The sequence below is a fragment of the Chaetodon auriga genome, chromosome 6 (assembly GCF_051107435.1).
Source record: "Chaetodon auriga isolate fChaAug3 chromosome 6, fChaAug3.hap1, whole genome shotgun sequence".
Lineage (NCBI taxonomy): Eukaryota > Metazoa > Chordata > Actinopteri > Chaetodontiformes > Chaetodontidae > Chaetodon > Chaetodon auriga.
The window spans coordinates 1,027,412-1,094,718 of NC_135079.1; the positions used below are offsets into that span (position 1 = coordinate 1,027,412).

Genomic DNA, 67,307 nt, shown 5'->3' on the forward strand with positions numbered 1-67,307 from the left:
CTCTGCTGGGCTTTGGTGCTTTAGGCAGCAGTTACGCTACGCTAGCATAACGCCAACTCGACGTTACTTTTAGAGGTTTCACAGGTTTTCATTATTTAGCGCTGACCCACAACACTCAAAAATATTACAATGGAAAGCAACTTGAGTACTTTTCTAAATTTCTCGAGTGCTGCCCTGCTAACATCCACACGGTGTTTTTATTTGCTGAAAGACGTATTAGAGTTTCATACGTCACCTCAGGAACCAATCAGTCAACTTGTGGGCGGGGCTATGGTGAAACCAGGGTATCAGAGGTGAAGCTGAGTTTCACTGTTTTCAGGTTCGGTGTTCAGCTGTGAGAGCAGAAAAGTTGAGCTTCATGAATGATTCTGACAGAAGACGTCACCTGATGTGATGAATCTGCGTCGTGTTCAAACACGTTTGGCTGAATTAACTTGTGTGAGCAGGGGTTTGTGTGTTTGACGAGCAGGTGCGCTCGAGCTGCAGGTGAGCGGCGGAGGGCGGGTGGAGACAGAATACATGAAGGCAAAGACGTAGAGTTACACAGTATCTGAGCCATTTTAAGGTATTTTTACTGGGAAAAACTTCTAAATATATATGTAATACTGTTACTGTTTTTTTTTGTTTTGTTTTGTTTTTTTTGAGGCTGTGCAACAAAAGGAAGCAAAACCAAATTGTGGACTTTAACAAAATAAGAAGGTATCAGAGGACTTACAGGAGGGAGAGGCAGGTGAGGTCAAAGCCAAAGAAAAATAAAATCCATAGAGTTCAAAAATGCCCAGAACAAGAAGGCAGCTCCATCGAACAAACAGGGAAACCAGGAACCGGACCAGGACAGAGGGGGAGGAGGCCTAATCACACTCAGGTGGACACAATCAAACAATCACAAGGGCGGAAGACACAGGAAGTAAAGCACACGCCGACACACGAGGGACAGCTACAAAATAAAACAGGAAAAAATAAAATGAAACAGTCCAGTCCTGACAAATACTCAATGATTAACATCTGAAGGTACATGTACGGCCCACGAGCCGCAGCTTGGACACCACTAATGTGCACCAACAGACTGAGTGATTTCCTCTCTTTAAATAAAGTGTTTCTCATTTACTTCAGTCGAGCTGCTTAGAGAGAGAGCAGCAGGTCTTTATCAGCAGTCATCACATGAACCGAACTACGTGTTTATCACACACACACACACACACACACACACACACACACACACACACGCTGGAGGCGAGTAGGTAGCATTAATCTGCCTATTGAGCTGCTGCTCTGACAAACAGGAGGGAAACGCTGGAAGATGTTCAATTTGAGCCCCGACACAGAGAATGTGAACAGCTAAGAGGCTTAAAGAGCTGTCTGCGCTGTCTCGGGGCGTCTCTGAGGAGCCAATCGTGTACGTTTCAGATGGAGATGCTTCTCTTTTGAAGCGGGCGGATTTGATGCTGATCCTCCAGCATAAAACACACAGGAAGTGTGTGTCAGGGTGAGCTGAGCAGAGTCCATGTTTCATGTTCAGCAGAGAGGAGGAGGAGGAGGAGGAGGAGAGGAGGAGAGGAGGAGGAGGAGGAGGAGGATGCTGTGAGGCCGCTCACCGCCGGGCACAAAGTTTTTTATTCTGAGGCGTCTTCATGTTCATCTGCTGCCTGTACATTTACTGCACTGTAGTACTGAAGTACAGTTACACGAGCGTACTGAGACCACGTCTGTCTCCTAAATCTCAGCAGGACGTCTGAAAAAAGAACTGCATCTGATAACTCCAACATTTTCCTCTTTCTCAAAATTTAGAGTTTTCGTTTCATCTCAAATGTCCAGTTCAGCAGCCTGAGAGGAGCCGTTTCATTTATTTTATTTACGCGTTTACAGCCACATCCTGTCTGCTTTTACTTGGGTTTGCAGTACTTTTATATGCAGTGTAGTATTTTCCACTGTTAAACTAATTTCACTCAATCACTCATTGATGCTAAATTACAAGCTTTTCTTCAGATGTTTTATTTTTTCAGGCTAAAATAAATCAGTTTCAGTCACTTCTTCATCAGCTGTCAATGAGGAACAGTCCAGCACATTAATGACACGTTTGAACAGATTTCTCTAATCAGCTCTTATTAAATCAAACATGGAAATCAAAAGATTAAATGCAAAATCAGCTTTTAAAAGAGGAAATTCTGCACTTTTTATGAGAATTTAATTTAGTGAGATTGTCCCCATTGAACACAATGAATCTAAATATGAAATATTTCAGGTTGAATTCTGAACATTAGTGTTGATGGTGAACAGTTGGACTAATAATAATATTAATAATGATGATAAATGAACAGTGATGATCCTGTTGTGTCACCACATGAGACTCGCTGCCGTGTCTTCGTATGACTGTGGGGACGACATGAGACGTTTCAGTCACGTTTGTCTCTCAGATAAAAGGCGTTCGCGTTATTTATTTTGGTTGTTCTGTGTCACTGCAGCACGTCTGTCCATCATCTTCATCACGTGCAAACCTTTGATTTAACTTTTGTTTTTAAGGCTTTTGAGCTGAAACCTAATTTCTCAGAACAGAAACCTGGAAAATAAAATAAAATCTGTTTCTTCAGATTAGAAACAGGAAGCTGTGTTGAACCGCTGGTTGATTCCCCTCAAAATGCAAAATGAAGGTTTTAAAAACGATTCAAACTGAATGAAACTGTGCAGTTACAGATGATGAGGAGGCGTCGTGTTAACGTGAACTGACCTCTTCAAACTTCCGGAGCTTCGTACACAAACAGCTGAGAGTTTAACTGCAGGCGCAAACTTTCCGCTAAAGTCGACGTTCTTTCTCCAGAAGCTACCAGACGAAACACGACATGTCACATTTCACCTCCGGCCTGCTCAGACGCTCTCCAGCTCCCCCTGAGCGGCTCCACCTGGCCTCCCCCTCACGTACAGGCTGCTTCCCGTAAGCCTCTCGCTTCCAGCTGCGTGTTAACACCGAGCTAAATGCTATCAGACAACACGGAGCATGTCGGCGAGCCAGCGAGAGGCCCAGCCGTGGGCCGCCGAGCCCCCAGGACTGGCAGATGTCGCGTTGCGATGCCACTCAACCCTCCTGCCACGCTGCTCCTCTGCCCTCTCCGCCTGCTCCGCCCTCCGCCGGCTACAACAGCTGGGCCAGCAGACAGCTCCCCGCAGCTCCTCGTGATGTGCCGTCCCTCAAAATACACCAGCGTCCCCAGTGAATCCACACTGCAGCCACTGGGACGAAACCAGTCTGCTGTGTTTGAGCATCCACACTGTTTGACCCTCTGTTCAGCAGGAGAAGCTGCAGTTTGTGTCGCTTCCTGCTGTTCACGAGGTTTTTACACAACGTCTGCACCAACGTCTCTGTTTTCAGAGTTCGATCTTCACCGAGTCGACCTCTTCATCAGCTCCACACTCAGACTGCAGCAGGACGTGAGCTGTAACCGTGCCATAAATATACAGTTCAACGACAATAAAATAAAGGAGAAATTTAAGAGAAAATTGTGATTATTTTTATTTTTAATTATAATTATTCTGCATTGTTGTTGTTCTGTCTGTATTGTAATCAAACTTATTATTACTCTTGTTATTATTATTAGTTGTGTGTTGATTTCTAAAAAAAATGCAATGGGAGAAATAACTGAACGAGGGCTAAACCTTTAAATTTAAATTATTCATTTTTCTGATGTGAAGCTTTATCATGTGAATGAGGTCCGCAGACACAATAAGGCCTCGTGTTTTATTCAGAGTGGGTTCACCTCAGTTTGTTTTGCTTGGAGCGCCCCCTACTGCCACATAACAGTCATCAAACATCATAAATATGAATTATATCAATTCACAAATCACATAGTATGATATTTTTTATGTATTGTACTGCAGTTACACTGTACAAAGTGATGACATCAGGTTAGTGTGTCATTATCTGCTCGTCACAACATGTAATAAATGTCAGTTTACTATGAATTCAGTCGTAATAAAATGTAATAAAATGAAAATGTATCTTCTGCAAAACAGCAACACATGAAAATCAGAGCTGCAGCAAACAGTCGCTTTCATCATCAGTTCATTTGCTGATTGTTTTCTTTGTTAATAGTTTCTTCTATAAAATGAGAAACAGAAAAAATGTCTTCAGTCCAAAACTCCAAATATTCCCTTGACTGTAATATAATATAATATTATATATATATATATATACACACATACACTTTCATAATCTGGAACATTCAAATATTTGGTGTTTCTTGTACTTATAGCAGCTCTAAATCCGGAGCGTCTCATCCAGATGACACAGGCTGCGAATGTGCAGTGAATGTATGTAAATGGAGGTGCAGCGCGTCGGGGTGGAGGTGTAAATAAAGGCGGTGCTGCGTCTCCTCCTGCAGGCCGCTGGAGGTTTGGCTGAAGCTGCGTGACAGATGGTGCCATTTGCTCGCAGTCATTCCTCCAGTGACCCTTACTGTTGAATATCACACCGCAGGAAGCTGCTCCATGTGTTCCAGGTGGCATCCTGTTAGCCTAGCCACCGCTAACCCACTGTAATTCGAAGTAAACATGAATCCACATGAATCCCTGACAGCCAAAACCACCAGGAGACTGCATGAAGAGCGAATGGATGCGCGGCTTTCTGTCACGTTTGACATCATTTGTTGAGTTTTATTTTAAGGCTCTTTAAATTGTTCTTGCAGCCTGTTTGTCTGACGTGCTGCTGATGTTTGATCCAGACTCTCTGAGTCGTTCACACTCGATGTTTCCAGGAGCACAAAAACATTTGAGACTGAATTCAACAAGCTGTTCGAGCTGATCTGAGAGCAGCTCAAAGTGTTGATATCTTTAAAATCGTGTAGTTTTTTACTCCATCGTGACAAAACATTTTCATAAAGTCAGCAAAACAAACAAACCTCCATTATACAACGAGTTAGCTAGCATTAGCCACAGCTAGCGGTCATACCAGACCAAGAGAGGCTTTAAAGGTCCAGTGTGGATTTATGAGGATCTGTGGGCAGAAGTGAATTTATAATACTATGAAATTAATGGTAGTTATGTTTCCATTAGTGTATTATGGTTTTATTGGTTTTATTATGATTCTGGACTGGTACAGATGTTTTTCTGCATTCTGTCTGAAGGGAGAAACAAATGAAACATCACAAACATCTTTTTACTTTAAATCGGTTCATATTCTGTTTTCTTCAGATAACGTCTTCCTACCACAAAGTGGTTTTGTTTTCTGACTGTAAGAACATTTAAAGCTGTTTAAATGACACTTTGTGAAGCAGTTAGTCCACCAGACTCTCAGGTGGCACACACCTGACACTGACCTCAGCAGGTAAACTCCTGTGGTGAGTAAATAAAGGCAGGTCTGGCACAGCTTCCTGTGTATAAGAGCTGCAGATGAACAGGCGTTTACGGGGTTTCACCGTGTCGAGCCAAGATGACGGGAAACAAATCAAACGCATCATTTCAGGTGAACAGTCGTGATCTCAGTGCTCAGTGCTGCCCTCTGCAGGAAGAACAGCTTCACCAGGTGTGACACTCCTCTGCAGACTTCACTCTCTCCTCTCAGTTTGTCCGTTCATCTCACATCCAGAAGGCACCGAGACACACTCTGAGGACCAGGACAGCTCTCACAGGCCTGCTGTCCTCAGATCACAGCTCTGTCCTCAGATCACAGCTCTGTCCTCACATCACAGCTCTGTCCTCACACCACAGCTCTGTCCTCACACCACAGCTCTGTCCTCAGATCACAGCTCTGTCCTCACATCACAGCTCTGTCCTCACATCACAGCTTCTGTCCTCACCTGGAAGGAACCTGATGCCCGAGTCATCCTGACCAGCTTCTGCAGATCCACTGGTCCCAAACCTTCACCTGCTGGTGCACAACAGGTCCTCTGTGGATGGAGGTGAAGGTGGAGGAGAACCATCATCCTGGTTCACATTGTTTTTATTATTATGAAGAGAAGAAGACTGAAGACAGCGCAGGTTTCCATCAGTGTGAGAGTTTAAACTGTGAAACAAAGCATGCTGGGAAGTCTGTTAACATGCTGCAGGTCTTCAGACACGTGACTGGATGAGTTCAGTGTCTTTATAAACTTCATATTTTAACGTAAATGAATGATGAAGGTGAGTTGACTCCCTTCATCCTCCTCTTTGTTTTGTTTGCGGACAGCATTTGTTTGGAGTCTCGGGGGTCTGAGCTGCAGCAGCCTGGAGGAAGAGGGCCCCCTGCAGGCCGAGCCTCCCCACAGCAGCTGGCCCGGCCTCACGCTCCACCTGAGTCAGGCAGAGGCATGCTGGGAGCTCCAGCGGCTCTGAGGCAGACTTCAGAGCGGTTCAGGAGCTGGATCCCAGACCGCATCATTCCTCTGAAGCTTCAGCTGTCGTCTCTGCTGGGAGCGACGCCCCCTGCTGGCCGGCAGGTCAGCGCGGATCAGCACTGTCAGCACCTCCGTTTGCTGTCAAGGAGCCGGATCCTTAAACCCGGACCCTGCTGCCAGGACTCTGAGCCAAGTGGAGCTCTCAAGAGTCCAAGGAACCAGGAGAGGACCTGGACCTGAATTCTGTCATTTTCCACTGAAGCATCACTGAACCAAACAGCTAAAGAACACACTGAGAGAGGCTTGAAGTCACTGAAGATTACTCTGAAAAAAACCTTAAAACTGATCAATGATTATCTGTCTACTATCTATCTATTACCAAAAGTCATTCATTGGTTGTTTAGTCTGAAATATTTAATATTAATATTTTCAGATTTCTTCATTATGTCTGACCAAAAGTCCAAAACCCAAAGAGACTCAGTTTAATGTCATAGAAGACACAAGTTCTCAGCAGGAACCAGAGAATTTGGGTCATTTTTGGATACAAATTCGTAAATATTTAATTTCAGTTTTTATTACTGTGGACTTCATGTTTGTCGTGAAGTCTGACAACGAGAGAAATTCATTTAGTAGCTTTCCTGAGTTTTCAATCACATCAAATGATCTTCATCAGCAGTTTGTCATCGATTCTCCCATCGTGGACACTCTGAGGATTCGACTCATCTGTAACTGCATTTTCATCTTCAGGCTGACAGGAAACGAGGGGGTGATGGATGGATGATGAATGGATGGATGATGGATGGAAGGATGATGAATGGATGATGGATGGATGGATGATGAAAGGATGGATGATGGATGGATGATGGATGGATGGATGGATGATGAAAGGATGGATGATGGATGGATGATGAATAGATGATGGAAGGATGGATGGATGGATGATGAAAGGATGGATGATGGATGGATGATGAATGGATGATGGAAGGATGGATGATGGATGGATGATGAAAGGATGGATGACGGACGGATGGATGGATGGATGATGAAAGGATGGATGATGGATGGATGATGAATGGATGATGGAAGGATGGATGGATGGATGATGAAAGGATGGATGATGGATGGATGGATGATGAAAGGATGGATGACGGATGGATGGATGGATGATGGATGGATGATGGATGGATGATGAATGGATGATGGAAGGATTTAATCACACAGAAGAATCAAAAACAGATTCTTTCTGTCCATCATCATCTTCATCATCATTTAGAAATCTTTGGGAAAAAAAACAAAAAAACAAAAAACACTCGTCACGTGGTCGTCTAGCCTTACGTCATAACTATGCGCCGTTTAGTTCGTTTACCGCCGGTTCAAAATGGAGGCGAACACGGAGAACAGCTCCTCACTGACGGCAGCATTACTTTCCTCCGTCTTAAGCCTGAACGTCGCTCCGGTGTTCGGGGACCAGATGTTCGAGCTGTACCGGCTCCAGACGGCGCTGCTGACGCGGAGGAGGGTGCGGGAGATGATGGAGCGGGACCGGCGGCGGCGGCTGTACCTGCGGCGGAGGAGGGCGTTCCTGCTGTCCTCCATCGCCGCTATTCTGAGTGTCATCACATCCACTAACAGACCCATCTGGGTCCGGAACCGCAGCCCGGGTCAGAACTTCTGGTCTTTGGCGGAGTCGTTCGACGACGAGGAGTGGAAAGCGCAGTTTCGCGTGTCGCGAGCGACGTTCGACTACCTGGTCGAACAGATCGGACCGGCCATCAAACGCCGCAGGACGAACTACCGCGTCCCCATCGAGCCGCGCCGCAGACTGGCCATCACCCTGTGGTGGTTCGCCAGGTCCGGAGAGTACCGGTCCATCGCCAGCATGTTCGGCGTGGGGATCGCCACCGTGTGCATGATCGTGCGACAGGTCACTTCCGCCATAGTGGACCGGCTGTACGGCCGCTTCGTGTCGCTCCCGAGCGGACAGCGGCTGGACGACACCATGAGAGCCTTCAAGGACCGCTGCTACCCGCAGTGTGCGGGGGCCATCGGCGGGACTCACATCCCCATCGCTCCTCCCAGAGACAACCCGGAGCACTACCTGAACAGGAGAGGCTGGCACTCCGTCATCCTGCAGGCTGTGGTCGACCACAACGTCTGGTGAGCCGGACTGTCTCTGGTCTCTGATCCAGCTCCAGTGATCCGCCGCAGCCTAACTTCTGCTTTGTTCAGCAGCTTCACTGACGTGTACGCCGGCTGGCCCGGAAGCACCAGCAGCGCCTCCGTGCTCTCCAGCTCAGACCTGTACCTGAAAGCGGAGGACCGGCCGGACGGGTACCTGTTTCCCAGAGAGGTGAGTGGACTCGGCCTTTAAGGTCCCCCTGCTGGGGCTCCAGGACCCGGACTGAGCCGCGTCCGTGGTAAGAAGTCAGATTGTGGTTTGAACTGTGCAGAAACACTGAAGACACCTGAAGTCTGTGATCCACGTGAGCAGCCTGCACGTGTCTCCCTGCTGTTTCATCCCAGAGTGAAGAAGATAACAGATTATCTCCAGTGTTTTATATTTGTGTCCTGATTGACCATCACATCACAAATCTGAACAACATAAAGTCCAGAAACAACCTCCTCCATCGATCAGATTTCTCTTCTCTGATCGGTTTCTTCATCGTTAACTTTCCTTCTGGATGCAGTCAGAGAGCAGGAGACGCTTCTCACCTCATTCATCATCCTTTCACTCAGTCACTTCAGGTTCCCTCAAACGTTTAGTCTGATAAATGTTTTCCAGAGTTCAAAAGATAATTAAATGATGATTCCACATTCAGAATATCAACCAACACAGATTGAAATGATGAAGAACTGTCTGACACACTGAAGCTGAGGCCTCTCTTTCAGAGGTCGGTGGTGTATGAAGGAGTGGAGGTGCCCGTCCATCTCATCGGTGACGCATCGTTCCCTCTGAAGCCGTGGCTGATGAAAGGATACAGCCAGGAGCACCTGCTCTCTCCCGAGCATCGCCGCTTCACCTACACCCTGACCTCCGCCCGGGCGGTGGTCGACGCTGCTTTCACGCGGCTCAAAGGACGCTGGAGGTGCCTGCTGAAGAAGAGCGACATCGACACCTCCATGATGCCCCGAGTCGTGGCCGCCTGCTGCGTTTTACACAACATCTGTGAAAACCGGGGAGACGGTTTCCTTCCTGAGTGGAACGTTGAGATGGTTCCCTCTGCGGGTTACCTGAGGCAGCCGGAGACAGAGCCGTACGAAGGAGACACGTACTGCGCCGCCGAGGTCATCAGAGACACCATCACCTACAACCTGCTGACGATACTGCAGCACTGAGCCAGAGGACGGACGCAGAGGGGAGACGGCACGAACCGGGACAAAGACCGGACCGCCGGGAACCAACACTGGTCTCTGACCTGGAGGGTGTTCAGTAACAGACAGGCGGTGATGAAGAGGAGGAAACGACCTCAGCTGAGTCTCTGTGCCTGAGAAGAACTCGTTAATTACTGTTGATTACAGACGATCATGTGATCAGACAGAGGCAGCATTGGTTGCTTTTTTCAGTTGAGCTTTTATTTCCAGTTCTCATCAGGTGGCGTCGTGTTCTCGTGGGCTGCAGCGATGGAGGACAGTGACAGCGTGTCCGCAGGTTCTGCTGCTGCAGCGAATCATCCTCGTCACAGGTGAAGTCGTGGAGGAGCAACATAAACTGCTGACTTCTACAAACACACACGCCTCCTCATCACTGTCACTCGATTGTGAACTCAGGACTTTTGCAATACTACATAGTACAATGTGTTGTTTATTGTGTATAAATATGTGATACACACACACACACATATATATGTATATATAGCAGGTGAGTACAGTCAGACGTACCTTCAGACACTGCAGGAACACGTCTCTGTTTGAGGCTACGCTGTATGCAGTGGTGGAAAGTAACTACAAGTGCAATTCTGAAGTACTTGTACTTGTGTATTTGCATTTGATGGAGCTTTTTTCGGCTCCACACTTCAGAGGGAAATGCACTTTTTACTAGAGTCACAGGTGACTTTAAGCCTTCGGTGACACATCGCTGTGTTTCCAAGCGTTCGGCCTTGAGTCTGTAATGATGTGTCGTTCTTTCCAGGTGTTCTCAGGTATTGTTGTTACACCTGCTCAGGCTGGAGTATGAGGAGGAGAGGAGAGAGTCTGAGCACGGCCCCACAGTCCTGAGAAAAAGGTCTCATCAGGTAAAATAAGTGAAAACACCTGTGCAGGTGACCACAGGTGTGCAGATGCTTTGAAGTACCAACACTTTATTGTTCTGAAACCAAATAATGAATAATCCACTAATGTCATAGTTAATACACAGGCCCAGAAGTCCTGAAAACAACCGTTTTCACTTTGTTGAACAAAATCATTTTAACGTGCAGTTTTAACACATTTTAACACTAAAGTTCACAGAAATCATCTTTCAGTATTTCAAATGCTCTGTAATGTAAGTCTGACATAATAAATATTCATTTTTTTTATACTTGAAGTACATTTTGACAGTACTTTTTTCTTTTACTCAAGGATTATTGTGACTTTAATTGCAGTAATTTTACACATTCGTGTTTCTGCTTTTACTTCGATAAAGACTGAGTACTTCCTGCACTGCTTCATAGGAGGTTAAGGTAATTAAAATCAAGTTTTTACTTGTAATGGAGTATTTTCTATGTGCGTTTTTTGTGCTGTTACTTTAGTAAAATATCACAAAACTTCTTCCACCGCTGTTTTTCCACAGTTTGAAGTAAACTGACCGTGTCCGTCCGTTTGAATCAGGTTTAGCGTGAAAAACACAGATTACACCTGGTTTTTCGACGGAAATCAGTCAAATTTAAAGGGCCGAAGCCTGAATTCAAAGCTCAACATGTTTCTGAAGCTGTATTCACGACATTTTAATGACGGAGTTCTTAACAGACCGTTTAACCGTCCTGAAAACCGCCGACAGAGAAGCGAAACGCACCACAAACAACCGGAAGTCGTAGTACTCAGATTGACGCAGCCTTTCCGCTCAGCTACGCACGTTTAGTGGGCTGGGGCGACTTACGCAGTTGTGGTATTCTCCATGAAGAAGGCGCACAGAAGCGACGTTTCACGCCGTCGCTCGTGCCGCTCCGTACGTCCGCAGCGGCTACGCGTCAGTCAAAGGACATTTAAATGGCTACACTGCACAGAGCCGTGTACCTCACAGCGCCCTAATAACACCGTTAACGGTAATATTTGAGCAAACAGCTGCGTGAACAGCGTCTGTTCTGCCTGTCGGTGTTGTTTTCTCTCCTCTCAACCCGCCTTTTACCCGCTAAGTTTGTTCAGAAAGACAAAAAAATGAGCGACGAGGACGACTTTCTTCAGAAAGCTCGGACCGGGTTTGATGATCTCTGTCGGGCTTTGAATATGGACGAAGAGGCGAGCAGCGAGGCTTGGAAAACCTACGAAAACATCAGCAGAAATTTTACATTGGAGGTAAAAGCAAACATTCATGTGCTGTGTTCATGTTTTGTGTCGCAGCCGTATTTAGCGCAGCGCTAGCTAAAATAATCCAGAACGAAGCTAACGTCTGTGAGCTCAGTCCGCTTTGTGTCGTTTAATTCTGACAGTGACTGGAAAAGGGTTTAAAACCGACAGTCTGACTGACCCGTTCAACCCTCTGAGACACCGCACACCACGGCCTCCACGCGTACATGTCTGTGAACATGACGGTTAGCCTTCTACAAACAGGTTACCTCAATGCTAAACAGACAGACTGTAAATAAAGCGCGTGCAGTAACCGTTGAGATGACTGAGGGGAAACAGGAAGCCAGCGGAGGATTTCCACCAGTGCAACCCGACACAGGATGGATTAACGACACAACCTGCTCATTAAATACGTTTATTTATAGAGAAACTTCAGCCTGGATCCCTCTGAACGCTCACTGCTGAGCGCTGTGTCCAAGTACACACCGCTTTTAGTGTTTTACTTCACTTTACTTCACTACTTAGAGGCAAACATACTTTTTATTACTATTGTTTGACAGCTGTAGCTGCTCTGCAGAAGTTTTAACATTAAGCACGATCAGTTTGTAGTACATGAAGTATTATTGTAGAGTAAAGTTTTCCCACTATAATAAACAGTTAATAGCTGTCACATGATGGTGAACTGAGTGTCTTTGTAGTGTTGGACGGTTGGACATGTAAATACATTAACTGGAGACATCAGCAGTGGAGGAAAGTAACTAAGTACATTTACTCCAGTACAAATTTGAGTTACTTCACTTGAGTATTTTCATTTTATGCAGCTGTATATGTGTACTCCATTACATCTGTCTGTCAGCTTTAGTTCCTCTTCAGATTCCTTCCTGTCCAGTGAAAAGCTCGTATCTCCAGCTGTGTTGATGCTGAATGTTTGAGCTGAACTGAAGGATGAAGAGTTCCTTCATGTCTTCTTCAGCTCAATAAACTCTTTAAAAAGCCTCTTGGATCAGCTGAAAATCATCGTCACAAAGCTGAAAACAGCCTGTTTTTCTGAGCTCGTCACACTTTTTGGAGATACGTGGTTCTCACAGGACGGCCGCGCTGCAGACAGCAGTAAAATGCAGCAAACACAGCAGGAATATTAATCCACAAACAGCAGATAGAAACACTTTACTCATACAGGGGTACTTTAAGTACTATAAGTACATGTGGCTGATAATACTTACTTTAACTTAAGTAGGGTTTTGTATGAAGGACTTGTAGTGGAGTATTTTCACAGTGTGGTGTTAGTACTTTTAGCTCGGTAAAGGATGTGAATTCTTCTCCCCCTCCTCCCTCCCTCTGACTCCCCCCTCTCCCCCGTGTCCTCCCCCACGCTCAGGGCAGCGAGCTGCACTGGCTGGCCTGCGCTCTGTACGTGGCCTGCAGGTCCTCGGTGCCGACGGTGGGAAAAGGCACGGCCGAGGGGAACTTCGTGTCTCTGACCAGAATCCTGCGCTGCTCGGAGATGAGGTAGGCCCACGATGCACCTGTGCGCTCACCTGAGGGTCTGTGTGTGTGACACTGTCGAGGGACAACAGAGACTTAACTTGCATTTTGATATTGAGTTATTTTTCATGGAAAATGTCAAACATTTTCAGGTGTGTTCAGTGTGTTTTCTACTGTTTGTCTACATTTAACAGAAATCCCTTCATTGAGAAAATAATCAATCAAAGGTGAAATCATTATTAGCAGCTCTGCTTTATTCATGTTTAAAGGACTGAACGTCTCCGACTGGAGCAGGTGTTTGTGATATTTGTTTGTACCTGAGAAATCCTTTGACTGGTCTCCTCTGTCAAGTCTTTGTGCTCGTGTCAGTCACGTGCAGAGATCTCTGAGCTTCAGAGTGAGTGTTTCTCCTGGTGGAGTAATGCTGATGTTGAGGACCACCTCCTCACATGAACCACAGTCTGTGTTGTGTCCCCCCGTCCTCCCGCAGCCTCATCGAGTTCTTCAGTAAGATGAAGAAGTGGCAGGACATGGCCAACCTGTCGCAGGACTTCCGCCAGAGCACCGACAAGCTGGAGAGGAACTTCACCGTGTCGGCGGTCATCTTCAAGAAGTACGTTCCCATCTTCAAAGCCATCTTCAAGACGCCGTCAGAGGAGCCGCCGCGAGTTCACCGCAGCCGCAAGCAGAGGTGGGACATCGTGACCTTTGACCTTTGACCATTCAGGTCACTGGGTGAAGCGGGGGGGCAGGTGCACAGGAAGCTGGCGGTACTCCCAGCAGTGTGGTGGTATCGTGTATTGTTCCGGCCTGTGTGACCTCGTGCACGTCAGTGATTGTCTGTGGACGGATTGATTTCACTCGTGTTCTGTTTCCAGGCGTCATCCCTGCACTGTGACCGAGGTCTTCAACTTCTGCTGGGTCCTGTTCGTCCACGCTAAAGGTAAAGACTTTTCATCCACAGTCGAGTCGCTGCACCCACAGCTGAGGTCACAACAGGTCCTAAAGTCCACCTGTTGAAGGGTCTTTTATGTCAGCGCGCCTTGAAAGGAGGCGTGCAGTCATGTACCGAATGAACCCTGAACACAGAGTCACTTCGTGCTTATTGGCTGCATCAGATTTCTGCTTGGCATTGACCGAAAACTCGGAGGCTTGAACTGATATTCTCACTGCAGCTACGCACACACTGACCTCCATCAGCTCCATCGGTTTCAGCTCATTGTTTCTCTGCACGGACAGAATTTTAGAAACCAGCTGGTGAACACGAACAAAGACGGATTGTAATCCGATTTGAGACGCACGCATGTGGATCAGGGCTGCAGAGATCCCTCTCTGGAGCGAGTCAGTGTCAGTGATGGAGGACAAAATGTCCTCGCTCTGTGAGGAAAGTTCAGCAGAAGTGACCTGAAGTACAGTTCACACCTGTGCACACCTGGAGCGTTTCTGTGCTGAGCCTCAGTGGAGGGAACACAAAGCTGCTCCAGCACGAGCAGGAGGAATTTAAATGAATTAGAAATAATTACGAAGCCCCCTCCTGTCTGAGCGTATGAGGCCGTCCCTCACAGTGAGGGGACACTGATCTGAGTGCAGGTTCAGGCTCGTTAACACCAGCTGGACGTCATCGTGTAAACTCTCTCTCTCCTGCGTCGCACAGATTATGTTTTCACTGCCGTTACTCAGTTACTCAGCTCGTCTGTCCACTGGACTTCTGACAGCTGGACAGATTTGGACAGAGGGATTTGTTTTCCTCATGATGCATCAGAGTTTAGAGCGATAAAGATTCAGTTCCATCTCCAAAAGGACAGATCAGTGATTGGGCTCGAAGCTTTGGCAGATGATTGTGTCTCTGGTTCTTCTGGTCGTCTAGTTTGATTTCCGTCTCGGTTTCTTTAACGGTGCGGCGAACAGGCTCGTCTTTGTGTGTTAAACAGCTGAATGGTGGGAGCTGACAGCACAGCATCAGTCCTCCGCTGGTGGCACCAGTCTGTCCTCTCATCTGTGACGCCACCGTCGAGTCGCAGAGCGTCTGAGTTAATGAGAAATGAAAACTTGGCAGTGTTTGAAAAACCCAGAAGGTGGCTGAGGAGGCGCCTCGCAGTTTGAAAGCCTCTGATCTGGATGAAAAAATGTTCTGTCTGCTGCAGCATTAAAAACAGTTTCTGGAGCCGTGACTGTGTTTTATATCCAGCTGTTTTCCTTTCAGCCGCCATCTTTGTTTCTGCGTGAGAAACATGTTAAAACTCTTGTTTATGTTGCTGCAGAATTTTTGTCATCCAGATGTTTGAAGAGTCTGTGACCATTTTAGAAAAGAACAGCAGGAAGTTTTATTTTGAAAACATCTCTGGCTTTTATTTTGAAGGCCTCATTAATGAGAGGAACACACTGGGGCAGCTGAGCCTCGGAGGTGCCTTGCTCAAGGGACCCAGAGGGGAAGAGTGTCAGGGCAGATTTACTGTCTCTGCCGTCGTCTGACTCACCTGCTGCCTGAATCCTTCTTTAATCCTCCCACTCTCAGAGTCGAGCTCAAACCTGCCTTCAGCTCTGGCTTTAATGCCGGCGTGTTCGGCTGTGAATCTGAACCCGAGGACATGGAAATCCCTCCTGTGGTGTCACGTTTCTCTCTCTCTCTCTCTCTCAGGGAACTTCCCGATGATCAGCGACGACCTGGTGAACTCGTATCATCTGCTGCTGTGTGCTCTCGACCTCGTCTTCACCAACGCTCTGCTGTGCAACGCCAGGAAAGACCTGCTCAACCCCAGCTTCAAAGGTGCTGCAGCGCCCCAAACATGAATCTCTTCTTCTGTGCAGAACAGAGAAGTTCCGTCTGTGCTGTTTAGATCTGAAGTGTTGTTTGATGTATGTTTGGCACGGCTGGATGCTCGTGACGTTCATGCTCCCCTCAGGATCGACTGTTAGAACTCTGATGATCCTCTGACTTTTCTTGTAGCGCCGCCTTCAGGTCAACATGTTAATGTGTCCAACAGCTCGTAGCTGCAGGACTGAAGACATTCCCATCAGCCTCGGCTGTGCTTGGTTCTCCACAGGGCTGTCATAGAGTGAAAGGAGCAGGAAGCCTGCTTATCGCTGGTGTGCAGCACTAAATCAAACACGCAAAGTAAATCAAAAGTTGCTCCTTTTTTTTAAACTAATTTCAACCAGCCAACTCCCAGAAACGCCTGCAGCGGCGTGTATCAGCGCTGCCTTTTCTTCCTGTTGACACCTGGTGTTTCCTGTGCTGCCCCCGCCTCCACCTCCATCTCCAAACATGCTGTTTGTTATACTGGAGAACGTGTTGAGAGAGGAAGCTGCTCTGCCAGCCTCAACATGAACAACGGCTCCATGTCAGCGTGCATTCAGACAGGAAACAAACCTCTTTCTGTTCTGGCCTTCGTTTGAAAATCCAGACACACAACCAGGGAATTTAAGACGCCGTGAACCATCTCCTGATGTCCTTCCTGTGGGAAAAGAAATAACAGTTTGTTGGAGTCAGCAGCAGAAAACACATTAAAGAACAGATGCTGAACAGACTTTTGCTGCATTAGTGGCGTAGAAATGAGAGAGCGACAGGGTCGTTCAGTCAAACACACTCAAACTTTAAAGGATCGATCCTTCAGATTTCAGTCCTGGTTAATAGTCGGCGTTAAACCCCTGTGTCTGTCTTGAAGAAGTGTTTCAGTGTGAAGCAGCAGCAGCAGAAGAAAACGTTGCGTTAGCATTAGCAGTGAGCTAATCCGGCTCTGAAACAGTGAGGTCAAATTACAAATGAATCTGTATTACATATTGATAACAGCCATAAATGACGGAGCATGAAACCAGTCTGACTTCACGTGAATCTGGAGGATCATAACTTAGTCAGACATGTTGATAAAACGTGAACAGACCAGTCCTTTGATTCTGAAAAGCCGACCCTAAAACATGTGGTGACATTTTCCTTTGAGATGGCTGACGTGTTTCAGCTGAGCGGTGTTTGTCCACAGCAGTAAGAAGAAGTCAAATGCAGCAGTTTTTAGACCTGTGGGCAGTTTCAGGGACGAGCGTTTCACCGTGTTTCTCTGGTCTCTCCGTGTGCCGTCCTCCAGGTCTGCCAGAGGACTTCAGCAGTAAGGACTACCGTCCGTCCTCGGGTCCGTACTGCTTCATAGAGCAGCTGTGCGAGCTGCATGACGGCCTGGTGCTGGAGGCCAAAGGAGTCAAAGAACACTTCTGGAAACCTTTCATCAAGAAACTCTTCCACAAGAGGGTGAGACGCTTTTTCTTACCTTGATCATTCGTTCATACCTGAACCTGTGTGAGTGTTAACATGATTTCAAATGACTGCACGGCAGCACGAACACAAAGGTTTGTCTGTGAACAGGTGTGTATTACCTGTCGGGGGTCTCAACACGGTGACTCAGCAGCAGAAAAACCTGAACCAGATGAATCTTGTCCATGAAGACACTCAGATCAGAGTCGAGCCTGAAAACACCTGGCTCATTCATTCAAGTGTTACCTGCCCAGACAGGTGTTCATTCATTCATTCAGAGAGATGAAGATGTTCAGTGTCAGCTGGTCTGTGAGCAGTGGATCAGCCTCTGTGTGCTGAAGACAGGTTCAATACCTGAGATCCCTGAAAATAAACCTGGGTTTACAGGTAATCTGGCTTCATGAAGCAGCCCTCTGCTCCCACACCTCCACCTGCTCCATCCATCCATTTTTGTTTTGGTCATTTTTGTCTTTATTCTGGTTGTTAAATCCACTAAACATTCAGTTTATGTGTCCTGGATTCAGTGGAGGAAGTCTTTTCTAATAAATGTCTCGGCTTCTGATTTTCCTACATGATGTGGTTTTTCACTTCCTACCTCCACAACACACACACACACACACTCTCAGGTCAGCTGAACTTCCTGTCTGTGTCTCCCTCTCAGATCCTCAGAGGAAAAGAAGACGGTCTGAGTGGATTTCTGGATCCCATGAACTTTGGAGACAGTTTGTGAGTTTTCTGTGGTCGCACTGTGTTTTAAGATCCACTGCTGAGACAGTTTAGAATAAAAACTGATCACAAATCAATTAATTCTGAAAAGTTCTGTCTGCAGAACCTGCCTGAGAATCTTCATGTCTTTAAGTTTAAGTTCCAGTGAGAGCCGTCTGTACGTCCATGAATGCACGGCTAACAGCTATCTGCTAACAGCTAACAGCTGCTCCAGCAGACTCCTGAGACGCTCTTCCTCCATCCTGTTCCCTCAGTTTATCTCTCAGTCGGGTGTATGAGGAACACGTTCTGGCCACCGGCAGTCTGGATGAGAGGATCTTCACCGGTGAGGGGGCGAGCGAGGACATCGGTACCCCGGGGCCCTGCCTGTGTGAAGGGGTGGAGAACCAGGACAGCGCCACCCACAGGCTTCACACCAGCCTCACTGTGAGATCTTATGTTTGTGTGTTTTCCTCTTTGAACGCAGGATAAGTATCTGCTCTGCGTTCTGGGCTTCACTCTGCGTCGTCTCTCTCCTCTCGTCAGGCCTCGGCCCTGAAGGTCTCCACGCCTCTGACGGGCAGGAAGTACGTTCAGGAGAACAGCTTGGCGTCTCCGGTCTCGTCCGCTATGAAGAGCGTCGGGCGGCTGCACACCCTGCTGTCAGGGACCAAACAGGGACCGAGCGCCAAGCTGATGGAGACTCTCAGGTACGTTTCTGGATCTCAGCCACAGCAGCAGCTGCTGATTATGCTGGAACTCACCATACAGCATCAGTAAAGTACAAAACTTCTCAAATACATAAATACTTCTTTTACCGCTCATACTTTTACTGCAAGAAGCTGATGATACTTGTGTACTTTTACTGATGTAAGACTTTGAAAGCAGGACTTTGACCAGTCTTGTGACATCAGTACACACCATCAGTACACAGTCTCTCAGGTCTCAGGCGTGTTGTCTTCTGCAGTGTAATGACACAAACTGTATCCCTGCAGGACCTGCGCCAGAGACCCCAGTGATGTCATCAGCAGGCGCCTGAAGGACATGTTTGACCTCTTCAGTCAACATTTCGAGGGTCAGGGGGAGGAGAACTGGGGGATGGGGAAAGGTCCATGCACACACACACCGAACAGAAAACCTAACAGATGTGTGATAGACGTGCTTCTCTCTAACCTCCTCAATAAACGCTCTCCTCGTAGAGATTGCAGTGAAGTACTTCCACCTGGCGGAGGCGCTCTACTACAGGATCCTGGAGTCCATCATTGAGAGAGAAAAGATGATACTGGGAGACGCTGACCTGTCTGTGAGTGTTTTCTTTTCAAGGGCTCGAGGAGTTTAACAGTGGAACCTGAGAGATTTGCATCTTTATTGGCAGTTTGCCAGTGGTGGATTATAACTACTGTATTTTCTCAAATAGTAGCCAGGCCTTTATTTACCTCACCAGCAGAGTATCACACCTTTATCTTTAATTTATTCTAATTTGACTATTGTCAAATTGGTAACAGGTGAGAGTCCAGAGGTCTTTGGAGTCAGGGTTGTAGGATTTATTCTTCTTGGTTGGTAAATGCATGAGCCCTTTTCTAAATGGACAGCTGTCATTTAAAGCTCGTTCTGTGATTTGAACTAATCGATTGGGCTTGACGTTCACAGTGAACACCTGCAGGGATGGAGATCTGTACTCACGCTGACGCTCTGCTTGTGTGTTTCAGTGCATTCTGGAGCAGGACGTCTTCCATCGCTCCCTGCTGGCCTGCTGTCTGGAGATCGTCATCTTCTCCTACAGACCTCCGGGAGATTTCCCCAACCTGATCCGCATCTTCCAGCTCCCCGCTTATCACTTCTACAAGGTATCAGTGCAGCCGACAGAGTGTGTCTGTTAGTGTGTCTGTGCCTCATTTAACATCTGGCAGAACAGCTGAAAATGAGCCTTTTGGCAAACACTGGCTCCTTTACGGTGAAGCTGATCAATAAGATAAATCAATAACAACAAAAAACATGAGAAGAAGAGAGTGACAGACGGGGTTCAGACCTGGGTCGTTTCTCAATACCAAGTACGCCAAGTTCGGACTTACGAACTTGGCAGTTCGGACTTAGCAAGTTGGACCTGTGAGTACAGTCTCTCCAGGACGGGAGGACGCAGGACGGTCGTTCTGCAATAGGGACGGCAGCGTACTTGATGACGTCACCATCGCAGCTCGTCTGCCGGTTATCTCCGAAAACTGTGGAGCAAATTTTAAACTACGCGCTATCGTGATGAATCGACCACAGATTTTAAGTTTTAACATCCACTTTCTCACATACAAAAATCTTAAAACCACATTCCGTACTACTAAAACAGTAGTATTTCGAAACTTGTAACTTTACAGTTGTGAGTCCTCTCCTCCGCCATCGGTGCTACGAAATGCATTCTGGGATACGTGGCTGCCCCAAGTCCACACAAGTCACCACCCGATGCATCCTCGATAAAATGGGAGGGGCAAGAACACATCCGGGTATTTGACTGTACTTGGCGAGATGCAGACTTTTGAATTGGAACAGAACTTGGACTGAGACTGATGACGTTTCTCAAGTACACAAGTACAGAGAAGAACGCATGTTGAGAAAGGCCCCTGGTTTTAACAGACAGGTCCTCACAAAGATGCAATTTGTGCGCAGGTCATCGAAGTGTTGGTGCGGTCGGAGCAGGGCCTCTTTCGGGAGGTGGTGAAGCACCTGAACCAGGTGGAGGAGCAGGTCCTGGAGAGCCTGGCCTGGACCAGCGACTCCCCGCTGTGGGAGGGCCTCCGTGGAGCCAAAGACCACGTCCCCGCCTGCCAGCAGGTCCAGAACACACAACGCACAGGACGAACACTCACATTTCAGTTTCACTCGAACGCAGCACAGATACTCACGTCAGTGTGTGTAAATACACACAGCAGCCATGTTGGAGTACTTTGGGATCCTACGTTCCTACAGTTCAACACCGTCTGTTTGACATGAAGAAGGCTGCTTCATGGTGTGTGTGTGTGTGTGTGCGTGCGTGCGTGCGTGCGTGCGTGCGTGCGTGCGTGCGTGCGTGCGTGTGTGTGTGCGTGTGTGTGCGTGTGTGTGTTTCAGGTGATGCCTCCTCAGTATCTGGAACAAAGCGATGACAGCAGCTCAGGCAGCGTTCCTCTCACTCCCATCAGCCACGGACAGGACCTCCACACCAGCAGCACTCTGAAAGGTGTGTGTGTTTGTGTGTGTGTGTGTGTTCATGCGTGCTTTCATCCTCTTCCTCCCTCTTCTCTAGTTTTTCCTCGGCAAACTGGTGAAAGTCATAAAAACAGGATAGATGTAAATGTAGTGCAGTGAAAGTACAATATTAAGTAGTAGTTTAAGTAGTTTAAAATGAAAACTCAAGTACTTCAAAATCGTTCTGAAGTGCAGTACTTGAGTAAATGTCATTACATTACATTACACCTGCCCCCCTCCAGGCGTGTCCCCCTCCCCCACCACCCTGTTGGACCGGTACAGCTCTCCCCCCACTGGAATGGCTCGCCGCCGCCTGTTTGTCGACCCGCTGGACAGCGAGCCCGGAGCCACCTCCGCCAGCACCACCAGCACCACCAGTACGGCGTCGGCGGCCGTGACCAAGAGCGGCCAGGCCGGCCTCGTCGCGGCCATCCCGGCCGGGCAGACCGTAGTCACCGTGGCCACCGCCACCGTTACCGCCAACAACGGGCAGACGGTCACCATACCTGTGCAAGGTGAGGGAGCGGAAACTCTCGACCGAACGCGTCACATGACCGCTCATGAACACAAACACTGACTTCTGACCTCGGTAGGTATAGCCAACGAGAGCGGAGGCATCACCTTCATCCCGGTCCAGGTGAGCGTGACCGGACAGGGCGGAGCCACGCTGCAGCCGCTGTCCGCGCAGACTCTGACAGGCGCCCTCGCCGTCCAATCAGCCGTCACCAAACCGGCTGCCAAAGCGGCCGGCAGTCCGCTGAGGAAAGGCTCGCTGTCGCTGTTCTTCAGGAAGGTACGAGTCCCGTTCTCTTCTTCAGAGTATCCACGCTGCAGGTAATCAAAGTATCCACGCTGTGTGTAATCAGAGTATCCACACTGTGTGTAATCAGAGTATCCACACTGTGTGTAATCAGAGTATCTACGCTGTGTGTAATCAGAGTATCCACGCTGTGTGTAATCAGAGTATCTATAGCTGTGTGTAATCAGAGTATCTACAGCTGTGTGTAATCAGAGTATCCACGCTGTGTGTAATCAGAGTATCCACGCTGTGTGTAATCAGAGTATCTATAGCTGTGTGTAATCAGAGTATCCACGCTGTGTGTAATCAGAGTATCTATAGCTGTGTGTAATCAGAGTATCCACGCTGTGTGTAATCAGAGTATCTATAGCTGTGTGTAATCAGAGTATCTACAGCTGTGTGTAACCAGAGTATCCACGCTGTGTGTAATCAGAGTATCCACACTGTGTGTAATCAGAGTATCCACACTGTGTGTAATCAGAGTATCTACAGCTGTGTGTAATCAGAGTATCCACGCTGTGTGTAATCAGAGTATTAGCAGAACACTCTGAGCAGCTCAGCAGGATGCTTTCTGAATTCAGGCAAACAGGAATATTTTGTGCTTTTCTGTTGATTTGACGTCTTTCACGTCTTTAAAGGTCAGCAGGTGGACTTTAATAACGTGGAGTCGTATGTGAACTTCGTACCTTTCCTCTGCTCTCAGGTGTATCACCTGGCCAGTGTGCGTCTCAGAGATCTTTGTGCCAAACTGGACATCTCGTGTGAGCTGAGGAGGAAGATCTGGACCTGTTTCGAATATTCTCTGGTTCACTGCACAGAGCTGATGATGGACCGACACCTGGACCAGCTGCTCATGTGTGCTGTGTACGTCATGGCAAAGGTGTGTGTGTGTGTGTGTGTGTGTGTGTGTCTGTGTGTCTGTGTGTCTGTGTGTGTGTGTCTGTGTGTCTGTGTGTGTGTGTGTGTCTGTCTGTGTGTCTGTCTGTCTGTCTGTCTGTCTGTCTGTCTGTGTCTCTGTGTGTCTCTGTGTGTGTGTGTCTCTGTGTGTCTCTGTGTGTGTGTGTGTGTGTGTGTGTGTGTGTGTGTGTGTGTGTGTCTGTGTGTGTGTGTGTCTGTCTGTCTGTCTGTCTGTGTGTGTGTGTGTGTATCTGTGTGTATCTGTGTGTCTCTCTATGTGTGTGTCTCTGTGTGTGTGTCTCCGTGTGTGTCTCTCTGTGTGTGTGTCTCTCTGTGTGTGTCTCTCTGTGTGTGTCTCTCTGTGTGTCTCTCTGTGTGTCTCTCTGTGTGTGTCTCTCTGTGTGTCTCTGTGTGTGTCTCTCTGTGTGTGTCTCTCTGTGTGTCTCTCTGTGTGTGTCTCTCTGTGTGTGTCTCTGTGTGTGTGTCTCCGTGTGTGTCTCTCTGTGTGTGTCTCTCTGTGTGTGTCTCTCTGTGTGTCTCTCTGTGTGTGTCTCTCTCTGTGTGTCTCTCTGTGTGTGTCTCTCTCTGTGTGTCTCTCTGTGTGTGTCTCTCTGTGTGTGTCTCTCTCTGTGTGTCTCTCTCTGTGTGTCTCTCTGTGTGTCTCTCTGTGTGTGTGTCTCTGTGTGTGTGTGTGTGTCTCTTGAAGTAAACGTGTGTGTTTCTGTTGTCGTCAGGTGACCAAAGAGGACAGATCCTTCCAGAACATCATGAAGTGTTACCGCTCTCAGCCTCAGGCCAGCAGCAACGTAAGAGCCTCTGAGTCAGACCTGACAGGAGACGACAGCTGTCAATCAAGACACAGCGTTCAGTTTATTGATCACAAAGAAACAAAACAGTCATTTTCCTTCATTTATCCACATTTTGACCTTTAACAAACGTCCTCTGAATCACAGCTCAGACACAGGTTTTACTTCAGAGAGGTACTAATACCACAGTGCACGTTCATCTAACACACTCGTGTGTGTGTGTGTGTGTGTGTGTGTGTGTGTGTGTGTGTGTGTGCGCATGTGTTTCAGGTGTACAGGAGTGTGCTGATCTCAGGGAGGAGGAGACATCACTCAGGCACCAACAAACACAGCTCGTCTGCAGACGCCCAGCAGGATCCAGGTATGAAAACACCTGTTTTATCTATGAAAAACTGTCGTTTGTCGTCTTTAATGTTGAGTGAAAAGGCCGATACGACCTCGTTACTGTGTATTTTATATTTAATATCGTGTGTGTAAAAGGTTTCTCTCATCGTGACGTTTAGCGTTTAGCAGCTAAAGGGCTGGATGTTTCCCTCAGGTCATGTGACCTGGTCTGATTCCTCCATCTTTAGGGTGGAGACCTGATTGACTGCGCCTTGTTTGTTTACTGCCGTCTCCCCCGCTCCCTCCCTCCCCCCTCTCCCCCCAGCAGGTGGAGACATCAGTCCAGTTCCCATTCGCTCCAGCAGCACCTTGCCCACCCCCCAGCCTGGCAGCGCACCCTCCACCCCCACCAACACCTCCAACAAGAACCCCTCCTCCTCCTCCACTGTGTGTGAGGGTGAGGAGGAGCGAGGAGACCTGATCCACTTCTACAACAGCGTTTACATCAAACAGATGAGACACTTTGCTCTGAGATACTCGGCGAGCTCGCCGTCTGCAGGGGTACGTCAGCACGAGCTCTGATCCCGGCAGCTGATCCATTAGTCATGTCTGAGGGACATGGCAGAGAACAGGAAGTGTTCCTGATGTGTGTGTGTGTGTGTGTGTGTGTGTGCGCCTGCAGGTGGAGTCCCCCCCTCTGTGTCCGTACCCCACCCTGAGGACCGGCTCTCCTCGTCGGATGCTTCTGTCCAGCAAACACTCCATCTACATCTCCCCCCACAAGACAGGCTCCGCCCCCACAGCGACCACCCCCCGAGACAAGATCTATTACTACATCTGCAGCAGCCCCCCCAACGTGAGACACACACACACACACACACACACGGAAGGCTTGAGCCACCTTCACCATATTAGCATTTGTAATGTAGCCGACCTGTAAGAGGTTTGTTCAGGCTTGACTAGCCAAATGAGACCAATCAGAGAAGAAGTCAGTTTGTGTTGGAGCGACTGTTTGACACAAACTCTGACCTCTGACCTCTGACCCCGCAGCGTCTCCAGGAGATCAACAGCATGATCCGGACCGGGGAGACCCCCACCAGGAAGCGCAGCATGCCTCTGGAGGAGGAGACCTCACCCAAGAGAGTCTGTCCTGACAACCACTCCGCCCTCCTCCGCCGCCTGCAGGACGTCGCCAACGACCGCAGCTCCTCGCACTGAGGCCGCGCACACACTCACATGCGCACACACACAAATGCACACACATGCTAAATATCACCATAGTGACAAACCAGGTGCACCATCGTGCTGTCATACCACCACCCGTCGTGCTACACCTTCACGTCTTGTCATACGTGGAGGACATCAGACCTTCAGGTGCGTTTTGGTCACTTGTGTCTGATGAGGTCCACGGTGAGCTCACGTCACACCTGTCGCAGCTCTCAATTCTGATTGGCCGAGTCATTTCTGTGCAGCTCAAAGCAACAAAGTGAGAATCTAAAAAAAGTGTCGGCAACAAACCTGCAGCAGCTCTGCCGGCCATCAGTCCTCTCAGGCCACAAACATGAAACCACAGGAGGGAAGAGGACAGGTGAGGATACAGCCCGAGGTGAGAGCAGGTGATGATGGTCGACGCCGTGCGCGTCCAAGTTCACGCTCACATCTGACCACAGACATGAAACACTCGTTCTGAGATTCACTGTGACTTACATCAGCACGCCATCACCAAAGCAGATCAAACACGAGCTCACTCAGGTGAGACGTCCACCACCTGAGGAGATCGTGTTTGTGTCGTCCACGAAAAACTCCCCGAGAGTCTTCACGATTTAAGTTTCCTTCAGTGTCACAGTGAGAGTTTTCTGATCATCCATGAATACACAGCTAACAGGAGCCGCTGACAGGAGTGGCTAACAGGAGTTGCTAACAGGAGCCGCTGACAGGAGCCGCTGACAGGAGTGGCTAACAGGAGCCGCTGACAGGAGTGGCTAACAGGAGCCGCTGACAGGAGTGGCTAACAGGAGCCGCTGACAGGAGTGGCTAACAGGAGCGGCTAACAGGAGCGGCTAACAAGAGCCGCTAACAGGAGCGGCTGACAGGAGCCGCTGACAAGAGCGGCTAACAGGAGCCGCTGACAGGATCCATTAATAGGAGCAGCTAACAGGAGCCGCTAACGGCTAATTCAGCAGTCTGCTAATGACTCAATGTAAACAAATATTGGAAAAATATTGACAAGAAAAGTGAAATGAACAGTGAAAGTCAATTTACGGCCTGTCGAGTAACAATGAGACGATTCGTCCGTGCGAGCCGCTGAAGTCAGGTCACACATTCATCTGAGAGCGCTGGCTGTTTCCAGTTTAACCCATCATGCATCTGTCTCATCCAATAATAATCATAACCCTCAGCGGAGGACTTCCTGCCAGTCATGGATGTGTTACGAGCACAAAAAACACAACCAATCAGAAAAGACGCTTCCCGCAGTGTCTGCTCAGGTGAACATCAGAGACGTTTACCTGTTAAGGTTGGTGCAGCTCAGAGGTGTTTGTGCTCGGCTCACCTCGAACATCTGCTCCTTAAAAACACGGTTTCAGATTTCTCTCCGCTCTGAACTTAAAACACGCAAACATCAGTAACGACTAATGTGAATAATACAGATCTGAGTGAATCACACCTTTAAAGTGCCCAACAAAGTTTAGGAATGAAGTTTTCTCTGATGTGAAAGAAGAACGACGAGACAGAAAACCACGACTGACTAAAATTAGACTTAAGACTAAAACTGAGCTCGAAATGAAACAAAAACCAAGGACTCAAACTGAATTTCAGGTCGCTCTCAGAGTGCGTTTGGAAACCCTGTTTGGAGTCAGTGACCAATGAGGAGCCGTGGATCGGTCCGCAGACTCGTCCGGCCTGACGTCTTCGCTCCATCGGTCACTCTCTGATGCTGGAAAGTATTTTAGGATTTCATGACTGAACGTTTCACATGAAGTTTGAGGTTTGATGAAGTCGCAGCTTTCTGACATTCTCGTGTTTGTCACTTTTTTCTCTTCCACTCGTTCACTCACAGTTTTATTGTGGTTGTTTTTTATGACGTGAAAGACGTTTCCGCTCTGTCGTCTCTTTAACTGTTAGTCTACAAACGAGCTTCACTTCCAGCCGTTTCCTCCCTGATGAAAACTCGTCGTTAAGAGGCGAACTTGTCAGCTAAAGGGCTCCGGACAGGTCACGACCTCGATCATGGTAACGTCACACCAGCAGATACGACGGCCTCATGTCTCCTGGTTCCTCTCTGTAAACGTCCTCCTCCTGTTCTCACGTTCTTCACCTGAACAAACTGTGTTATTGTCGACCGTCGCCTCCTCTGACGTGATGAGAAGTGTGTAAATATTTGTAAAAAAAAAAGAGAAAAGAAAACCTATTTTATGGAGGTGATGTAAGTGAAGTGCCTTTATTTTTTACTCCTGAAGTCTGTTTGTTTGTTTATGTCAGACAGATTTTACTTTTATTAGATTTTCTTGATTGTAAAAACTCTGATGGAATAAACAGAATGTTTAAAGTGACCTGGTTGATTCTGTCTGTCGCCACTAGAGGCCGCTGTGAGTGTTTATGTGTTTTTATAATTGTGTCACACACTCAACGACACACAGCCTCCAAGCTTCTGCAAAACACCATAAATTCATGAAGTACACCCAAAAATATAAAACTAAAATAATGAAAATATAAAACTAAACTAATGAAAAGGTAAAATAATGAAAATATAAAACTAAACTAATGAAAAGGTAAAAGCAAAAAGGTTTCTTATAAAATCCTGCAGAAATCTGAATAAATCCTCATGTCCAACAAACATCTAATGTTTCTGATAATCCACAGAACACTGACGTCGAACAAACAAACAGCATCATGCTCATCACTCTCTGATTAGCATTTTTGTGCTAAGTGTACGAGGACATGGACTCAGTGACTTCAGAGGAAAATAACTGAACCTTTCATGATCCACAGACAAATAAAGGCGTGTCATTATTGTGATTCTGGGTTTGTTCCTGGAGGAATGTTTGAGGAGTCTGTCCTGTTTGAAGCGTCGGTGCTGATTGAAGGGATTTTTCCGGAGTGCCTCAGAGCTCTTTCCTTGGTCCCTTCAGTTTCTATCTGCAGGCTTCCACTTGGACAGATTTGACATAATCGCAAGGTTTCTTTTCACCTCAGTGAAATCCAACTTCATGTGTCTGTAAAAACAGGATCCCTCAGAAGGCTTTATCAAAGTGTCAGACGTCCAGCGTCTAGTCTCGTATCGGTTTTTCAACACGAGTTTTCACAGATGAAAATGAAGCCGGTGTTTGCTGACGGCCGTCGTTTTTCTCTGTCGAGTCTTAAAAGCTTCATTTCCAAGTTTGTTCAGAGGAGTTTAAGCCATCAGAAACTGACAGAGCCGTAAAACACACAGCTGCTGATGTGGTTTCTCTACGTCCGCTCTGATTTACCGACATCACGAACTCCACCTTTACACCTCCAACATGACGCAGCAGTAAATCTGCTGAGTCGCTCTGCTGAAGAAGCTTCACAGCAGCCGAAGTCTTTACGGTCCGCTGAGCTCGATCCTGTTTGAGAAACGATAAGAAACTTCATCAAAGTGTCGTCTGACGGCGGCGGCTCGACTTCACGAGTGCAGAGACAAACGGGAAACTTCAGCTCGTCTTCAGTGTCTGTCTTCACTGATGTTCCTCCTCCAACAGCAAGACTGTCCATATCAGCCAGTGTCCCGCTGCTTTATCCCTTCTTAGAGTATTTAGGAAGTCAAAGTAATTTCAGTGGCAACTTCAGGCAACATGCAAAATTAAGAAAACACATCAAACTAAGAAAACATCTTCAGCAACACGTGCAGAATTTAGAAAAAACAACCAAAGACATAAAAAACAACCAACGACGGAAAAAAACGACCAAACTAATCATTTCAGCTGTACTTCAATATGTTTAAAGTACCTAAAGCTGTCACATAAATGTGGAGTGAAAAGGTCAATATTTGTATCTGAGAAGCAGTGAAGTAGAAGAAGAAAGTCAAAGTAGGAAGTACTCAAGTACAAGTACCTCAAATCTGTGCTGTAGGACGAAGTTCTTCCACCGAAGATGACGAGTTTAGTGTGAAGTATTATGTTCAGCTGCTTCAATAAAACTTCTCGAGGAAGGTTTTGTTACCACAGATACTGTGTTTTCTGTAGTCCCCCCCCCCCCCGTCTCTCTCCCCCCTCCTCCCCCCGTCAGTCCCCCCCCCCCCCGCTCTCTCTCCATTCGGTGGACTCAGTTGGAAACATGTCACGGAGGAAGCAGCTCCGACCTCGGCACATTCAGACTGATGATTTGTGTCTGAACACCTTCGCAGGTGAGTTCTTTTCACACGAGATCATTTCTGTTCTTTATTCAGTTTATTTTCAGGTGGATTTTATGTTTCTTTACAGAAGTTTGATGAGCTAATGAGGTCACTACGCCGTATCGTTTGTATGGCAGTGTTTTCATGTAGGACCTACGGTGTGACAGTAATAATCAGAGGTAGAATTACATCGGTAGTTTATGATGTAGTTGTACTATAGTGTACTACCATGCAGTACAAATCTAACGCTGCTACAGAGCATTTCTACCCAAATATGTGGTATTCCTGTTGTATTTGTCTTGTGTACTTGATTTATTTTAAGACTATTGTTGTTCATTTTAGCAAGAGGACTAAATCTGCTCCATTAAAGCTTTAATTAAACCTGCCACATATTTAAATTTGAATTCTCGTATGTATAGAGGAGACTTCTGTATATTAAGATTAACTCTTAATTAAACACTTTGGCCGTTTGCAGAGTGCACTCAGCTGAGAAATTGGTTATGATGTTTCGTGGCTTTGAGACTGATCTTAAATTAAGATTTTCTTATTTTCTGCTGGTCAGTGCATTTAAACACAGAGAGTTCATGAATCACTTGTACTCTTTAAATTCAAGAAATTCATGAGAGTAAACAGTAGTTTTATGATACAGAGGCGTTTATGAATGTTATCAGATGTTCCAGAAAACTGCAGTGGCATCATGACAGTAATGATTTCTCCCTTTTATCTGTTGTAGAAGATGTGTCTCTGGGTCCTGCGGTGGATCACTGTGCTCTGGTCTGCAGCCGATGCTGTGCAGAGTTCAGTGCACTATCAGACCTGGAACAGCATCAAAGAGACTGCTCTCCAAATCCTCCAGTTCTGATTGTGAATGAGGATGAAGATCTGCTGTCTGGCAGCAAAATTTCCCCTGCCTCATTACCAACCAGCCCAGCAGGGGAGCCGGGTGAAATGCTCTTTGAGATGGAAAACGTCAACATATCACAGGACAGATCCTACAAAAGCGCAGAATTCATGGATTGTTGTAGCAGCAGAAGAAGCCACAGAAGTGCAGAGAGTCCAGGGAGCGGCAGCAGCCTCCGGAGCATCGGTGCACCTGACTGGAAGGCTGACGCTGCCCTTCGTACCTCAGTTTTCCCAGAATCCTTACCTCAACCTGGCCGCTCAGCTGAGCGAGAAGGATGCCCGTGGATGAAGAGCGACATCATTGCTGAAAATCTCCAGAGCACTGAAGTGGCCGTGGCTCAGCTCTCACAGCTGATGCACTCGGACAGCTGCCACAGTCAGACCACCATCTCATCGCTGCTGCAGCAGCTTCTCGCTCTACAAATACAACAAATCCACCAGCTGCAGCTGATTGATCAAATCCGACACCAGGTTCTGGTGTTCGCCTCTCAACAAGCCGAGATACCGGAGACCCTGGTGATCTACGGCAAAGGTCTGCCATCCTCAAAATCCACCAGTCAGCTGAAGACTCTCAGCGTTCATCTTTCTCAGCAACTAGCTGCAGCAGCTGGAATAGCCAAATGCTTATCAACTCAGTCTGCTCACATAACTGACTTCAAGCATTTTACAGCCACTGAGAAGCTAAAGAAAGGTCAACCCGACTGCAGTGACGTCCCGTCGAGCTCAGAATCCTCAGAAACTTTTAGTAAGTCCATGATAACCGCAGTTAACAAGCATGTTTCCAAAAAACAGCACATGGGCTGTGGCTCTTCTGACTCACGGTTTAATTTCTTATCCCAAACCAAGATGTCCTCTTTGATGTTTACCAAAAATAGCTTCACTAGCAAGACGTCTGAGAACTTACCTCAACCTTCATCGAGCGATGAGCGCGAAGCGTCAAATTCCATCCCAAACATCAGTGAGATTGTGGAGGATCTAGATGCCCTGGCAGCTTTGGCCCACCAGAGGAAATGCAATAATGTGCAGCTTTCTGCACCCACGCTGTCTTCAAAAGAGTCTCTCTTCAAAGTCAAGTGCAGATTTTGCACCAAAGTTTTTGGGAGCGACAGTGCCTTAGAAATTCATCTGCTCTCACACACCGCAGAACGGCCGTACAGATGCAGCATCTGTGCAAACAGGTTCTCCACCCGCGGGAACCTGAAGGTTCATTTCCAGAGGCACAAAGAGAAGTACCCGCACATTCAAGTGAACCCTTATCTTGTTCCAGAGCACCTGGACAACATCCAGACCGGTGCTGGGATTCCTTTTGTTATGTCTTTGTTACCAGAGAGAGCAGCTGCAGGACGGTTTGACAGGTCACCATCCACAACTACAATGACTTCTGGTTCCCTGGAACAGTCAGACTCGACCAACCTGTCTTCTCTCATCAAGACAGAGGATGACCTTGTCTCAGTACCCACCCCCCTCACTCAAGGTGATCTTTGCTTTAATTCAGCAGCAAGCATGGACTTCTGGTCAAAAGTAAACCCTGCAAAGACGCCTGAGTCAGTGGAGACCCGGAAACAAAGAACAACGAATATTAAAGGTGAAGATGTAAAACCCTCTTTTAACATTGTCTCTAAAATGACTTCAGAGCCAGAGGACTCAGTCAGCGTCAAACCACATCCACTCACACTTCCCAATTCTACCTCGTTTTCAGGATTCCTTTCATCAAAACAGTCCAACTCCAAACTCCAGCTGCCATCAGTCATCACTGACAAAAGACCATCAGATCCAAACGAGTGCGTCATCTGCCACCGCATACTCAGCTGCCAGAGCGCCCTGAGGATGCACTTTCGGACACATACAGGGGAGCGTCCATACCAGTGTAAACTGTGTGGCCGAGCTTTCACAACCAAAGGAAACCTGAAGACGCACCAAGCCGTTCACCGTGCCACAGTCCCACTGAGGGTCCAGCACTCGTGCCCCATCTGCCAAAGGAAGTTCACAAATGCAGTGGTCTTTCAGCAGCATGTCCACATGCACGTGGACGGTCACTTACCCAGCGCAGACTTTACAGCTCAGAAATATTCAGGGGATTGTAATGAAGGATTCAGAGACAAAGCACAAGTGAATCACAGAGAGAACTTTTCAGATGACAATAATGGGGACTTCTGTGACAACCGATTTCCTCGATTAAAATCTTTCTCCATCCGTTTGTCCTCACCTTCGTTTGGTAAAAATCTAATTGACGCTAACAAGAAGACAAGTTACCGTGGACCACATGGGGAACTGCAGCTCAAATGGATCAAAACACAAAGGCCAGAGGGATCAAATGAGGAATGTAGTCAAACAAACAAGCAACAGGCTGCTGAAAGCGGTCAGCGGACATTCCCCATGTCCGACCGTTCAGCTTCCGACCAGCCTCTGTCCCCTCGTGGCCGAGCGTCAGTGTATTTTAAAACTGCAGCTCTTGATGAACCACTCCAGACCTGGCTGGACTCGACCACTCTGACTCTCCAAACGTCTGCTGCAGTGCACTCTGAGGATTCTCCAAGTTTGATTCACAATCTCAGAGAAAAAGGGTTCCTGAAGAACACTTACTGTGATCTATGTGGGAAGAACTTTGCCTGTCAGAGTGCCTTGGATATCCACTACAGGAGCCATACCAAGGAGAGGCCGTTCGTCTGCACGACGTGCAGCAGAGGCTTTTCCACTAAAGGCAATCTCAAGCAGCACATGCTCACACATCGAATGAGGGACTTCCCGCCACATCTCTTTGAACCCTTCAATCCAAGCCAAGCGCCCAACCCTAACGTCTCCAGGTTACGTGTTGGCTCACAAACTGTAAAGACAGAGACGACTGCTGTCCCGAACTCCTCCTTTAGTCGTTCACACGGCTCGCCTGTTTCCGAGTCTCCCGCGTGTGCTGCAGCGCCGCCTCGCCGGATGCCCAAACAGCACCACTGCAAGACCTGTGGGAAGAGCTTCTCGTCCTCCAGTGCTCTGCAGATCCACGAGAGGACTCACACCGGGGAGAGGCCGTTCGCCTGCGCCGTCTGTGGACGAGCCTTCACCACCAAAGGAAACCTAAAGGTTGGTTTCACGCATTTTCAAGCCGTTTCCACTGCAGAAACCTAACGGCCCATAACTGAACACAGCTTCTGCTTTAGTTTCAACTATTAACTTTAAACGACTCTTCACATAAATATTTTTCAGTGTGTGTAAAATGTTTATCGTTGCATTTACAATCAGATGTCTCCTTCCATTTCATCCAATCACGTGAGCGTAGATTTGAGGGAGTGGTTTAATGTGATGTCGTACGTCCTCACATCTCTGAGTCCATATGCTTCAGGTAACGAGGCGAAGTCATTTACACTGTTTTAAGCACCTGTGGCGCCCAGCACACGTCCAAACTGGTAACCAATGACTGCGCTCCTGCAGGTTCATATGGGAACGCACATGTGGAACAGCGCCCCCAGCAGGAGGGGCCGCAGGCTGTGTGCGGACAGACCGCTGGCGGGGGCTGGGACTCGTCCTGTTAAACTTCCTGAGCCGTCACCGAAGAATCCGGCGATGGTTTCCGACAGCAGAGAGTCTGTTTGGAGCCGACGTCCAGCAGGTCTGAAGGTGAATGATGTGGGCGTGGTCAGAGCGGAGGTACGTCCGTCCCCTCAGGACACGTAGCCTGAAGAAGACACCTGTAAAGAACAGGTGTTTGAATGAACTGTGACGCGCTGCTGATTGACTGATCTGATGACAGAAGCCTGAATATTTACACACAAAGATCTGCTGCACTTCTCAAAATGTTTGTAAATGTTAATATATTGAATGAGTTTTGTTCATTTCTGGAATTCTGCAGATTTTCTGTGTGAATTTACAGCTGACTCACGTAACATGTCGGTAAAAGCATCACGTGATCATGTGCAGTAGATCTGAAATATGCTGATTAGTGTGATCGTCCGTCTACAATATATTTATGTTTTTAAATCGTACAACAGATTCTGCTTCACTGCTGTGGGTTGATTCCAATTTTTACTTCCCTGATTTAATCATAACTATTGATTTGAACAAGCCGCTGTGTTTCATTCACAGCATCAAAGTCCTTTAAACTGTGCTTATCGACACAGAGGCTGAAACTGAGGGACACCTGAACCCAGACCGCCTCACTGCAAACCAGGCGTCCTGAAGGCTAGACCGCATGGACCTCTGCAGACCAGGACCTGCACCAGCAAGATGCTCCTTAGTTTCCTCACTGTGCAGTAATTTCCTTTATTTGGATGTATGTTTCATAACGACAGACAGACTTTGTTTTTATTAATTTCAGAGGAATAAAATTACACTAATAACAGCAACAGGACAGCGTCTGTGGTTAGTTCAGGTGTCTGAGTTACAGCAGGACAGTGGAGCGTCTGTGGTTAGTTCAGGTGTCTGAGTTGCAGCAGGACAGTGGATGTCTGTGGTTAGTTCAGGTGTCTGAGTTACAGCAGGACAGTGGAGCGTCTGTGGTTAGTTCAGGTGTCTGAGTTGCAGCAGGACAGTGGACGTCTGTGGTTAGTTCAGGTGTCTGAGTTACAGCAGGACAGTGGACGTCTGTGGTTAGTTCAGGTGTCTGAGTTACAGCAGGACAGTGGAGCGTCTGTGGTTAGTTCAGGTGTCTGAGTTACAGCAGGACAGTGGAGCGTCTGTGGTTAGTTCAGGTGTCTGAGTTACAGCAGGACAGTGGAGCGTCTGTGGTTAGTTCAGGTGTCTGTGCCGTCATGTCCAGCTGATGTTGTCATCGTAGCTTTGTGTTCTTATCGGGCAGCGAGGCCTCGATCAGCTTCCACACAGAAAACTAAAGCCTGAAACAAAACCTGCACAAAGCCTGACTGATGGATATCTCTAACAGACAGACGTGAATCACTGCTGCGCGCGCACGCACGCACACACACACACACACACACACACACACACACACACACACACACACACACACACACTCAGTGTCAGTGGTACAGGATCACAGCTGATTGACACCAACGTTCAGGGTCAAACTGTTTCCTGTTAAAGCAGCAGGAGCTCTGCTGACTGTGAGCCTCAGACAGTGCAGACAGACGGATGAACCTTTGCTGGTTTGGGACGTTCACAGCGGCGTCAGAACCAGACCAGAACCAGACCAGACCAGATCAGATCAGATCAGATCAGATCAGATCAGATCAGATCAGACCAGATCAGATCAGGTCAGGTCAGATCAGATCAGATCAGATCAGATCAGATCAGATCAGATCAGATCAGACCAGATCAGATCAGGTCAGGTCAGATCAGATCAGATCAGATCAGATCAGACCAGATCAGATCAGATCAGATCAGACCAGATCAGATCAGGTCAGGTCAGAGTGTTTGACTTTATCTACGAGGCTCTCACTAAAACGAGTTCTGCTGGATCTGACCTCTGACCTCTGACCTCTGACCTCTGACCTCGCCATCATATCACAGCAGCCTGGACGTCCACAGAGCCTGACACTCTGCTGTCTGTCCTGTGTTCAGTGTAGTACTGCGTGTACTTTCATGGTACATGACGGACAGCAGACAAAGCCTCCAGCGGCTTACTTAAAAAAAACAAAGGTGCTTTTCTCATGATGCATATTTCACATCAGAACGGGTCGACTCAGCCGTTTAGAGGCATTTCCTCTGTCAGCGTTTCAGCCGTGATCGCGGCACTTTTGTTACCCGGACAAAGGAAATATTCAATAACAAGAAGACCTGCCAAATCCGCGACACTCCCCTCTGGGGACGAACTCGTGCATGCGGTCACATGACCTACAAGCAGCTGTTTTCTGCTCAGCTGCTCAGAAGCAGAACGCTTTAGAACAGAGTCAGTGGAACCTGATGTGGAACATTTCCTGAAACTTTCATCTCTGACGTGGAACATTTCCTGAAACTTTCATCTCTGACGTGGAACTTTTCCTGAAACTGAACTCAAAAATAACACGAAGAGAAGGAAAAGCTGTTCGTCTTTGAGCAGGTGACCTGAAGCGTTCACCTGCCACAGGTGCTGACGTCACGACACTCACTTCTCTCTCAGCTCCATCTTTTCCTCACGTTAATTTTCCGAGACGTCACCTCCTGTTTGTTTTTGTTTGTTTTTATATCCACTAACAATCAGGATGTTTGTTCAGTGTTTCATCGTGTGAAGAACAGTTTAAATATTTCTCGTTGAATTAGTTTCTACCTGACAGATGAAGAGTTTTGTCATCAGACACAAACGAAGAAAAATGAAATCAGAAGTTTTCAATCCTGAAAAATGAACAAAAGGTGTTTAAAGTATTTCAGTCAGTTAATAAACCACATTATAAACACATTTCAGAGTGTTTCTGACTTGTTCTTGTGTTTTTGTGTTTTTGTGTTTTTGTGGGGGGGGGGGGGGGGGGGGCATCCTGTGAGACCACCTGAGGCACATGAGACCAACACCATCATCAGTAATCAGCGCAGGAAGTAACTGAGGACATTTACTGAAGTACTTCTACATTTTCAGTTAGATCTTATTTCCATTTTTACACTTCCTGTCCAGTGAAAAGCTCGTATCTCCAGATGCGTTGGACAGAATGTTTGTGCTGAACTGAAGGATGAAGAGTTCCTCATGTCTTCTTCAGCTCAATAGACTCTTTAAAAAGCCTCTTGGATCAGCTGAAAATCATCGTCACAGAGCTGAAAACACATGAACGCAGCAGGAACATGAATCCACAGAGAGAAACACACTGACAGGAACACTTTACTGACACATGAGTACTTTTACTTTAAAGTCATACTGCTGATGATACTGAGATACTTTTGTCTAAATCAGGCTTCGAATGCAGGACTTTACAGTGTGGTATCAGTACTGCAGTAAACGATCTGAATACGTGTTTTTACTGTTTATTGGAGGTTCAGTTGTGACCAACAGGTCAAATGATTTGATGAAATGATGTTTTTGTCGCTGTCAGCCTCTCACAGTGGTTCTCTGATGGATGAAGTGAACGTGTAGGATTTGGGTTGAAATGATGGGATGTGAGAGCTTCAGTGAACAAAACAATCAAAACTGGCAAAGTTCATGGAGAACAGACTCCGAGCTCCTCGTTGAGACAGGAGGTTCGTTGAGCAGCTGTTCTGGAGCTTTTGGTCGCGTTCAGAGCTTTAATGGTTTTTAAAGCTGGACGTGTCCCCTCATCAGGCCTCTGAAGACAAACTGTAACCTCAGAGACGCAGTACAGAGTAAAATCAGTGTTTGGAGACAAAGAGCAGCATCGTCTCCGTCAGCTGACGGAGTGACTGTACAGAACAAACAGAGCTGTGTCCTCCAGCCGGCACACAGCGACAGAAATGTATTAAAACTGATAAATAAATGCATCCAGCTCCAGCGGCTTTGTTCAGGCAGAGAAACGCCTCTGTGTCCTTCACAAACGCTCGTTTTTCCTTATGAACGAGGCGCCGACGTCCACAGACACGACGCCAGCGAGAAGTACAAGGCTGTGACAAGACGACTCCAGAGACATAGAGAAACTCCTGACAGCGGGGTCGACACACTCATCAGCTGTTCCTGATCGGCCCGCTTTAGTCCTTTAATGTAAATCTATGAAGAGTCTTTTCCTCAAACTCACATCAAGATGAAGAACCTGACTTTCACTTCTCACTAAGTATTTCTACAGTGTGGTATTTGTACTTGTACTGAAGTGAAGGATCTGAATCCTTCAGAGCCTTTTGAGGTAAATGATAATCTTCAGCATCCAGCAGTGAGGAAGAGGAGTAACACACTGCAGACCGCTGTGAGGAAGAGGCTCTGAGCTTCATCTGAAATCATCAGTTACTCATATGAAGAGCCAAATGAGGACATGATGAAGTAATAATACTTTAATACTTTACACGTACTGATGTCTCACAGTCATGCTGTGAGGTTTGAACTCTTGTATTTTTGCCCTTTGAAGTATAAGTACACAGAACGCAGTACTGCAGAGTCACCAGCTGACAGCATGAACGCGACACGTCCTTTGAATCTGTCTCCACCCAGAGCAGCAGAGAGGAACTGAAGGCAGCACATCCGTCACTTCAGTTCCTGATGTGACGCAGAGCAACAGCTCGGCCGCGCCGTCAGGCAACAAGACCACGTTTCTCTGAAGTCCACCGGGTCCTCTGACCCTGCTGGACCCTGCTGGACCCTGCTGGACCCTGCTGGACCCTGCTGGACCCTGCACAGCCACACGGACTGAGACGGGTCTGCACGTCAGGCGCTGACGGTGAGTTACTCATGCTGTGTCACACACATGTTCATGTTCACACACATGTTCATGTTCACACACATGTTCATGTTCACACACATGTTCATGCACATTCACTGTCACATTCGTGGAGGCGACAGTCTGACCTGGCACAGACACACCTCACCGGCTGTGGCAAGCACCACCCGGCTGCTACGTAAAGATCCATAAAACAAACGCTGAGCTGCAGCTGTGATCAGAGCTGATCCACATTCTGACCTGCTCACAGTCTAAATGTGATTCAGCACACACACACACACACACACACACACACACTCTACCATCTCACTGCTGTTAATTTTCACTTCCTGTTCACTCTTTCTTTGGTCTTTGCTGGTAAGAACTTCCTCCTCTATCAGCACACACACACACACACATCAATATGTTCATATGCAGTGGTGGAACATAACGAAGTACTTGTACTCAAACGCCGTATTGATTTAAGTCCAGTTTTGACGAAGCTTCTTTGAATATTTGCATTTTGTGTTTTTTTACTTCATGTCAGAAGGAAACGTTGTACTTTTCACTCCACTACTTTTACTTGACACTAACAGCTGATAGTTCCTCGTCACATAAAACACAAATAATACAATGTAGTACTTTTATCATTAGTATTATTCATGTGCCCAGCAGTACTCAGCGTATCTTCATGTCAGGACCTCCAACATTAAAATACTCTGTGTACAAGCAGAATTTCATTTTCTTTGATAACACACAGTGTGAACGGAGCCACTCTGAATACTGAATACTTTTACTTTGAAGTACATTTGGCTGACAATACTTCTGTACTTTGATTTGAATAACATTTCAAGTACAGGACCTCATGTCTAACAGAGTATTATTGACTGTGGTATTTCTGCTTTTACTGAAGTAAATTCAGAGTACTTCCTCCACTGTTTGTGTATTTTCAGGACAGACTCAGAGTATTTATACTTCACTGAAGCTCTCCAGCAGCAGGCTGAACTGCAGGAGTGGAGGTGAGTTTTTATTACTGTGACACTGATGAAAATCTGAAAACTAAAGCTGAAACAAAGTGAAGACCTGATGCCAAAGAGGCTTTTATCTGATGTGGATCAGCTGTTCGGCTGTGATGGCGGAACCAGAACCAGAACCAGAACCAGAGAGGGACGCTGAGGAGCCGACAGAGGCGGACGTGATGACTCTGGATCCAGGTTTGACTGACAGGCCGACACGTGATCGTTTGACATGAGGATCTGTGTGTTTTCATTCAGGCTCATTGACTCTGTGACGCTTGAACTCACTGCTCATTCAGTCTGTGTGTGTGTGTGTGTGTCTCTGTGTGTGTGTGTGTGTGTCTGTGTCTGTGTCTGTGTCTGTGTGTGTGTGTGTGTGTGTGTGGATGAAGAAGCCCCCAGTTGTTCCAGTTTAACCACTAAGGAGCTGCAGCAGAACTGGAGGGCGGTGAAGCAGAGAGAACGGCCCGTCAGGCTGCTGTTTGAGATCCCCTCCACCCGCATTGTTGAACACACTCTGTCCAAATATGTGGTGAGACGCTGACACACACACGCACACACACACACACACACACACACACACACACACACACACCTGAGCACTGCTGGAAGTACTTCAGTACAATTTTGAATGATAATAATCGTTTTCAGTAAAGTTTTGCTGTCCTCTGACTCTGTGCAGGTTTATCAAGTCGTCGTGATGCGTTCAGGGAGCTTCGATTCCCGCCGCTTGTCTGTGGAGCGCCGCTACAGCGACTTTTCCCGCTTCCACCACAAACTGCTGGAGGAGTTCAACGAGGAGCTGGAGGAGGTGCTCCTCCCTCGGAAACACCTCACGGGGAACTTCTGCCCTGAAATCATCGCGGAGCGGCGTCTGTGTCTGCAGGACTACCTGGCCAAGCTCTACTCGATCCGCTGCGTCCGCCGCTCGCCGCGCTTCGCCGCGTTCTTCACGGAGCAGGAGCAGAGGCGAGCGCGCGGTTTGCTGCGCGCCGGTCAGTTCCGGACGGCCCTGGAGCAGCTGCAGACCGTGTTGGAGATCGAGGAGAAGCTGCTCCCGTGGCAGAAGCCCACCCTGATCGTACCGACCCTCTGCGCCATGGCGGTGTGTTACCGGGACCTGGAGGACCCGGAGGAGGCGTTCGCTGCCGCTCAGAGAGCGCTGCCCCCGGTGAGACGCTACGGACTGAAGCAGTACCGCGCCGCGCTGCTGGACCTGCTGGTGGATTTAGGCTACGAGCTGGGACGTCCTGTGGCCCAGTTACAGGAGGAGCTGACTGTCCTGAAGGACGCTGAGAGGGGGGAGGTGTCCCCCCGCTCCCTCAAGGAGTTAGTGATCCAGGAGTTCACCTGAGGACGATCCAGGTGACCAGAACCAACAAATCACTGCAGAGCTGAACTGAGTCAGCTCAGCCAATGAACACTCAGCAGCCACTTTATTAGGAACACCTGTGATCCGTAGAGCTCAGCTTCAAAGCTCACGCGATGCTGCTGCACTGGAGCTGTTTCTATTATTATGTCCTCCCTATTTCATGAGGTCAGAATATTAGGACACCCCCCCCCCCGAATATAAAGTATCACTAACCATGACTTCAGTATGAATCGTCCAGGTTTCTCCTGAACTCAGGACGCTGCTCTGAGCTGAGCAGGCCAGGTGTCCACGAGTGTCCCCACACAGTGACGTCCTCAGAGGTCTGCTTTGACCCAGACGTCAACATCGCATCAGACTAAGAAAACAATGAATTCTTCATCAAAACAGATGCTGATTAATTGTTCTGTTGTTGTTGATCAGCTGATTGATTGATTACATCATCATTTGTGCACACTAACACTGACTGATGTGATCAAACTGGTCTGAGACGACAAATCTTTGAACTGAACTAAATGAAATGTTTTCCGTCAGTGAAGTGATCCATAACCTCCTCCTCTCCCCTCTGAAGCTGCATGAAGGACTTCCTGTCTGCTGCTCAGGTCTTAACCCCCGGCAGCACAGCGAGGTGTGAGGACAGAGACGTGGACTGTCCTAATCTATAATACTACAAATCACTTACTTCAGTATGTTTACTGTCGACTGTTTACTGTCTGCGGTCCATGAAGTGAATCTGCTGCATCATCTCTGCAGAGGAACTGATGCACCGTCCTTCATTTCAACACACGTTGGTCAACAGACAAACTGTTTCAACAGACCATGACTGGAAGTCCACAATTACCCAACATGCTTCAGTCTGTGTGTGTGTGTGTGTGTGTGTGTGTGTGTGTGTGTGTGTAAAGAACATGAACATCAAATATCATCATAAACAAGTCAACTAAATAAGTGTTTACAGTGAAGTAGTGAATAAATGTGTGTCTGTGTGTCTCACCTGAAGAGACACGCCGAACATGTTTAATTAGCTTTAGAAAGTTTAGAATTTCAGTCTTATAAATACATAAATTGGACCCTTGAAATGTTGACTCACAGCAAATAAAGACAGAATTCATCATATCGATTTAAAATGTGTGCTTTGTATTTGTCGTCTTGAACATCAGCGTCATCGGCGGTAGATTAGTCGGACTGCTAACTGCTACAAGCGGGTCGACATTCGGCTGCTTCTGTCTGAATGCTAACCGCATCTGCGTGGAGCTGCGTGGTTTTAGCTCGTGGTTTTAGTTTAAGATAAATTCTTCTAACTGTTAATTCTTCCTTTAGTTTAGTTTGTCTTCTTCAGAAAGTTTAATAATGGCGAACGACTCCGTCAAACTGTCCAAAAACCTGCTGCGTATGAAGGTAAGCGAAGCTGCTCTGTGCTCGTCAACAGGAGCAGATGTTAGCCGTGTGTTAGCTTTAGCTGTCAGAGCGCCGCAGCGCCGCTCAAAATCTCATCCACATATCACACTGTAATTAGTTTACTGCTTTTAAGGAATCGTTTAGTTGTGGAAAACGTCGACATTAAACATGTTCATGTAAAGTTTGACCCAGTTATTAATTCGGCGTGTGTTACAGCTTCCAAATGGCTCCTGAATTTATTTAAGTGAACAAATAACTTGACTTTGAATGGATCACTGCATGTTTTGGTGGATGAATGCCGCCATAGTTTAATGGCAGATTTGGGTGAAGTCCATTTGGTCAGAGAGAAACGTGTTTGTCTTTACATTTTAAATGGTCATATTGTTACCCCCCCTCTCCATGTGAAGTTGTTTGATTACGTGTGATCTGGGGTGTTTCCCACAGTTCATGCAGAGAGGTCTGGACGCAGAGACGAAGAAGCAGCTGGAGGAAGATGAGAAGAGGATCATAAGTGATGAGCACTGGTATCTGGACCTGCCAGAGCTTAAAGCTAAAGAGTAGGCAGCCTCAGTCCTTCCACTGAATGTCTTTACAAACTCCATTCAGAAATCTGACACTTAATTCTGATTGGCGTTAATTACTAAACTGACACACTTCATCAAACTTTATTTCTAAGCGTTTTGTTAACAGAGGGTCGTTTAACCGTCAGTGTGTCGAAAGACTGAATTTTACGTCAGGACAGTTTTTAAAGGAGCAGTTTGCTCATAGTCTTCAGTCTTTTGGTTATTTAACTCCTAATTATCTAATTTAAGTTTACGTTTTTTTGACTGAACTCTCAGATCTTTGGAGGCTGTCTGTCATTTTCATTGCGTTTGTACTGAGATGTCTGTCTAATATTCTGCCATCTTTCGTCTCTCAGGAACTTGATCATAGAGGAGAAGAGCTTCGTTCCCTGCGAGGACCTGAAGTTCGGTCGCATCTCGTTCAAGGGTTTTAATCCAGAAGTCGAGGTCTGTGGTCTTGAATAAGCAGGTTTTCTTGTTTTGGCCTGAACGAATGTGAACATGCAGATGCAAAGACAAGACAGACGAAATAAATGTCTTTATGGACAGAGACAGTCTGTCTCCAACGCTGTTTTTGATTCACTCAGACAGATTTTTAAACGTTTCTTTCTGTATATTGAACATGTGTTGACCTGAAAACACACGTGATCTTCTCAGTGTTTGACTTCACTGACCACAGGACGGTCTTTCACTCAGACTGTAAAATGTCTCCGTCACTCTGCGTCTCGTCTCCTCGTGTCTCAAAGACAAATGTAAAGTTTGAAAATAAAAAACTTCAGGTGAGAATGTTTTTTAAATAGAGACGTGACCACGTTTCATTCAAACCTCTGGATGGTCTTCACTGTTTTGTCTTGGTGACAGAAACTGATGGCTCTGATGAATCCAAAGGACGAAGAGCAGAAAGAAGAGGAAGAGGAGGTCAGCCGGATGCAGACGGACGTCACAGATGAAGAGATGGCTCTGAGGTACTTTCAGGACAAGATGATGTTTTCAGACGCAGCTGAAGTTTGTTTCGTCTAACGTTCGTTTCCTTTAAAACGGCCAAACTCAGTTTTCTGACGTCAGAAGGAAACCTGGAACAAGCCGACCTGCTGCGTCGGCTCCTAACCTCCATTTTCTCCTCCCTCCGTTTCTTCTTCTGTCTCAGGTACGAGAGTTTAGTCGGAAGCATGAAGAAGAAGTTTGCGAAGAAGCGTCAGAGAGCAGCGGCAGCAGAAGAAGACGTGAACCACAACGTTCCAGAGACCAACACGAAGAGGGCGTTTGTGAAGCCTCAGGACTGAGACCGCCTGAGACCACCTCACTGTGTTTCATGGACATGACTCGACTGAGTCCTTGTTTTGCGTCTGTTTGCAGAAGCGACAGACAGACTGTTGAAGAGCAGTGTGCTGATTGGATGTTATACATCCTGTTTTTTTTTAAACAGACGTATCTTTGAGATGCTGCAGGGTTTTTACAGTTTGTGCAGAGACGCTCATTAAATGCACACTTCAGTGTATTTTTCTGTCTGTGGTTCCTTTAAAATCGCTCTTGAAGCAGAAGTTCAACATTTTGGGAACATTAACTGCTGCTGAGAGTTCGATGTTCATATTGATCTCAGACTGTTCTTATGGTAAATCTTAAGACAAACGAGATGAACGTCTTAATTTAAGAGCTTTAGAGCTGCTCAGATGTTGAGTTTGTAACTTCTGGACGGAACCAGGCTAGCTGTTTCCCCCCATTTCCAGTCTTTATGCTAAGCTAAGCTAGCTGTTTCCCCCCATTTCCAGTCTTTATGCTAAGCTAAGCTAGCTGTTTCCCCCCGTTTCCAGTCTTCATGCTAAGCTGATTGACTTATTTTTGAACTACGTATCGTCTTTATAAAATAAGGGCGTGTTGGAGGATGGGTTTCCTGTTTGGCGTTCCCGTGGGACCCTGCTGACTGTTAGCTTCAGAGGTGAAGACGTTTGAGTCTGACAGTAAAACAAATCTAAAATACAACCAGAAATGTTCAAACTTTGTTTCAGCAAACTACCAGAAGATTCTTCTGATCTTTTTCACGATGTTCAGTTTTTATTGTTTGACTTTCAAACATCTTGAATCGATAAAGTTTCTCCTTTGACCTCCATCATCACATGACGGCAACGTAAGACGGAAGAACCTTCGTATTTCAGCAGGTTTCGTGGTGAAATGAGCTGAAGCCGCCGGATGCTCACATGGTCAAAGATCAGTCTAAAGTTGATGCTCAGGAAACTTTCCCATGAGCCTCAGCTCCTGCTCAGTGCGGCCGGCTCACGGTCGGTGTTTTTGACGAGGGTGGTGATGATGGTGTCGAACACGGCGGTGGGACAGCAGCGGTAGACAAACGGGAGCAGCCATCCCATCTGTCCGGGGGTGTACACAGCTTTGGGACGGGCCGACAGCAGAGCGTGACACATGTCGTCCACCACAGGAGACAGATCCTCCGCACACTGCTGGGACATTTTGGACAGACTGTCAGGGAGGGACGAGATGTACGCCTCCCCATAATCCTCTCTGGCCTCGGAGGAAACGGCTGCCAGGATCTCGTCTCTGTAACGAGTGACATCGTCGCTGTTCCCAAATATATCTGAGAGGAAGAAAGGTTAAAGGTCATCGTGAGGCTGGTTTCCCATCAGCCGCTCATCACAAATAAACAACAACAAATGAAAACGAACAGTAAATAAATGATACAATAAATCCTGCTGACGTACGACAGCTGACCAATCAGAGCCGCTCCTGCTCTGTCAGCTGACATCTTTAAAGGTACAATGTGTAAGAGCTGACCTCCTCCAAACAGGCAGGGGGCAGCGTAACCCCACAGAAACCTCCACACTCTTACCTGTGGCTAACTTTGGCTGGAGCTGCTCGCTGCTGTTAGCTGGTTAGCTCAGTTAGCCGTGCAGCTAGTGGCTCTATTAGCTGACAGGACTGTTACTTCTTCTCTGCTGATAATGTTTGTTCATTTTTGGATGTTTTTAAAATTCTGACAAATTGTCCCTTTAAAGAAGTCACCTGAAGTCACCTGTTGTACCTGTAAAGAAGTCCGGCAGGTTTGTCTGTAAAGCACCTTTCAACAACAAGAATTCAAAGTGCTGCACGAGACAGAAAGTCAAGATAAGAAACAGAGAAGAAGACACGAGTCTGACAGCTGCATGCGATCAGCAGTTAAAGAGATCAAATCAGACCTACTCGTTCTGAAGCCTGCAGGTTGAATCAAGGCCACGCTGACGCCCCACACCGACAGCTCCAGCCTGCTCACCTGAGAGAAAACACTCAGCGCCGCCTTCGAGGCTCCGTAGGCAGCGAACATGGGCATCGGCACCTGACCTGCAGGAGACACGTCGCTGCGTTGAAACACAGCAGCACTGTGAGACACTGACGACAAGATCAGAAACACACAGAAAGAATCGACGTGCTGAGACTTAAAGAAACCTCTTCAACGCTGTCGAGTCTCTAATTCAGTCAGTTCCATGGTGGTGCGTTCATGTGCCCGTGAGGAGCTCCGACATCTCAAACCTTTTAACGCACAAAGCTGACAAACTCTTTTCTTGAAGGTCGACGTTGCTTGTTGCTCGTCGTTGAAGAGGAATCCCCTCACCCGTCAGCAGCACCTGAACGCAGCAGCTAGAGATTCAACGTCCATCTTTAGATTTTAACCACGTCAGCAGCACGAGTCTGGATCGAGTCCGTCCTTCTGTCCATAACATGAGCGTGTCACTGAACATCTGAGTCATGCAAAGTCTCGCGTGTGATTTACTTCAGTTGTGTTGTTTGATGCTGTCATATTATCTTTCAGTTCAGACTGAAGGCTTCAAACGAATGAATGCTTTACCTGTAAAAAGGCATCACCTGTATAAAATGAGATGATTTAGTACAGAAAATCTTCAACCAGTAACTCCTGCTGGATGATGGAAAGGTTCACATGAAGTTCAAGGCCCTGAAACCAGTGGCTGCCCAGTAAACAGGAACCTGCTAATTCACCTAAAATCCACTGTGTGTTGGTTCATAAGTGATCATGATGAAACTGAAACACACTATGGAGCATTCAGCATCTGCCTGGTGGCTCTTCGGACAGATCTACCTGCCATGCTGGACATGTTGACGATGCGTCCTCTGGACCTCCTCAGCAGAGGGAGGAAGACCTGGCACATCTTCACAGCCCCCAGGAAGTTGACGTCCATGCAGCGTCTGTACTCTGTGATCGGGTGGAGCTCTGCGTCCATGGGGCATCGAAGGACTCCGGCGTTGTTCACCAAACCCCACAAACCTGCAGGGACATCACACCACAAGACATGAGACAAGGGTCCTCGTTGGTGCATTCAGGTGCTTATGGATAGTTCCAATATCTCAAAGTCTTGACCAGTAATAATACTTTAAAAACATTTCAGTCCGGTTTCTCACAGCAACACAGCACTGAGACTGTCCTCACTCAGGTCACCAATGACACCTTGATGAGGCTGATACAGGTGAGCACTTGGTGCTGGTTTTTGATCCAGTGGATCAATGAATCATGACTGAAGGGCTGAGAACGTGGGTTGGTACCTGGGAACTGTCCTCCAGTGGGTCTCTTCATACTTTTCTAACAGAGACTTGTTGACGGCTTCTCTTCCTCTCAAGCTTTAACGTATGTGGTACCACAGGGCTCCGTTCTAGGACCACTTTAATTTTCCCTTTGTTTTTCCCCTTAATTATGTCCTTTGGTTGCTGTGCAGATTCTCGGTTGTACTCGTCGTGCAAATGCTCTGAACCAGCTCAGTTATCTTCCTGAATAGTTGCCTAGCTGTGGTTAAGGATTGGATGGCACAAAGTTGTCTTCATCCAAAACAAAACTCCTCATTAAAGGCCCTGAGTGCCCGAATGGCCTCGTTCTACCTGCTCTGAGCTCTCGAGCTCGTATGCTGTTCCCTCTGTTCAGAACCATGGAGTCGTTTTAGATCACAACCTCAGTCTGGAGTCCCGTGTGGTTGTGAAGCACTTTGTAACAGTGATATTTGGAGGTGTTGCACAGAATAAGTTATTATCAGCATATACGTACATTTAACACACCAGCACCACCCACTGACGTGGTCTTCAGCCTTACCTGTGTCAGCCACCTGAGCACAGACGCGGCGGTGAGCTGCCTCTATCTGGGAGCTGTCGGTCACATCGAGCTGCAGGACCTGCAGGTTTTCAGATCCCGCTTCTCTCAGCTGTTGAGCTCCGGCTCCGTCCACGTCCAGCACGCCAGCAAACACCATCACTCCCATCTCACTGAGCCGCTTCGCCAGGACGTGACCGAAACCTGAATCACAGCCTGGAACAGAAGAGAAGGTTCCACGTTTCTCCGTCAAGCCTCTGAGAGATGTTTACGCCACATCACCAGTCTGTCAGTCCACCGCTTCAACACAAACAGGGTCTTCTGTAACATGAGCTGTGATACTGTGCAGCTCTAAACAGTGAAAACACTCTCTGACATTATTAAAAAAAAAAAAAAGACATTGACAAATTTGAAGAATGGAAAGACTTTTTTTTTTTTTTTGTAGATTTCAGCATCAGAGCTGGTCAAACACGTCAACCTGAGACTCACCTGGGCCCTTCAAGCTTCATGCTAAATGACCTCTGCAGAGTGTGTGTGAATTCACCTGACACACACGATGCTGTGAGCACAGCTCCTATTGAATCAGCTGTTTGTCTCAGTCTCAGCGGCGGACGGCTCGTACATCTTTAAAGGTGTTGCATAAAGACCAGCAGCGGTTTTCCTGTTTTTCCTGTCTGAGCAGCTCAGTGAGGCAGACTTATCAAAAATGTCTCCAGAGATAAAGACAGTAAGATCTGCATCATCCTAAAGGACCTGATACTTAGTGAAGACCAGTTCCTCGTTCAGCTTCATAAGATAAAACTGTTGGACGGATGACATCAGACGGAGAGACAGCTTTGGTATCCTGAGATTCTCACCTGTGTGAGGCTCTGACCAGTCCGTCAGGCTAAGCTACGCTCAGCTCTGAGCTGATCGAGAACAAGAGTGAAATAAAGCGGAAATATTCTTTTTGTTAAAGTTAAATCTCCAGCTCTGGTCTAAAACGGTGGCGACTGACGTTAACAGATGTTCTCACGTGTTCGCTGGTCTGAACCATATGAACTCAAACGATGAAAAATAGATATAATGGATGTAGCTTGTTAGCATGCAACATTTAGCATGTTAATGTTAAACAGTTTCAGTTCTCATTAGCATATTTTTGGTTTTATTCACTTTTTATTAACTGTTATCTCTGTAAATCATTCAGTGTTAGTACTGATGGATTCACCTTCCATCATACCTGTTTACATTGGACTGACACCAGCGTCTCTCAGTGCGCTGATGCAGGTGTATTACGAGGACCGTCTCACCTGTCTCACCTCACTCTGCTCAGTGTGAGATGATGTGTGTAGCTGTGTGTAGCTGTGCGTTTATGTGTGTGTTGATGTGTGTATTGACGCGTGCTGATGCAGGTGTATTACGAGGACCGTCTCACCTGTGACCAGCACCACTCTGCTCTTCGCTGGCAGCAGCTCGACTCTCTCGCTCACACAGATCAGGATGAAGCTGCAGCTGAGGAGGACCACCCCACAGACAACAGGAGGAACAAGAAAATACAGAGAGGCTCCGAGGGCCCCTGCGAGGGCCCCGAAGGCAGCGGTCCAGTATCGGGCAGCGGAGCCGTCCCTCAGCTTCCACAGCACAGTGAAGATGAACAGGGCTGCAGCGATGGTGCAGAAACAGGAAGTGATTTCCATCTTCTGACAGTCTGACTGTGTTTGTCTCTTTCACCTGTGTGAGAACTGTTGAGTGCAGTCTGAAAAGCCACACCTGCCATCCTGCCCTCTCTTACTCACCTGCACACAGGTATGTTGAGCTCTTGCCAAAGGGCGTGTTTTCTGGAACCTGTTCCTCTCCTGCGGCTGCGTGGAGGACCAGCAGGGTGGAATCAGAGTCTGGTCCGGCTCATATCCTGCTGCCGCAGCTCTTATCGACACCATCAGCCTCCTCCCACCAAACGCTGATCATCGACATCACAAACACGAGCGCCGTCAGCGCTTCTGCTTCTTCTTCTTCCCTGAAGTAAAAGCACTCATGATGCAGAATGGCCCATTTCAGAGTAATAAAGACATCACTGGAATCACTGATGCATTCGTGTGTTCATGACTTTAATGTTGCAGCAGGTGAAGGTGGATCTCACTGGATGACTTTATGTATCACTGAGTAGTTTAATCAATAATTTAATCATTGATCAGCTGATTACATTTTGTTTTAATGTGAATTCTAATTCTTTCCTTTCAGAAATTGAGCCATTGTTTCTTAAGTTAGTAGTATTCATATATACTCTGGTACACAGCGTACATATACACAGTTTATGTCGTGCATCCTTTTTTTCTTTGTTCAGCTCAGCTTTGGTCGCAGCAGGTTCAGCAGACAGACGGAATTTATGGCTCTAAGTTTTTATTTCAGAACAAGACAAACAATTCAGTGACAACCAGGACTTTTATTTTGAAAGTCAGCGTCTGCGTGAAGGTGTGGGACGAGTCGTCGCCGACGGTAACATCTGCACATTTCTCTTCGTCCTCCAGAATAAAAGCAACAGAAACGTTTTCCCTTTTTTTCAAGTCAAACACGTCTACGAGTGAAGTCTCAGACTGACAAAGTGCTCGTTCTCACGGGTCACACCGACGGTTTCAGCCAATGACAGAGGACTACGAGGCGGGAGGATCCAGCAGAGGAGGAGGAGGAGGTCTGATGAAGGTGGAGGATTCAGGCGAAGTTCTTCTTCAGGAAGTTGATGAGTCCGTTGGTGGACGAGTCGTGGGAGCTGACGGCGGAGTCGTCCTTCAGCTCCGGCTCGATCTTCTTCGCCAGCTGCTTCCCGAGCTCGACGCTGTGGGCGGGGACACGGAGACACGTTACTCTGACATCACTGATCAGAACCTGAACCTGGACCTGAACCTGAACCTGCACCTGGACCTGGACCTGGACCTGCACCTGCACCTGCACCTGGACCTGGACCTGGACCTGCACCTGCACCTGCACCTGCACCTGAACCTGGACCTGGACCTGAGCCTGGACCTGGACCTGAACCTGAACCTGAACCTGGCCCTGGACCTGGACCTGGACCTGGACCTGAGCCTGGACCTGCACCTGCACCTGCACCTGGACCTGGACCTGGACCTGGACCTGGACCTGCACCTGGACCTGGACCTGGACCTGCACCTGAACCTGAACCTGAACCTGGACCTGCACCTGCACCTGAACCTGAACCTGAACCTGAACCTGGACCTGCACCTGCACCTGAACCTGGACCTGAGCCTGGACCTGGACCTGGACCTGGACCTGAACCTGGACCTGGACCTGAACCTGAACCTGGACCTGGACCTGGACCTGAGCCTGGACCTGGACCTGGACCTGGACGTCACACCTGAGCTTCATGTGATTTAGCTGACTGTGAGAACCAGGCGTGTGGAGGGTGGATGCTCGACTCACCCCCACTGGTCGTAGCTGTTGATGTTCCACATGACGCCCTGCACGAAGATCTTGTGCTCGTACATGGCTGAAAGGAAAGAGACGCGATTGAAGAGCGTTTATGGATCAAACACGAGGTCGTGATCAATCGCAGCTGCCGACTCCTCCGACACTGATGACATCCTGAAGCAAACGCCAACATCTTCATCTTCTTCAGCAGCTTCTTCTGACCTGCAGGCTCCGACTCTCAAACACAAACTAAATGAAATAAAGCGGAGAACCTCAGAACTGTGACTGAAGTGACAGATTCTGGAAACACGGCGGCTGTGAACTGACTGAAACAGTCATTGTTCACTTCTTCACTCCGGCCTCAACGCGACGTCCGTCTCACCTGGTTTACTTTGAGCTGCAGGTGCAGTGACCTCTGGCGGCAGCCGGTGACCCACCTGCTCACAGACCTCTTTGCTTCAGACTCCCATTACTCACCAATCAGAGCTCCCAGTATGAACGGGGTCAGCTTCTTGAACACGATGGAGTTACTCGGCTTGTTTCCTTCGAAAACCTTTTGACAGAAAGAAACAAGAGAATCAAACTTTTTAGAACCTTTGAGGGAAAAATCAAACCAGGCCAGAAACTGAACTCGAAAATCTGATTCACGCTGTCAAAGACAACACGAGCACTGATGTGATGGAGCTACTGGTGGAGCTACTGGTGGAGCTACTGGTGGAGGTACCTTGTGGGGCAGCAGCTTCTCCAAGGCGTCCCCCTTCAGGCCGGCGGCCTCCAGCTCCTTGCGAGCCTCCTCTGGAGTTTTTCCTTTCATCAGAGCTTCAGTCTGAGCCAAGAAGTTCGCCACCAGGATCTGAAACACCGTCAGCAGGTTACTACACCGTGTGTACTCCTACACCACCTCAGTACACAAAGTACAACGTAAATACAGTTTTATATATGAACCCGCAGCAGCAGACGAGACGTTTACACCACAGAAGAAGAAAAGTTCACCTGCAGTTAAACTCAGAGCTCGTCTGGTTCAACCCTTCACCTCTGATCCAAGACAAGTGAACGCATCGCAGGTTGAGCTGCTGAGTCAGCGCGCCATCGTTACTCGTCTCAGCCGAGCTCGCCGTCGGCTCAGCCTGGAGACTCGTGTCAGAGATCAAAGGCGCTCTGAACTGATCCTAAACTCGTCTGTTTTTAGAGCCAATGAGCTGCAGCGATGAGAGCCGACCGGCTGAGCTCCGAGCTGCAGGTGAACGTGTGACTTCAGGTGAACAGGAAGTGTTGCTACGTCAGCTGCGAAGGCACGCAGCGGCGCAGTGGGCGTTACCTTGTGATGGAGGTTGTCTCTGATTGGATGCTGAGACTGAGCAGGAATGAGGAAGTCAGCGGGAATCATACGAGTTCCTGACGAGGAAACAAGAGTCAGACCACAGATCGATACGTCTCATTGATTATTGATCCGCCTCCACCTACAAAGTGCTGTTGTTGTGTTTGTGTGTCCGAGGACTCTGAGCGCTCTGATGGCGGTCGGTGTCGGCGCCTCACCTTGGTGGATGAGCTGGTAGAAGGCGTGCTGTCCGTTGGTCCCGGGCTCGCCCCACACGATCGGTCCAGTGTGGTAGTTGACGCGGGCGCCGTCTTTGGTGATGGACTTCCCGTTGGACTCCATGTCGCCCTGACGAGCACACAGACAGTCGCACGCAGAGTCAGCGACGGCTTCATTTCCTGACAGGAGCCGTCAGCGGCTCGACAGACGAGCTGTTCAAACCTGCAGAACTTTATTTCAATTCTGAGAACGATCGATCGACGAGTTCATCGACAGAAAGTAAATCTGGAACTTTTCTGATGATCAAATATTTTGTTTTAAGCAGAAAGAGAGAAACGTTGGTGATTTGATGCTTTTCTTTAAACTGACAGAATGAACAATCAGCGAATTCAAAAATAATAAAAATCATTTGAAGTAATTTTAAAATAATCGTTAATAATCTTTGAGTTCCAGAAAAAAGCTTCAGCGACGAGTCGACGAGTCGTGAACCTTCAGGACTCTGCAGCTTCATGCTGAGCGTTTCCTCTCTGAACCTGCTGGTCGCTCCTCGCCCTGAACAGATGGTCCGTCCTCCCCCCCCCCACACACACACACACACACACACACACACACACACACACACACACACACACACACACACACACACACACACACAGACCTGCTGGAAGTAGGCGGCGAAGCGGTGCATGTACTGGTCGTAGGGCAGCATGGCGTGAGTCTCCGCCTGGAAGAAGTTGATGTACCAGACGCCCAGAACGGCCAGCAGGACGGGGACGTTCTGGTCCAGGGGGGCGCCGCGAAAGTGTTTGTCCTGGAGACGAGAGAGGAGGTCGATGACAGGGAAAAGGACAGAAGGAGACACTCAGAGGACGTCTGTCTCCGTCCTCTTTGTTCGTGAATACGATGGATGAATCAAACGTCTCCTTTCTTTAAGCTGATTGGCTCCAGACACACAAACGCACTCCCACAGACGAGGTGTGTGTGCTGGAGTCAAACAGAGAAATGTCAATATTTAAGCGTCTGACGTGAAGGCAGAGTGTGAACGTGACAGACAGCGTTCTCAAACAGAACACGGAACAATGAAGAGGAACGTTCTCCTACCATCCAGTGAGCTCCTGCAAGAAGCTGCTCGAAGCTCTCGAAGCCTGAAACACACACACACACACACACACACACACACACACACACACACACACAGGCCAGAGGTCAGAGGTGAGTTTCACTTCTTTGCACAGTGACTGAAAGAAAAAGAAAGAACTAGAAAAACACTGATAGAAGAAACAATAAGAACAAAACACAGAAAAAAGAAGTGAAACCAAAACAAAAAAACAAAAAAAGAAAAAGACTGAACGCCATGAAGGACAGACACAGAGGGACCGTTCAGGTAGACTGTGGACGTGAGGACAGTCAGTGATGACAGATGTTGGTCGAGTCACACTGAAGACTTCTTAAAACTGGAGCTCTGATTAGTCTCAGTCTTCTGTTTAACAAAGCTCAGTTTTATTCGTCCGTGTTGGTCTTCAGTCAAACCGTCTCCGTTAGCGCTCTGCTCAGTCAGCTGTTAGCAGCTCCTGTTAGCAGTTAGCGGTTAGCGGTGAGCTCATGGACACACAGTCGACTGTCACTGGATCACTGGATCACTGGATCACCGGATCACTGGATCACCGGAGGAAACTTAAAAACACGACGTTCTGCAGTTCTGAGGTTTTTCATCTCTCAGTGGATTTACGGACATCAAAGACAATGATGTTCAGGAAGTCCTCGTCCTCGTCCTCTCCTCCCTGAACTGTGTTCACTGCTGCAGCTCCACCTGCTGACAAACTGCAGTAACTAACACCTGTGTGCACCTGTCCTCCTCCTCACCTGTCCTCCTCCTCCTCACTTGTCCTCCTCCTCCTTACTTGTCCTCTTCCTCACCTGTCCTCCTCCACCTCACCTGTCCTCCTCCACCTCACCTGTCCTCCTCCTCACTTGTCCTCCTCCTCACCTGTCCTCCTCCACCTCACCTGTCCTCCTCCACCTCACCTGTCCTCCTCCTCCTCACCTGTCCTCCTCCTCCTTACTTGTCCTCTTCCTCACCTGTTCTCCTCCTCCTCACCTGTCCTCCTCCTCCTCACTTGTCCTCCTCCTCCTCACCTGTCCTCCTCCTCACCTGTCCTCCTCCTCCTCACCTGTCCTCCTCCTCACTTGTCCTCTTCCTCACCTGTCCTCCTCCACCTCACCTGTCCTCCTCCACCTCACTTGTCCTCTTCCTCACCTGTCCTCCTCCTCCTCACCTGTCCTCCTCCACCTCACCTGTCCTCCTCCTCACTTGTCCTCCTCCTCACCTGTCCTCCTCCACCTCACCTGTCCTCCTCCTCACTTGTCCTCCTCCTCCTTACTTGTCTTCTTCCTCACCTGTCCTCCTCCACCTCACCTGTCCTCCTCCTCCTTACTTGTCCTCTTCCTCACCTGTCCTCCTCCTCCTCACCTGTCCTCCTCCTCCTCACCTGTCCTCCTCCTCACCTGTCCTCCTCCTCCTCCTCCTCACCATCCCTCTCTGACCCTCTCAGCCTGTGAACCTCCTCCTTTCAGAACAGGCTAATGAAGCCATGCAGCAGCTGCTTCTCCGTCATAAACGACGTTTGTAAATGGAAATTTAGCTTTTCGAAACGTTTCAGACTCCGTTTCTTCAGCCGAGCCAATCAGTACAGCCCTGACTGGAGGGTGGAGTGAAGGTCAAAGGTCAGAGGCACAGCAGACGTACCTATGTGCAGAGCGATGGACAGACCGATGGCCGACCACAGCGAGTAACGACCTCCGACCCACTGAGGATGAGCAGACATGACATCACACAGTCACTCCACCAATCAGAGCACATGCAGAGCATCACGTCACAAAACAGTCAGTACAGACCTGAGGTCAGTTTCTACAGACCTGGAGTCAGTTTCTACAGACCTGGAGTCAGTTAGTGAAGTTAGTCATGTTAGACTACAAACAGACTGTGTGAGCTTTCTGTGCTGCAGTTTAAACGTCACCAATCAGCTGCTGATCGTTATGTTTTAATTACGCAGCTCAGACGCATTAATAATGACGTCATCATCATCATCATCATCATCATCATCGGCCCAATAATCAATAATCAGTCTCAACAACAAGATGACAAACTTACATCCCAGAACTCAAACATGTTGGCTGTGTCGATGCCAAACTCCTTCACTTTGGCCTGAGGAGGAGAGAGGAGAGAGGAGGAGAGAGGAGGAGGTGAGAGGAGGAGAGAGGAGGAGTGAGGAGGAGGAGAGAGGAGAGAGGAGAGAGGAGGAGAGAGGAGGAGGTGAGAGGAGAGAGGAGGAAGTGAGAGGAGAGAGGAGGAAGTGAGAGGAGAGAGGAGGAAGTGAGAGGAGGAGGTGAGAGGAGGAGAGAGGAGGAGGAGAGAGGAGGTGAGAGGAGAGAGGAGGAAGTGAGAGGAGGAGGTGAGAGGAGAGAGGAGGAAGTGAGAGGAGGAGGTGAGAGGAGGAGGTGAGAGGAGGAGGAGAAATAAAGTTACTCGTGAATGTTTTTGCTTACATTCAGACATAGTTTGGTTTTCAGTGCGTTCAGGCAGGAAACAGCTGATCACAGACTGACGGCTTCAGCCCGTCGCTCGCCGACGCCCCCTGCTGGTCAGGGCGACTACAACATGGCGGCGGGTGAGTGACGGACTGCTGTCACTCAGATGAACGCTGAGGCTGGTTTGGTCCACACAGAGCGGCTCTCAGTTCAGTCTGATGGAAAGAAAACGGCGCCCTCTACAGGAAACGACTGGTTTTCTGCCTGACTGCGCAGCCAAAGTTCAACTGAAGTGAACTTTGACCTCTGTAACACGTGTTTTTGGGATTCAGGGAGTCATGTGACTCGACTGAACCTTCAGGGCTCCCGTTCAGCTCTGCCTTCTACAAAGCCGTCGCTCCTGCTCTGAACGTCTCTTTGTCTCATTTCCGTCTCTTTGTTTCCTGAAGGCTTCAGCACAAGCGTCCACCTGAACCTGCAGGTGAACTCAGCTGTGATTGGTCGTGGCTCACGGAGACAGTTTACTCACCGCGTTGGTGGAGAGAGCCACAAAATGTTTGGCGACGGCGGATTTCTGAGGAGAGAAAACATGTGATGAGGAGGAGGAGTCTGCTGCTACACATTCAAACATCTCTTTCACTTCTGACAGTGAAGCTACCGGACAGCCAATCAGAGGCTCCGCTTTGAATCAGCTGAGCTTTTACATCAAAATCAAACTCTGCTCTCTCTGATCGATCTGTGTTCATCAGCGGCTGCAGGCAGAGCAGCGTCCTATCAGCTCTCAAGGAACAAATCGACTCACGTCATTGGCTGCCTGGAGGAACCAATCCTTGGCAGACTCGGCGTTGGTGATGGTCTCCTGCGTGGTGAAGGTCTGAGAAAAGGTCAAACAACAACGAATGAGTCCAGCAGCTGCTCTCAGTGAGACAACAGGACTGAAACACACAGACAGGGGTCACATGACGGCCACATGGCGGGAAAACAGTTAACTTACGAATCAGAACACATTCATTAAAAAATAAAGGAAGCAGGTAGGTGTGTGTGTGTGTGTGTGTGTGTGTGTGTCTGTCACCTTGGAGGCGATGATGAAGAGTGTGGTCTCTGCGTTGAGCTGAGCGAGAGTCTTGGCCATGTGAGTCCCATCGATGTTAGAGACAAACCAAACGTTTGGTCCTCCGGCTGAGTACGGCTTCAGAGCCTCGGTCACCATCAGAGGGCCCTGAACGCAACACAACGACACAGTTTACAATTACAGCAAATCAGTTATCATCAGAGGGCCCTGAACGCAACACGATGACACAGTTCACAGTTACAGCAAATCACAGTTACCATCACAGGGCCCTGAATGCAACACGACGACAAAAGCTAACGAACTGAACTGATGACTGCTGGTCAGACAAACGAGACATTTTGACTGTTCACATAATGAACAGAGAAAATCTTCAGACGACTCGTCCACCATCAAACAGGGACGGTCTCAGGCGTTCGACTGGCGGGTCACTCACCAGGTCAGAGCCCCCGATGCCGATGTTCACGACGTCAGTGATGCTTTTCCCGCTGTAGCCTTTCCACTCACCACTACGAACTCTCTGCAAACAGCAGAAAACAACGGTCACACCTTCCTGTTCTCCTGCGTGTGAGAGGAACCTGAACGCATCACACGAACCCTTCACGCACCAGACAGAAGGCCTTCATCTTCTCCAGCACACGGTTCACCTCCGGCATCACGTCCTGACCGTCCACGCTGATCGGCGTGTTGGAGCGATTACGCAGAGCGGTGTGCAGCACCGCGCGACCCTGCGCGCACGCACGCACACACACACACACACACACACAGAAATTCTGTTAATTATAGTTGAGTTCTCTGTTTAACATTCAGTCACTGAATCACCTGCAGCTGTTGTTAGATGGAGAGTCTGCAGCCACGCTGGAGACGCAGTGGTGCTTTGAGCTAACATGCTAACAGGCTAGCATGCTAACATGCTAATAGGCTGATGTTTGGCCTTTAAGGCTCATCCTGGTGGGAGAATGAACGTCTCATTATCTGTGACACTGGAGCCGGTCTGATCCCAAAGGTTGAGCCCTTCACACACACACCGCTCAGACACACACACTCTGCAGTAAACGTCACATGACGCAGCGTGCGGGACGATCCACCGCCTCCTTTAATGTCAGTGTTTGCAGCCAGAGATGATGAAACGTCGGACGTGTCAGAACAAACGTCGCAGGCTCGCAGCAGCTCGCTCACGTCTCTCACATGCGGAGTTTAACTCCAGCGTGTCTCCAGGCGAGCTGAGCTGTGTGAGCAGTGACGTCCGTCCTGTGAAGCCATGTGTGGCTTTCTGTCCCACCTAAAGGCTGATGTGGGCTTTCCGTTTGAGACTGAGATCCAGATCTGCTGTCAGGGCAGGAAGTGAAAGGCTCCTTATGGCATTAACTCTCTTTTTGAAGATTTATTTTAATGTTGGATATTTAGTCTATATTTAGTCTATATATCCAGAAATCAACCAATCAGAAAAAGTGAGCAGATCAGCCGATAAAGGATGTTTGTAAGAAAGGAGCCGCAGCTGAATTCACTCTTTAAATCACTGATGAGTCTGCAGAGTCACTGAGGGTCTGTTACACAACACACACACACACACACACACACACACACACACACACACACACACACACACACACACACAGGCTGAAGGTCACATGTGAATTTTGTTCTAACTGGAGAGTTTAGTTAATGTGACACTGACCTGCTAACAAATCTAATAAATTAAATAAAGTTAATGAATGAATGAATGAATGAATGATGAACTTTGGGAAACATCAGCAGCTGCTCTCTGCCTTTGTTTCCATCCACAGGTTTAATGAGCATTTTCTTTGTCTAGATCTTGTTTAAAGGCACCGAGTGGAGGATTAGCTCCACCACCCGTTGACCTCCACCAGCCAGTGGACTCACATTGACTGAACACGAGGACCAGCAGAGCAGAGGGTCACCTGACGCTCACCTGACGCTCACCCTCTGCTCTCGGCCTCTCTCCTCCTGTGTGTCTGCTGAGAATCATGTGAACCTGTGTACCTCGGTGAAGTTGATTTTCTCCCCGGAGAACATCTTCTCTCTGGCCTCGTCCACGCCTCGAGACTTGGCCTGCGGACGTGACGAAAGCACAGTTTACACACGCGAACGCTGAACATATCAGAGTCAGAACACGGGGTTTTATCAGCAGAGTGTGAGTGCCACAAAAGCTCCTTTCTTCAGCGTCTGAGGAGGAAGTGCTGCGAGCTGTGTTTCCACATTCCCACAGACGTTAACACAACGCTGCAGAACAATGGCAGCGCTCTGAGCTCGCTCGAGGGTCAAGATATCAGCTTTCCCTTTCAAAATAAAGTGTTGAAATCTTCCTGTTTCATTGTGTCTTTGAGCAACGGCGTGACGATCAGGGCTGCAACTTATCAGCTGTGAAAGAGGAAGAAATCAGCCCAGCAATACTCAGAGTGTCTTACTTTGACGCGTCGGACTGTAAAACGACACCTCACAGCTCACCTGCAGCTCACCTGTAACCACAGCTCACCTGCAGAAGGTTCACACGATCTTCACTTCAGATTAGATTTAAGAGAGGCTTAAGGTTGATTAGAGGAGGTGTGTGTGTGTGTGTGTGTGTGTGTGTGTGTGTGTGTGTTACCATATCAAGCAGCATGGCCAACACTTCCTTGTTGATGAGATTCTTGGAGAAGTCGAGCAGGATTTCTCCATCGTCCGTCTCCAGAGTCGTGCTGTCCGACACACAGAGACATGACAGGAAGTCAAACAGTTTGTCGACTGACTAACGCAACAACAGTCCAGGTGCAACTTCCTGTTTCATCGTCTCTGCGGCTCATTTTCAGCTATCAGTCGATCAGCAGCGAACCAGTCAGCGGGTTTTGTTGGTTCGACCTTCTGAAACGTTCTGATTTGCTGCTCTTCTGTTTCACTTCATGCTCATGAATATCTGTGAGGTTCAGACCTTCAGGTCCTTCAGGCCTCTGAGGAGCTGTGACGGCGGTTTGTCTCAATGTTTTCATCATTTATAGATCAAAGATGAATGGATGAATGGAAAAAAGGTCATTTATGGAGAAGATCCAGATCGTTGGAGACTGTCAGACTGAACTGAGGACGATAAAACAGACGCTTCACACCTGGACCATGTTCACGCAGCTGCTGCAGCCCTGAGTGTGAAGTACACACACACAGTACTGAGTACATGTACTGTGTACCTACAGTGTGTTTATCGAACAAAGCAAAACCTTGGTTCAATAAACACACCTGTTGTTAATCTGATGACCACATTAATGTTAACAGGCTGATATTATGAGGCGTGTCTGAAGGAATAAGAACAATGCACAGCATCGTGACGGATAAGAAAAGTGAGATTATTGTTGGACGTTTTATTTCTACATCAGTTTCTCTTTGAGGCGTCGACGGTCGATGTGTCGCCCCGCACGTAGACCTCCAACATGGCAGCTTCAAGACAAACCTGCCGGACAGACGCTTTGACATCGTCTGCATTCACTCGTTTAGGAGAAATATTTAGTAAGTGTGTGATTAAAGTGCTAAAATGTCAATGAACTCATTTTACCGCATCGACGCGCTGAGGGTTTGAATGAAGACAGCAGGACCGCGTAGAGCGTCCATTATCGGACACGCCCCTGTCCCCACACGGTGCTAACAGGCTAACTTTAGCATCAGAGCAGCGAACATAGTTTACACACATCAATAAGTTTGATCAAACTTAGCGTTAGCTTATCTTTAGCTACGATTAACTGCCGCGCCGAACACAAATTAAACATGAACCATTTATTCTCCAGCGTGTCTAAAAAGAGACTGAACGGTGAGATTTAACTGTAACCTGCTTCTAAATGGCGATTTCGAGCAATTCATGTCCGTGTCCAATAACGGAATTAACATTGATGTTTTAGCTACTGTTAGTGTTAGCCACACATCAAGCACATCGAGTGTAAGTAGGCCACATTAACAGAGAGGACACTGTCCGTCTCTGTGTTGTCTTCAACATTTGATACGTGTGGAAGACAACCTGTTACACGGAGCTCAAACCAGGGCTAGCCTGGCACTGTCCGATAACGGATGCTGTGACGTTAGCACGCCAGCTAATATTAGCTCGGTGATCGTTCAGTGTCGCGGCCTGTCGCCTCTTCTAACGGATTTACGAACATCCAGAGGAACATTTCAACCGACATGAGACAGCAGGTCTGAACGGGACAACTGGACACGTTTATTTTAGGAAATGACAGCAGAGAGGAATTCGTATGAAACGATGACCTTGTCACTCAGGTAGAGCAAGATTATTCATGACATCCGCGCTGGGAGGAAACTGAATGAGACACCTGACGAGCAGCTTTATGAGTTACACCCGCGATCTACAGAGGAGCCTGAAGGCCACACGGCGGGTCTAACTGTCAGCATCACGCCCCCCTCCCCTCCCATCATCATCACCACCATGTCCACCTTCACATGGTGTCAAAGTGTCTCCTCCAACCTGAACTTGCTGAATCTGTCCTCGTCGGCGTCGAACATGTCCCTCATGTTGAGGCTGCCGGCGTTGTCTCTGTACCACTGCTCCAGCTTCTTGTAGTTGGGATCGTTGGTCAGCGCCATGATGGTGGTTCCTGGTTCTCCTGGCAGCGGCCCCGCGGTGGACTGGTGTGTCTCTGTGGCGTTCAGGAGCAGACGAGGAGGACTGACTGGAGCTGCTTCACAGCTGACAGCGGACAGAGGTGGTTAGACGGCTCTGCACCAATGGCTGCTGAGGTGCAACTCCGCCCCGCTGGGAAGCTCCGCCCGCTGCTCCGGCAGGCACGTACGGCCAAATGAAACGGTATGGAGGCTCGCCAGGGCCAACCATCAGACCCGTGGTTTAGTTATGTAAGATGGAAACGGTGATGTTACTATGGGGCCGTTTGGTGGTATGGAAGCAGGCTAGTGCCGATAACAGACTGGATAGTAGTTATGTAAAAAGGAGTGGATCATACTAGATATGACGGGCTGTATGAGGATTATGGAAGCAAATTGGTGCCCATACTATCGGCTAAAGATCATCTCATAACGCTTGAGTCCAATGAATTTCTGCCGTTTCCACACGAACCTCTATAGAAGCCTCCACGACTGTCCAGCCAAGTCCCAGGTTCTGGTCTTACAGGGCACATCAAAAGCCGTAATGTGAGGTGACGCAGTGATGATCGATCAATAATTTTGGCCACCAGTTTACAAAGTTTTTTGCGCACCAGTAAAGTTTACAGTGAACAAGTCGACACTGAAGAGACTCTGAGGACTGGAATAGAACTTGCTTTGGGTTTATTTTAGGGACTCTTACCCATTTTTAAATCCCCCAAATTCTCAACACCCCTGCATTTACAGAACTGTGAGCTAGAATTGGTGTGTAATAGTTGTGCATTGAATAATTACTTTGATTTTGAATTTGTCATTATAATCACACTGATAACTACACAACTTTCATTTTTTGTTTAAGCCATAATAAAAGTTGGAATCTCAAAAAAATATTTTTAGGTTTTTTTTAAATGGACTTTATTATTGGATGCATGAAGAGGCACTAACTGGGCTCAGGCAGGTTATGTTAATTTAGTCTGAATTAACCACGACTGCAGACGCCGACATACTTCAGGCATTAATGGCCGACCCCCTTTAGGTATCTGGATTCTTCTGTCTCTTACATTCCAGATGTGAAGAGGACAGACGAGACAGGACGACAGACTAATGAACAACAGTTTATTATCTGCTCTTAATAAAAACCCCAGTCCACTGAGGCCCACAGAGGAGGACGCCATGCTGGGTTCAGAAACAAACATGTGGCTGTGACTCCAGAGAGCGTTAACGGACGCTGGAAGCGAAAAGCAAGCACAACCTCGGTGCGCCTGCGTTCCTGCTGCTCAACCCGCCAACTCTCGCTTCAGTTATTGCATCAACAACCTTTATCAAAAAATCTGTTTACATCCAATTTAGTGGCAACTGACAGATACAAACATCGTGTAGTGTCGTGTGTGTTTGTAGACAACACCGCTCAGAACCCGACGTGAAGAACTAACTGCTGCTTCTCATCCCAGTGGTTCTCAACTTTGCTTCAGAGGAGCCTGAAACTGTAGATTTTATGTACAAGTACACAAATGAGTATGTTTACTTCCAATAGACGAGGCCGGATTAGCAGAGCAGGGGGCCCCCTGCTGACCAAACTGTGTATCAATCTGTTATTCGTCTGTGGTAACACCACACTGAACACACTGAGTAACAGGCACCGTGTACTGAAAGAACACCAACTGAAACATTCAAGGTTTGAAAGAACAGTTCAACACTCAGAGAAATCCTCCTCTTCTCTCTGTTCAGACTGATTCCACCGTCACATCTGCACAGCAAACATGAAGCTACGGCTAGCAGGCAGTTCGCTTAGCTTAGCATAAAAACTGGAAACGGGGTAACAGCTAGTCTTGAGCTAGCTCTGTCCAAAGTCAAAAAAATCGTGTAGTTCTCAGATGGACAGATTGGACAGAACTTCAGAGCTAAGCTAACCGACTGTCACTTCATGTTAACGTGCAGGCGTGAGAGGAATCAATCCATCATCTCTGAAACCGAAGAAAACCATTTCACTGAATGTGACGCTGTTCCTTTGAGGCCTCGGTCATCTCAGTGGATGAGCTTCATTAGTACGTAAAACTTTATTTAACAATAAAATTACCACAAACTTTGGGCCACATTGACAGCTGGGAGCTTCTCCAGCTCTGCTGAAGCTTTTTGTAAAGTTTGGTTTGTGTTAACGTGTTTTGTTGATGCAGACTTTCTGTGCAGATCTGTCGCGTCATCGCACATGAAGAGTTGAGAACCACTGCTGTCTGCCATCGAGCCAATCCCCCAACGACCGTTTGAAATGTTCGTTAAAAACCAACAAAAACAGACGTCTGTCCCGGACGAGGTACCAGATCAGTGTGGACACATCAAGAAAAGTCAGAAACCTGCAGGTCAAACCTGATTTCATGGTCTGAAGATGAATGAAAACAAGGCTTGAATCTAATCGATCAATACGCTGATCAATCTGAGCCGTTACAAGACCGAGATGATTCAAGTTTGGCCTTCAAAAATGCAATAAAATGATTACACATTTACCAATTAATATGTCCTGATTCTGTCTTGAGAGGGACAGATTTTAAAAAAGATTTTTGTTTTTTTTGTTTCGTCATTTTCATTTTTTCCCACTTCAAACTTATCAAAAGATAAAATAAGGAAATAGTTTTGCAACATGTACAATCTTTTTATTAACACATCATTCACGTGATAATTAAACAATGTATCGTGTTGTAATTGATTTCTGATTAGAGTTTCATTTTTTCTTGGCTGAGACATTTTCTTGTTGTGTCCAACTCAAGTTTAGTCAAAGCTCCCAAAACTCTCACAAGGTAAAACTACTGGTTTTAGAGCCTTAATGCAAAGGAACCGCGTCTACAACGCCGAGGAAACACGTGGACGTACCACAGGAAGTCCTGTGCACTCCAGCTCAACATTAGCAGATGGAAAAACTGGACAACAAAGTCTCCGATGTCTCCCTCACGGTTCTCTAATGATGTGACGTTCGCGGCTTTTCTCGAGCATTAAGGCGAATCAAGAAAGCAAACTCGTCTTTTCTACATTTCCTGAGCACATTTATGCACTTTAAAGGTAGCTTTGCATGTCGAGCTGACATCTTTTCAGAGTGTTTTGGGAGACTTTGTGGTTCTGGAGTCAAAGCCATGAAGCAGACATCTTTTAAAAACAGCTGTATGGAAACAGACCTGGGTCAAGACAGATCTTCATTTCACTTCCGTGCATTTAAAACTGCTACGAGCGTCCAAACACTGCAGGAAATGAGCTGGAAAGTAAATCAAAGTCATTGTTCCGACCTCTCTGATAAAGAAGAACCCAACGCTAAAGACGGAGATGTCTTTGCTGCCGTGAAGATGAAGATGAAGATGAAGATGACTGACCCAGGTCTGTACAGAACAATTCTCCTGAAATCCAACATCATCATGAACTGGTTCATGCTCGGGCCGTCAGTTATCGGACAGTACAGAGTCTGTTAGCTCGATACATCTCAGGACAGATGAACAGAAAACAGCATTTTCTTAACTTCGCAAAAGTGCAACTCTCTACATTTCCTGCCAATCAAATAAAAAAACAAACAAAAATAGAGTTTTTAAGTACTTAAATCATGCCAGGCCAGGATGGCGTTGGATCATTCAGTCATAATTCATCACCCGGTCCTTCATAACCTCACAAGTATGAATATTTCCAGAGAACTACGATGCTACACGCACACAGCGAGCTCACACCTCTGCTCTCTTCGTCTGTTGGAGCTGACATCACTTCCTGTAGCTTCAGCGGGCTGTTGACCACGTGCAGCGCCGCGGGGAAGGTTAGTGGCATCAGGTCGAGTTCGGTTTTTAAAACGGTCAAGCGGAGGATTAAATGAAAGCCGGCGAGCCGTCATTTCTGTGAGTTCATGAAGCTCGACCAACTAAAAACACACTGAACGAAGCAGAAACGACGTCGGACAGAACGCCGCTGTGGAAGATTTAAAATGTCCAAACTTCACAGTTATGTTTCCTTTCTATCGACGTGTTTACTGTCATTTCCATGAGACTGAATTTATCTTTAATAACTGAAAGAACTGTTTTGTTGTGATGTGAATTTTCCAAAGACAGAAAACGAAGCGGCGTCTCACACTTCAGTGTGTTCAGAGGCCGTCCGACATTTCAACATGACGTAATTCTACCTCATAAATCTTTGTTGTGATTAGGGGCAGACATCATTTCCCTTTTCACGTTTGTCACTGAATTATGACAGAAAACAGACAAAAAAAAAAGGAAATACCTGTAGAACTGTGTACTGTACGTGACTTCCAGGTACACTTTGCTGGAAATGCTGGTTCCGGTGTGTAAACACAACATTCAAACATGGCCGCTCCCGCCCCCGACCACAGACACCAGAACACACCTGGCTCAGTGTCGCACCTGCTGCATCACGTGCCGACATTCGGCAGCGACTTCAGAGCAGCGCACCTGAGCGCCTGCAGCTTAACGAGCGCCGAAGAATCGACGAGGCGTCCTGATCAACTCGCGTCCAGGTCTTTGTTTGTGCATGTGAACGAACAGCTGTGCTCACAGGTGGATTACTGGCTTTGATTAGCCGGCGAGTTTAGCCGTTAGCTCGCTAACAGGCATCGTCGCAGACAGTAATTACACGTCACGTTAACGTAATTAGAAAACCTCGTAATCCATCCAGTTAGCGGAGCTTCCTGAGCAGATGACAGCATCAGCCTGCTCGCTACCTTTTTATTTAAGTCCTGACCTCACCCGAGCGCTGTGATTGGCTGGGGGCGACACACCCACTGACCTGACCCCTTCCAGTGGGTCATAAGTGATGATTTCTGTCCTGCGTGTTTCACCTTTAATCTGGTTCGTTTAGGCATTTGAAATCTTCCTCACTCGTCTGCTGAGAAGCTTTAAGTGCGTTCAGTTCTCGTCTGTGTGAATTAGACTGCAGCATCTTTAAGTACCAGCGATTGATGAATGAAGGAAACCACAGAAAAATACGTGAAAAGGGTAAAAAGAAAGCAGCTGAAACTTGACCTACGATCCGTCTGCGTCCCAGACCCAGTTAGCTTTGGAC

General features: G+C 47.7%; 8 protein-coding genes across 16 annotated transcripts in view; 5 read left to right on the plus strand and 3 right to left on the minus strand.

Annotated features, from left to right (window-relative positions):
• Positions 1-7,663: 7,663 nt before the first annotated feature.
• LOC143321640 (uncharacterized) lies at positions 7,664-10,993 on the plus strand. 2 transcript variants are annotated; one of them, XM_076732094.1, is made up of 3 exons: positions 7,664-8,459; positions 8,535-8,652; positions 9,192-10,993. In XM_076732094.1, exons 1-3 carry the CDS (start codon positions 7,681-7,683, stop codon positions 9,636-9,638), a joined length of 1,344 nt encoding a protein of 447 aa, XP_076588209.1. In that variant the 5' UTR covers positions 7,664-7,680; the 3' UTR covers positions 9,639-10,993. The 2 variants fall into 2 exon arrangements, with proteins under 2 accessions (XP_076588209.1, XP_076588208.1); XM_076732093.1 differs by having other exon boundaries at positions 7,670-8,459; positions 8,532-8,652; positions 9,192-10,979.
• A 480-nt stretch (positions 10,994-11,473) lies between these two features.
• Positions 11,474-27,660, plus strand: rbl2 (retinoblastoma-like 2 (p130)). 2 transcript variants are annotated; one of them, XM_076733170.1, is made up of 22 exons: positions 11,474-11,792; positions 13,162-13,292; positions 13,759-13,959; positions 14,147-14,211; positions 15,907-16,035; positions 17,348-17,508; positions 18,173-18,237; positions 18,492-18,663; positions 18,763-18,926; positions 19,212-19,324; positions 19,416-19,519; positions 19,926-20,063; positions 20,872-21,036; positions 21,313-21,421; positions 21,672-21,944; positions 22,023-22,222; positions 22,932-23,108; positions 23,860-23,931; positions 24,202-24,292; positions 24,581-24,816; positions 24,938-25,111; positions 25,306-27,660. In XM_076733170.1, the coding sequence occupies exons 1-22, from the start codon at positions 11,655-11,657 to the stop codon at positions 25,471-25,473; spliced, it is 3,246 nt and encodes a 1,081-aa protein (XP_076589285.1). In that variant the 5' UTR covers positions 11,474-11,654; the 3' UTR covers positions 25,474-27,660. The 2 variants fall into 2 exon arrangements, with proteins under 2 accessions (XP_076589285.1, XP_076589284.1); XM_076733169.1 differs by having other exon boundaries at positions 11,516-11,792; positions 24,584-24,816.
• A 1,890-nt stretch (positions 27,661-29,550) lies between these two features.
• Positions 29,551-34,177, plus strand: sall1b (spalt-like transcription factor 1b). The gene is made up of 3 exons (XM_076732409.1): positions 29,551-29,620; positions 30,342-33,586; positions 33,935-34,177. Exons 1-3 carry the CDS (start codon positions 29,551-29,553, stop codon positions 34,175-34,177), a joined length of 3,558 nt encoding a protein of 1,185 aa, XP_076588524.1.
• A 4,394-nt stretch (positions 34,178-38,571) lies between these two features.
• Positions 38,572-42,225, plus strand: snx20 (sorting nexin 20). Of its 3 annotated transcripts, XM_076733373.1 has the most exons (5): positions 38,572-38,742; positions 39,675-39,740; positions 39,841-39,935; positions 40,130-40,269; positions 40,420-42,225. In XM_076733373.1, the coding sequence occupies exons 3-5, from the start codon at positions 39,854-39,856 to the stop codon at positions 41,089-41,091; spliced, it is 894 nt and encodes a 297-aa protein (XP_076589488.1). In that variant the 5' UTR covers positions 38,572-38,742; positions 39,675-39,740; positions 39,841-39,853; the 3' UTR covers positions 41,092-42,225. The 3 variants fall into 3 exon arrangements, with proteins under 3 accessions (XP_076589488.1, XP_076589487.1, XP_076589486.1); XM_076733372.1 differs by lacking the exons at positions 38,572-38,742; positions 39,675-39,740 and having other exon boundaries at positions 39,774-39,935; positions 40,420-42,219; XM_076733371.1 differs by lacking the exons at positions 38,572-38,742; positions 39,675-39,740 and having other exon boundaries at positions 39,845-40,269; positions 40,420-42,219.
• Positions 42,226-42,311: 86 nt separating this feature from the next.
• mphosph6 (M-phase phosphoprotein 6) lies at positions 42,312-45,056 on the plus strand. Its single transcript, XM_076733445.1, has 5 exons — positions 42,312-42,501; positions 42,946-43,058; positions 43,421-43,511; positions 43,926-44,029; positions 44,212-45,056. The coding sequence occupies exons 1-5, from the start codon at positions 42,454-42,456 to the stop codon at positions 44,345-44,347; spliced, it is 492 nt and encodes a 163-aa protein (XP_076589560.1). The 5' UTR covers positions 42,312-42,453; the 3' UTR covers positions 44,348-45,056.
• Positions 45,057-45,235: 179 nt separating this feature from the next.
• Positions 45,236-50,365, minus strand: hsd17b2 (hydroxysteroid (17-beta) dehydrogenase 2). Its single transcript, XM_076732053.1, has 5 exons — positions 49,556-50,365; positions 48,145-48,357; positions 47,146-47,331; positions 46,254-46,391; positions 45,236-45,651 (listed from the first exon to the last, which is right to left on the minus strand). The coding sequence occupies exons 1-5, from the start codon at positions 49,815-49,817 to the stop codon at positions 45,311-45,313; spliced, it is 1,140 nt and encodes a 379-aa protein (XP_076588168.1). The 5' UTR covers positions 49,818-50,365; the 3' UTR covers positions 45,236-45,310.
• Positions 50,366-50,503: 138 nt separating this feature from the next.
• On the minus strand, positions 50,504-62,573 carry gpia (glucose-6-phosphate isomerase a). Its single transcript, XM_076732052.1, has 18 exons — positions 62,137-62,573; positions 60,286-60,376; positions 59,682-59,750; positions 58,286-58,405; positions 58,114-58,197; positions 57,681-57,827; positions 57,411-57,482; positions 57,138-57,182; positions 56,232-56,285; positions 55,827-55,887; positions 54,182-54,225; positions 53,739-53,891; positions 53,080-53,209; positions 52,862-52,938; positions 52,268-52,396; positions 52,021-52,096; positions 51,556-51,622; positions 50,504-50,953 (listed from the first exon to the last, which is right to left on the minus strand). The coding sequence occupies exons 1-18, from the start codon at positions 62,253-62,255 to the stop codon at positions 50,830-50,832; spliced, it is 1,662 nt and encodes a 553-aa protein (XP_076588167.1). The 5' UTR covers positions 62,256-62,573; the 3' UTR covers positions 50,504-50,829.
• A 796-nt stretch (positions 62,574-63,369) lies between these two features.
• Positions 63,370-67,307, minus strand: part of lsm14aa (LSM14A mRNA processing body assembly factor a) — a 12,791-nt gene continuing 8,853 nt past the window's right edge. For all 5 annotated transcript variants that reach the window (XM_076732672.1, XM_076732674.1, XM_076732673.1 and 2 more), the window contains one exon: positions 63,370-67,307. This exon is cut by the window's right edge. The gene's annotated coding sequence lies outside the window, so the exon portion shown is untranslated.

Excerpts from the sequence above, each read along its gene's own strand:
- LOC143321640 (XM_076732093.1), top strand. The coding sequence starts at position 7,681 with ATGGAGGCGAACACGGAGAACAGCTCCTCACTGACGGCAGCATTACTT. Across the intron at positions 8,460-8,531 it reads GTGGTCGACCACAACGTCTG|CAGCTTCACTGACGTGTACG; the intron begins GTGAGCCGGACT and ends TGCTTTGTTCAG. Across the intron at positions 8,653-9,191 it reads GGTACCTGTTTCCCAGAGAG|AGGTCGGTGGTGTATGAAGG; the intron begins GTGAGTGGACTC and ends CCTCTCTTTCAG.
- rbl2 (XM_076733170.1), top strand. The coding sequence starts at position 11,655 with ATGAGCGACGAGGACGACTTTCTTCAGAAAGCTCGGACCGGGTTTGAT. Across the intron at positions 21,945-22,022 it reads GGTCACCATACCTGTGCAAG|GTATAGCCAACGAGAGCGGA; the intron begins GTGAGGGAGCGG and ends TGACCTCGGTAG. Across the intron at positions 23,932-24,201 it reads AGCCTCAGGCCAGCAGCAAC|GTGTACAGGAGTGTGCTGAT; the intron begins GTAAGAGCCTCT and ends CATGTGTTTCAG.
- sall1b (XM_076732409.1), top strand. The coding sequence starts at position 29,551 with ATGTCACGGAGGAAGCAGCTCCGACCTCGGCACATTCAGACTGATGAT. Across the intron at positions 29,621-30,341 it reads GTGTCTGAACACCTTCGCAG|AAGATGTGTCTCTGGGTCCT; the intron begins GTGAGTTCTTTT and ends TATCTGTTGTAG. Across the intron at positions 33,587-33,934 it reads CCACCAAAGGAAACCTAAAG|GTTCATATGGGAACGCACAT; the intron begins GTTGGTTTCACG and ends GCGCTCCTGCAG.
- snx20 (XM_076733371.1), top strand. The coding sequence starts at position 39,970 with ATGAGGATCTGTGTGTTTTCATTCAGGCTCATTGACTCTGTGACGCTT. Across the intron at positions 40,270-40,419 it reads ACACTCTGTCCAAATATGTG|GTTTATCAAGTCGTCGTGAT; the intron begins GTGAGACGCTGA and ends GACTCTGTGCAG.
- mphosph6 (XM_076733445.1), top strand. The coding sequence starts at position 42,454 with ATGGCGAACGACTCCGTCAAACTGTCCAAAAACCTGCTGCGTATGAAG. Across the intron at positions 42,502-42,945 it reads AAAACCTGCTGCGTATGAAG|TTCATGCAGAGAGGTCTGGA; the intron begins GTAAGCGAAGCT and ends TGTTTCCCACAG. Across the intron at positions 43,512-43,925 it reads GTTTTAATCCAGAAGTCGAG|AAACTGATGGCTCTGATGAA; the intron begins GTCTGTGGTCTT and ends TCTTGGTGACAG.
- hsd17b2 (XM_076732053.1), bottom strand. The coding sequence starts at position 49,817 with ATGGAAATCACTTCCTGTTTCTGCACCATCGCTGCAGCCCTGTTCATC. Across the intron at positions 48,358-49,555 it reads CAGAGTGGTGCTGGTCACAG|GCTGTGATTCAGGTTTCGGT; the intron begins GTGAGACGGTCC and ends CTTCTGTTCCAG. Across the intron at positions 46,392-47,145 it reads CAACATGTCCAGCATGGCAG|GTCAGGTGCCGATGCCCATG; the intron begins GTAGATCTGTCC and ends TGTCTCCTGCAG.
- gpia (XM_076732052.1), bottom strand. The coding sequence starts at position 62,255 with ATGGCGCTGACCAACGATCCCAACTACAAGAAGCTGGAGCAGTGGTAC. Across the intron at positions 53,892-54,181 it reads TTGCAGGAGCTCACTGGATG|GACAAACACTTTCGCGGCGC; the intron begins GTAGGAGAACGT and ends TCTCGTCTCCAG. Across the intron at positions 51,623-52,020 it reads CATACTGGGAGCTCTGATTG|CCATGTACGAGCACAAGATC; the intron begins GTGAGTAATGGG and ends CTTTCCTTTCAG.